Here is a 72089-nt window from a genome sequence, read left to right as displayed (position 1 = left end):
CCTTACTTTCAAGGATATTAGCATAACTCTTCTGGCTCAAAGCGTCTGCTACGACATTGGCCTTTCCTGGATGATAGTGTAGTTTCATGTCATAATCCTTTATAAGCTCCAACCATCTCCTTTGTCGAAGGTTCAGTTCCTTCTGGGTGAAAATGTACTTCAAACTCTTGTGATCCGTGTACACATCACAACGGTTTCCAACAAGGTAATGTCTCCAAGTCTTCAATGCATGCACTACGGCTGCTAGCTCCAAATCATGTGTGGCATAATTCAACTCATGAGGTTTTAGTTGTCGTGAGGCATACGAAACAACTCTTCCGTCCTGCATAAGCACACATCCAAGTCCTAAGCGAGAGGCGTCGCAATACACTTGGAACTCCTTATGTATATCTGGCAGTACTAGCACTGGGGCTGTAGTCAAACGTTTCTTCAACTCCTGGAAACTTGCTTCACAATCTTCTGTCCATTGAAACTTGGTATCCTTCTTCAACAGTTCAGTCATTGGCTTTGCAATCTTGGAAAAATTCACGATGAATCTCCGGTAGTATCCTGCGAGTCCAAGAAAACTGCGGATCTCGCTAACTGAAACGGCTGCCAACCATTCAATGACTGACTGAATTTTGCTGGGGTCTACTGCTATACCTTCTCCCGATATAACATGTCCAAGGAACCCGACTTCCTTCAACCAAAATTCGCATTTGCTAAACTTAGCATACAACTGGTGTTCCTTGAGTTTCTCGAGAACTAAGCGCAAATGCTCCTTGTGCTCCTCCTCGTTCTTCGAGTATACAATAATATCATCAATAAACACCACAACAAACTTGTCCAAATACTCCATGAACACCTTGTTCATCATGCTCATGAAATAGGCAGGGGCGTTAGTCAGTCCAAACGACATGACCGTGTACTCGTATAATCCATATCGCGTTGTGAACGCCGTCTTTGGTATGTCCTTCTCTCGTATCTTCAACTGATGATACCCAGATCGCAAATCGATCTTCGAAAACACTTTAGCTCCTTGCAACTGATCAAACAGATCGTTGATCATCGGCAGTGGGTACTTGTTCTTAATCGTCACTTCATTCAATGCTCGATAATCAACAACCATCCTCAGGGATTTATCCTTCTTCGCAACCAAAAGTACTGGGGCTCCCCAAGGTGATGAACTTCTTCGGATATATCCTTTCTCCAATAACTCCTTGATCTGTTTCTTAATTTCTTCCAGATCATTTGCGGGCATCCGATAGGGTCTCTTAGATATTGGTCCTGTTCCTGGTAACAACTCTATCAAAAACTCAATATCTCTGTCCGGTGGCATGCCTGGTAACTCTTTTGGAAAAACATCCGGGTAATCCTTCACTACAGGCACTTCCTCCTGAACAACTCCCGTAAGGGCATTCACTTGACTCCTCCTAGGCACATGCCTAGACACATACTTAATCCTTTTTCCTTCCGGGGTGGTGAGATAAATCGACTTACTAACACAGTCAATGCTTTCTCCAAACTTTGACATCCAGTCCATACCCAATATCACATCCAGTTGAATATTACCTTGGGGTGCCTTCGGCATCCCCAAGCTTTGGCTCTTGCCACTCCTTATTCCATAGTCCATCGAATCCTTACCCAAAACTTGAAAACTTCACAACACAAAACTTAGCAGAAAACTCGTAAGCTCCGTTAGCGAAAGAAAATAAATCACCACTTCAAGGTACTGTAATGAACTCATTATTTATTTATATTTGTGTTAAACCTACTGTATTACAACTTCTCTATGGTTTATAAACTATTTTACTAGCCATAGATTCATCAAAATAAGTAAACAACACATGAAAAACAGAATCTGTCAAAAACAGAACAGTCTGTAGTAATCTGGACCAAACGTATACTTCTGGAACACATAAAATTCTCAAATAAATTGCTGGACCTGAGTAATTTATCTATTAATCATCTGAAAAAAGAATTAACTAAATATCACTTTCCAAATAAACATGGCAGCAATTCTCGTGAGCGCTAAAGTTTCTGTTTTTTACAGCATGATCAACAAGACTTTCCCCAAGTCTTCCCAAAGGTTCTACTTGGCACAAACACTAATTAAAAGCATAAAACCACATCTAAACAGAGGCTATATGAATTATTTATTACTAAACAGGAACAAAAATCAAGGAACAAAAATAAAGTTGGGTTGCCTCCCAACAAGCGCTATCGTTTAACGCCCCTAGCTAGGCATGATGATTTCAATGATGCTCACATATAAGATAAGAATTGAAACATAAGGAGAGCATCATGAAGAATATGACTAGCACATTTAAGTCTAACATACTTCCTATGCATAGGGATTTTGTGAGCAAATAACTTATGGGAACGAGAATCAACTTGCATAGGAAGGTAAAACAAGCATAACTTCAAAATTTTAAGCACATAGAGGGGAAACTTGATATTATTGCAATTCCTACAAGCATATGTTCCTCCCTCGTAATAATTTTAAGTAGCATCATGAATGAATTCAACAATATAACCAGCACCTAAAGCATTCTTTTCATGATCTACAAGCATAGAAAATTTACTACTCTCCACACAAGAAAAATTCTTCTCATGAATAATAGTGGGAGCAAACTCAACAAAATAATTATCATGTGAGGTGTAATCCAATTGAAAACTAAAATCATGATCACAAGTTTCAAGGATATCATTATTCTTTATAGCATACAAGTCATCACAATAATCATCATAGATAGCAACTTTGTTCTCATAATCAATTGGAACCTCTTCCGGTGGATTCATCACAAAATAAAGTCATGACCTCTCCAAATCCACTTTCATCAATATAATCATCATAAATAGGAGGCATGCTTTCATCATAATAAATTTGCTCATCAAAACTAGGGGGACAAAAAATATCATCTTCATTAAACATAGCTTCCCCAAGCTTGTGGCTTTGCATATCATTAGCATCATGGATATTCAAAGAATTCATACTAATAACATTGCAATCATGCTCATCATACAAAGATTTAGTGTGCATTCTTCTTCTAGCACTTGCGCACAATTATCGGATCCTTATTCTCACGATAGATATTAAAAAGATAAAGCATATGAGGCAAACTTAATTCCATTTTTTTTATTTTCTTTTATAAACTAAACTAGTGATAAAACAAGAAACTAAATGACTCGATTGCAAGATCTAAAGATATACCTTCAAGCGCTAACCTCCCCGGCAATGGCGCCAAAAAAGAGCTTGATGTCTACTACACAACCTTCTTCTTGTAGACGTTGTTGGGCCTCCAAGTGCAGAGGTTTGTAGGACAGTAGCAAATTTCCCTCAAGTGGATGACCTAAGGTTTATCAATCCGTAGGAGGCGTAGGATGAAGATGGTCTCTCTCAAGCAACCCTGCAACCAAATAACAAAGAGTCTCTTGTGTCCCCAACACACCCAATACAATGGTAAATTGTATAGGTGCACTAGTTCGGCGAAGAGATGGTGATACAAGTGGTATATGGATAGTAGATAAAGGTTTTTGTAACCTGAAATTATAAAAACAGCAAGGTAACTAATGGTAAAAGTGAGCATAAATGGTATTGCAATGATAGGGAACAAGGCCTAGGGTTCATACTTTCACTAGTGCAAGTTCCCTCAACAATAATAACATAATTGGATCACATAAATATCCCTCAACATGCAACAAAGAGTCACTCCAAAGTCACTAATAGCGGAGAACAAACGAAGAGATTATGGTAGGGTACGAAACCACCTCAAAGTTATTCTTTACAATCAATCCGTTGGGCTATTCCTATAAGTGTCACAAACAGCCATAGAGTTCGTACTAGAATAACACCTTAAGACACAAATCAACCAAAACCCTAATGTCACCTAGATACCCTAATGTCACCTCAAGTATCCGTGGGTATGATTATACGATATGCATCACACAATCTCAGATTCACCTATTCAACCAACACATAGGACCTCAAAGAGTGCCCCAAAGTTTCTACCGGAGAATCACGACGAAAACGTGTGCCAACCCCTATGCATAGGTTCATGGGTGGAACCCGCAAGTTGATCACCAAAACATACATCAAGTGAATCACGTGGTATCCCATTGTCACCACAGATACGCACGGCAAGACATACATCAAGTGTTCTCAAATCTTTAAAGACTCAATCTGATAAGATAACTTCAAAGGGGAAACTCAATCCATTACAAGAGAGTAGAGGGGGGAAGAAACATCATAGGATCCGAATATAATAGCAAAGCTTGCGATACATCAAGATCGTGCCAAATCAAGAACACGAGAGAGAGAGAGAGAGATCAAACACATAGCTACTGGTACATACCCTCAACCCTGAGGGAGAACTACTCCCTCCTCATCATGGAGAGCACCGGGATGATGAAGATAGCCACCGGAGAGGGATTACCCCCTCCGGCAGGGTGCCGGAACGGGTCTAGATTGGCTTTCGGTGGCTACGGAGGCTTCTGGCGGCGGAACTCCCGATCTATTGTGCCCTCCGATGTTTTTAGGGTATATGGAGATATATAGGCGGAAGAAGTACGTCAGGGGAGCCATGAGGGGGCCACGAGGGTGGAGGGCACGCCCCCTACCTCGTGGCCTCCTCGAAGCTTCCCTTACGCGCACTTCAAATCTTCTGGGTTTCTTTCCTTCCAAAAATGAGTTCCGTGAAGTTTTAGGTCAATTGGACTCCGTTTGATTTTCCTTTTCTTCGAAACCCTAAAACAAGGTAAAAACAGAAACTGGCACTGGGCTCTGGGTTAATAGGTTAGTCCCAAAAATGATATAAAAGTGTATAATAAAACCCATAAACATCCAAAACGGTAGATAATATAGCATGGAGCAATCAAAAATTATAGATACGTTGGAGACGTATCAAACCCCGGCGGTAGTGAAACTCCAAGGCCATGGCGACCTCCTTCGGTTCCCTTTCCAAAACGAGACAGAGAGATTTTGAGAACGGGGAAGGAAAGAAGGCAGAGAGAGAAAGGGGAGCGCGAGGGTCCTGCTGGTGCTGCGGCAGTGGTGTGCCGGCGACGACCGGATTGAGGCTCGGGGATGTGCTACTGCTGCGCGGACGCGGGCAAGGGAAGGAGTCGGTGAGGCGTCCGTGCTCAGGCATGAGCAGAGGCACACGGGAGGCGGCGAAGGGCGCGGGACTCGGGGCCTGAGGGCAGTGCTGGAGAGGTGGAGCGGCGCTGGTCTCCGGCAAGGCCGGTCGGACAAGGCGCGGCGAGCGAAGGTGGGGTGCACAAGAGGAGCAAGACGCATGGTTGGGTGGATTGATGGATTTGGAAGGTTATGGTGGTGGCTGACTGGTGGATCGGGAGGAGGCTACGGGATTGGTCCAGTGAAGAAAACAAGGGAGGTTGGTGGCGCTGCGGATGGATGGATTTGATGGGTGGCGGCGGCTGATCCGAGGAGAGAGGAGGTTGTAGGTGGCGGCGGCTAGGGGGTACAAATGACCTAGTTTTTAGGGTTAGCCAAGCAAGTGGTCTATATATAATGAAAAGAGAGGAGTTTGGATCATCCGATCGAGATAGGGCAGTCGAGAATAAGAGACTAGGGAAGTCCAATAAATAACTAAAGATGTTTTAGGGATGTTTGGAGATGATCCGAATCCAATGGTGATGACTGAGCGGGTCGGGTTCGGGACAATTTCGGATGCGCAATGACGAGAACAGAGAGGACCGGCAACTATGAACGGATGCAAGTTTTATGAAAACAAGCAGATGCAATATGCATGATGACATGATGAAATGCAATAACAACAAAAACAAAACACACGACGGCAACAAAGAACATGGAAGGCTTCTGGAGCGTCGGTCTCGGGTCGTTACAACTCTCCTCCACTTACAAGAGATCTTGCCCTGAGATCTAGGGATGACAAACGGAAGAGGAAGAGAAGAGGTAAAACTAAGTTGCTTCTTTGACAAATGAGCGAAACCAGGAACCTTGAGAGGTAGAAAACTTGAAGAAATGACACGATGGAGATGAATGAAATTGAAACACTCCGTTAGACAAGAGGAACAAGTGATACAACAAGAACCAAGAGCTCAAGGAACAATATAGACTTTGAAAGCGCTCCGGTTAAAATGAGATAGAGAAGGAATTAGAATGAAAGAATTCAGACAACACTCCGGCTGAAAAGCGAAGGAATTGAACAAGAACTTAACAAGATGGGATGATACTTGACATGAGCAACAACACAATGCCTCTGGAAGAAATGAAAGAATCAAGTGAAAAGAACGGAGAAGAGAAAATGACAACTTCTCCCTCAAATGAATTTGAAAGAGCATCCTTAGGAGAATGGCTTGAACGGAGTTGTTGGAAAATGAACAACGAAAAGAATAATATTGTTATGGGCTTATGGAAAACATCTCAAAATTATGAGGTGACAATCGGCCACTGATGGAAACAATAGATTTGATTGAGAGCACTGAAGAGATGTAACACTTCTTTCACCAAGATGATAAGGGAATACTTGGATCATAGATAAGCACCATAATGGCAACATTCCCAATGGAAGGCTTTAGGTGAAATCTTTACCAAGATAACACCAACAAAGAAATTGTTGGGTTGAAAAGACATCATGAACGAATTGAAAATGATGGGCTTAAAATATGTCACTCTTGAAAACTTGTGAATCATGAAACACAAAGGGAAATTATGAAGAATGATATAACACCGCCTCAAATGATAAGGTAGAAATAATTGTACTTTGGAATGCAAGAATAAGAATACTTGAGCTCCTCCAGCCAGAATCTTGACGAATACTCTGAAATTGAATTAAATCCTTGATGAACCGCCATGTTGAGTCTCCATGAATAACTCCCATAACGAAAGGATGATGAGAAAGAAGTGAAGGATGAAAAGAATAAGATTGAAGCCTTGCATTGATTTAGATGGACCTTCATGAAAATATAATGAGAAAACTTGGAACTCCAGAAAAGAAAAAATGAACAACTTAGAATTGAGTAATTGATTCCATGACGAAATCCGGAAGAAGGAATTAATCACTTGGATGAAAGAAGAATAAGAATTACGATATGTGTATCCTTCACCAATTTAAATTGATGACAAACAACGGATTTGGCATGCCACTTATTCTCACTTAAAAGATTGAGGAGAGATATAGCACAAACTTGAAGAAGTCTTTGACGAATCACCGGTTGGACTTTGGAAAGAACGAAAGAATTAATATGATAACAAAGGAAGAGGAATCTTGAACAAACCGCCGTCAGAATTGAAAATGATGAAGAAAAGAGAAGGAGACACCGGCAAGAATTAGATATGAACGAAGATAATTGAGTGAATTTAGATACAAGAGAATGAAGAGATGACAAGCTGACTAGAGAATACTTGAACTATGCACCGGTAAGATTTGGAGAACAAGAGCTGAAAGCTGAGAATGAATAGTTCTGAAATGATAGGCTCCGGAGAATCAAATTGAAAAGACTCCTGAATTGCTCCGGATGGGTGAAAAGAATTCTCACAATCAAAAACAATTATGAGAGGATGGCATCAAGATTGAACTACACATCTTTGGAAGAACGGGTAAGGATTTAAGAGGAACTCTTCTTCAGTCTTCAAAATCCGAGAATGACGATGAGAAACACCACCATGAATTGTTGAGGCACTCCGGAATGAAGAATAAAAAGGTTGAACCAATGATGAGAAGAATTTGAAAGCGGTCCTCGAGAAGGCATCTGATTGATGAAAATTCATTCTTACGTCACACCTTGGAAGGAATTGAGAATAACTCTAGAAAAATTAGAAGAGTCAGGTAAGATCCTGGCAAAGGACCCGTGGGTTAGGGCCCACTCAAAAGAAACACCATTGAAACAATTTTAAGGAGATATTGCACCAGTTGAATTAAATGGCTTGAATGAGATAACAACCTCGGAATAGCTTGAACGGACTAAGAATGGAAATGCGAATCTTCTGAGATATCTTCAACACTCCAGAGCAAATGAATAGCGAGAAGTGAACGATTAAGAGGTGCACCGGCATTAGAAAGCATTTGAAACAAGGAAAGGAATATGATCAACACCGAAAGCTTGCATCGAATTGACCGAAGAAGAAAAGAGAACGAAGAATGGTAGACTTGAAGCTTCCTTCTTCATGAGTATTTACCGGATAAAACTTGGAAGAAAAGGATGATGAAACTTTGCATAAATAAAATGGTACTTGATTAAGAAATCTAAGTCCTTGAAGGAAAAGGGTGGGATGGTGGGAAAACAAAGATAACTTGGGACATATGAAACAAACACTGTTGCGAAGAACTGAGAATTGGTCTAGCAAATATTGAAATGATAGGATTAACTTAAATAGAAGCAGACTGGTTGGAAAAGAATTGACATGACAATCTTGATGATCAAGAAGGATTAGCACTCCCATAGAACTATGAGAACACCGCTTACGAAAAGGTATGGAATCCACATTTGACTTGAAGCAACTCGAATACCACAACCAAAACAAAACAAAGGATTGGCTGCTAGAATAAGCCGGAAACAAACATATGATAGAGATTTTTCCCAAAGTGATCGTGATGAGGCCCCACGGGCACGATGTACAGCAGACATCACGAATGACAAATGAGACATCCCCGAATCGGCATAGCCAGGGACTCTTTAAGACGCCTCACGACCACTGTATATCGACCGTGAAAAACGAACCACTAGAAGTTGGACCCCAATCTCAAGTCATACATATGTGGAAAAGAAATCCTGGGTAACTACTTGAATTCCCACCTATGAACTCCTGAAACTTTCTGGTTATGCAATCTGGTGTTGGGGATACAGGGAGGCACAAATATATCACACAACTAACACATCCTACACTCCAATTGTATCCATCCGTCAACACATAACCAAGAAAACCTCGGAAATCATGTACCTCAGACCTTTGAAAAAAATCCGATATACTAGCTGTGGCAATACATCTGATCGCTCTCCCCAGTATTGGGTGGTGCCAAACTACTCTCACCACAAAGAGTATAGAAGCGTTTTCGATGTCGGCGTCCTTTGGTATTCCGGAACTGAAATGATAAACACTGTGATGAAAACACCTTGGAGCTCAACTCATTGGGACACTGCCACAACCCCTAAATGTCAGGAGGCACCAAGACAAAATTCCCGTCACAATGATATAGGACCGATTCCACAATACCCGCGTGATCCTAAAAAAATTTGAGTGAAAAAGAGGAGAGTGAAGTCAAAACATCTACGTCAGGAGTCCTCACCAGAGCGACGAAGGGGATAAGGAGTAAAAAGAATTCCTACTCTCTGATATATAGCTAGACTCAAAATAGTTTTCTTCTAGACTCGACAACAGCAGCAGTTCGATCAATCAAGAGGGCTCCTAAGGTCGGTAAGGCTCTGATACCAACTTGTAGTGCCCAAGATGTGATTATATCCCAATCACGTGGTGAATTCATGATTGGGGCACAATCGCATTTCGAGCGCATAGCAAGGTGGATATCATTGCAACATACCATGTACTGAATAGATGAGAATACAAGATAAAGGCTTACACTCACCACAAGCTACAACATGAATACGACATAAAAAATTCAAAACATAGCAATCATCATACAGAAGAGCAGGATCCGACTACGGATGGAATACAACAAAAAAAGAACGGCATCCACCCTCCTAATCCCAGGCTCCCGACCCGGAACCTATCCCTTGATCGAAGAAGAAGCGGAAGAACTCCAAACAACCAAGCATCGCACTCACGTCAGGCCATCACATTACCTGTACCTGCAGCTGTTGTTGTAGTAATCTGTGAGCCATGAGGACTCAGCAATCCCATTACCATGGGTATCAATACTATCAAAGCTTAATGGGTATGGAATGGATAAGTGGTGAGGTTACAGCAGGACTAAGCATTGTATGGTGGCTAACTTACGAGTACAAGAGTAAGAAGAGTAACTACGCATACAGTCACAAACTAGTAATGATCAATAAGTGATCCTGAACTACTTACGTTCAAACATAACCCTACCGTGTTCTCTTCTCGAACTCACTCGAAAAGAGACGGTCACGGTTACACACGCGGTTGGTGTATTGTTATTTCAGATCCGGTGTCAAGTTCTCTACAACTGGATATTAAACATTCCCATCTGCCACATAACCGCGGGCACGGCTCTGGAAAGTTTAAACCCTGCAGGGGTGTCCCAACTTAGTCCATCACAAACTCTCACGATCAACGGAGGAAAATCCTCCTCCCAGAACAACCCGATCAAGCTTGGAATCCCGGTTCACAAGACATTTGACAATGGTAAAATAAAACAAGCAAGACCTCCCGACGTGCCGACACCCTGATAGTAGCCGCGTGTATCTCGTCTCAGGCCACGATCGGATAGGTCAGCCTATGAGTAAAACCAATCCTCGAGTTGCCCCGTGGTGGCCCCGCAGTCTGCCCATTTTGGACCAACACTCATGAGGAGCACTGGCCCGGGTTGTTGATTAATTATCCTCTGGTACCGGTAAGTCCCTATGCAAGTTTTAGTTGTTATTAGGCAAATGGTAAAACCAATGTTGGGCCTTGCTGGAAGAGATTTATTCAAAGCGAAATGTCAAGGGGGCCCATAAACCCCAACCGTATTAGGGAGAGAAAATTCCTTATTTGACACTATCTTAAAATCTGGTTCCTTATTTGACATTGGAAAAGTTTTTCTTCCCTATTTGACACTAGTCCTAAATTTTATTCTCTATACGACACTTCCGTCCATTTTGAGCCTAAATGACACCTGAAAAGACGATTTTGCCCCTCATGCGGTATGTCTGTGCACGCGCGTGTATGCTGTTGCGTGTGTGGGTGCACGCACACATGTGTGTTGCTGCTGCATGTGTGTGTGCATGTGTGCTGCTGCGTGTGTACGTGCGCGCGCGTGTGTGTGCTGTTGCGTGCCTATGTGCTGCCTGCGTGTGTGTTGCTGTTGCTGCTGCGTGTGTGTGTGTGTGTTGCGTGCGTGTGTGTGTGCGTGCATGTGTGTTGCTGCGTGTGTGTGCTTGTGTGTGTGCACGCACACATGTGTGTTGTTGCGTGTGTGTGTGTGCGCGTGCATGTGTGTTGGTGCATGTGTATGTGTTGTCGCGTGTGTGCTCCTACCCTCGCATTGATGCTGCGTGTGTGCGCTATTACCCCCACACACATACCACATGAGGGGCAAAAGAGTCTTTTCAGGTGCCTTTTAGGCTTAAAATGGACGGAAATATCATATAGGGAATAAAATTTAAAACTTGTGTCAAATAGGGAAGAAAAACTTTTCCTGTGTCAAATAAGGAAGCAGATTTTAAGATAGTGTTAAATAAGGAATTTTCTCTATTAGGGACGCAAAATCAAGGAACATAACACCGGTATGACGAAAACTAGGGCGGCAAGAGTGGTACAAAACACCAGGCAAAAGGTCGAGCCTTCCACCCTTTACCAAGTATATAGATACATTAATTAAATAAGAGATATTGTGATATCCCATGATATCCATGTCCCAACATGGAACAACCTGCAACTGCACCTGCAACTAGCAAGGCTATAAGAGGGGCTGAGAAAAGTGGTAACATAGCTAAACAACGGTTTGCTAGGAAGATTAAAAGGTTAGTGGTTGTTTCATGGCATATTGGGAGGCTTGATAAACAAGTGGTGGGTAGTGCGACATAGCGATAGCATCGAGACAACTAGCAAGCAAAGATAGTAGTGGTATCCATGGTAACGGTCATCTTGCCTGAAATCCCGCTAGGAAGAAGACCGAATCCATGAAGTAGACGAACCAACATAGTCGAACGGATCCTCACAATCGCAACGTAACCGGAACTATTGAGAAGAAGCACAACCGGAAAGAAGCAAACAACATGGTAAAGACACTAGCATAAACATGGCATGATGCACAATCAAGTATGATGCATGTTCGGTTTAGTGAGGCATGGCATGGCAAAGTGCAACAAACAATACTACAAATTAAGTGGGGCTCAATATGCAACGAGTTGCATATTGACGAAACACCACATTCAAATATGTAATTCACTCTCGTTTATGCTACACATCAATATTAAATGTTGGTTAACATGGCGAGAGGTGAAGCATAATAATACTACCTATCTAGGTAAGATTAAATGAGGCCGGAACAACAAACAACAATTCCGAAAAATCCCCATATGCAATTTTCGAATTTGGTACTGTTCTGCCCTAAGCCATATTTTATTATTGTTAAACATGCAAAGTAAGTGCACCATGTTAGTCTATGCATTTTTCTACCCCATTTACATATAAACTTTATTTAATTCGGAGCTACCGTTAATTAGATATGAATTAAACCATTTTAATGACATTTAGAAAATTAAATGCAAACATCATTTTAAGCATTTTAACATGGATGAAAGTTGGACAATATGAAAATAGATGAAATTCTAAGCATTTTACATGTTTAAGCATTTTAATACGATGCACGGTTGTTGAGTTATTATATGCATGAACAATGAGGTTTTTTCTGTAAAACTGCAAACTCTGGATAAATAAATAAATTCACAGAACTAAAAAATAGGAACTGAGGGCCGCATCTTGCAGGGCACTGGGTTTGCGGTGGCTCGCCATGGGCTCGACCCAGTTGGTGGAAGAGGTAGCAGGCCGACTGAGGAGCTGGGCTTGGTCACGGTCTCGGCTGGGTCAAACGAGGAGGTGGAGGGGGCGCGGTCAACGCTCGGTACGAGCAAGCCCCTGCTGCTCGTTACCAACAAAAGCAGCAGCAGGTTGTGGCAAAGCAGAAGGCGGGCAGAGGCACAATGCAGGGGCAGGGGACCAGCGGGCGCGGCGGATCCGGGCAGTTTGAGGGTCGGGGAGGCAGTTCCTGGTGACGAGGAACCCCGACGGTGGTGAAACTCCGAGGCCATGGCGGCCTCCTTCAGTTCCCTGTCCAAAACGAGACAGAGAGAGTTTGAGAACGGGGAAGGGAAAGAAGGCAGAGAGAGAAAGGGGAGCGAGAGGGTCCTGCTGGTGCTCCAGCAGTGGCGCGCCGGCGACGACCGGATTGAGGCTCGGGGATGTGCTGCTACTGCGCGGACGTGAGCAAGGCAAGGAGACAGTGAGGTGTCCGTGCTCAGGCATGAGCAGAGGTGCACGGGAGGCAGCGAAGGGCACGGGACTCGGGGCCTGAGGGCGCTGCTGGAGAGGTGGAACGGCGCTGGTCTCCAGCGAGGCCGGTCCGATAAGGCGCGGCGGGCGAAGTCGGGGTGCACAGGAGGAGCAAGACGCGTGGTTGGGTGGATCGATGGATTTGGAAGGTTATGGTGGTGGCTGACTGGTGGATCGGGAGGAGGCTGCGGGATTGGTCCAGTGAAGAAAACTAGGGAGGTGGGTGGCGCTGCAGATGGATGGATTTGATGGGTGGCGCCGGCTAGGGGTACAAATGACCTAGTTTTTAGGGTTAGCCAAGCAAGTGGTCTATATATAACGAAAAGAGAGGAATTTGGATCATCCGATCTAGATCGGGTGGTCGAGAAAGAAGATACTAGGGAAGTCCAATAAATAACTGAAGATGTTTTAGGGTTGTTTGGAGATGATCCAAATCCAAAGGTGATGACTGAGCGGGTCAGGTTTGGGACAGTTTCGGACGCGCACGAGGGGGTATGACAAAAGGGCAAGGGAACCAAAAACCCGGTTGGTCTCAGAATGGTCAACGACGAGAACAGTGAGGACCAGCAACTATGAACGGATGTGAGTTTTATGAAAACAAGCGGATGCAATATGCATGATGACATGATGAAATGCAACAACAACAAAAATAAAACACACGACGGCAACGAAGAGCATGGAAGGCTTCTGGAGCGTCGGTCTCGGGTCGTTACATACCGCTTCCTGGACGGAAGCCAAAAAGGGTTTGATAGGAGAAGGGGAGCCGAAGCTAGTTACTTGAGGTTCACGCTCTTCTGTTGTATGTCATAGTTTAGATAGATGATAAAACATGTGTATGCGATGACCATGTAGGAGACATGTGATAACTTGTATTGCTATTTCAAGATGATGATGAGATCGACATCATTTGTGTTGGATAATGATGATATGATGAGACTATGTTGTACCACTTCGATGATGATGATGAGACATTCTTTTTTCATATAGTTTAAATATATGTGTATGTTGTAATTGTATTAAACCTATAAAAATACAAATACAGCAGAAGAAAATGAATAGAGAAAATCTTAGTAGCAATGAGGGGTAATGGAGTAGCAGCAACGCTTGTTTAGCAGTAGTGTGGGTGATGCGGCCATGCCACAAATAATGAGCAGTAGTGATGGTTAGACTCGCGCTACTGATATGTATACATAGCAGTAGCACTGGATAAAATCACACTACAGCTAAAAGTTACTTGTAGCAGTAGCGCGGACCGCCGCGCTACTGATAGCCTCTAAACTCGCGCCACTACTAGGGTTTTCTCTAGTAGTGCATGGAGTGGTGGGGTAGTCAATATCTTCCATGATAATTATGTTTCACTCACGACGAGAGTTTAATCGCTCATCACTTATGAGGGAGGCTGGTAGCAAGGATGCCCAGTCCTAAATTATTTATAAAAACAGTCCCCCAGACATTTGATTGTTGGCAGGCACCCGAGGATTTGGCTTGCCATGGTTTGTGTTAATATGGTGGAGGGGGAGTATAAATTTTTTGCATGGGAACCACCATTAATGTGTTTAGCATGGAAGATGTTGGAAACCTTTTTCGTAAACCGTCGGCGAGAAAAGCATACTTCCCAAGACAAATTAACTCTTTTTCAGTTTACGAGCTATGGCATATTGCAAATCCTTGATTCCCTCTACGAAGGGCCCTTTATTTTTATTGTTGAGTCATCACCTTCTCATTCAAACACCAACATAGAGAGCGCAACCGTCATTCTTAGTTTAACTTGCATTTGGTCTAATTTATGTTGAATGGAGCATGATTGGATGCTTTCTATGTTGTATTATGATGTTTTAGTCGCTACTTGAACTTCAGAGGTGCTCTGGATTTATGTTTTGTGGTTTTAGAAAGGGCTAGCGAGATACCATTCTATCATGTTGTGCCATGGTTATTCTGACAAAGTGTTGATGTTTGAGATATAGTATTATTGCTCTCTAGTTGGTTATGTTACTGATGTAAGTAAATGTGGCTGCTAAGTGTTATCATATATGTGGTTACTCCATGATCCTGGCTAAAACTCGATTGCTAGTTAAAGTTATGTACTCCAAAAAAAGCAAATGAGTTTGTAAAAGTTTTTCTTTATCACTTTCAATTTATCAACTGAATCGCTTGAGGACATGTAACATCCGAAATTTTGCCTCCTAATAACTTCGAGATAATAGTGTCGTTCGGATCCTTAATTATGTTTGAGTTGGAATTTTGCTTCTTATTTGAAAATTTTATTTTCTCTTGTTTGAATTTGAGTTGGATCTTTTGCTTGTTAAAAGTTCTCTAGGACTTAGGAAAAATCCTATGACCATTCTACTCCAGTACTGAATTGCAAGCCATTGATTTAAGTGGAACAAAAACCTTGCAAAGATATTTTTGGATCCTAATAGTTATAGGACATCCCAAAACCAAAAAAATATCATTTCAAAAAGTATAATAGTATTTTATTAAAAGGCTTTTGTCAAACCCATAAATGGTCTTTAATAGGGAAAAATATTTTTGTCTTAGAAGTATTTGAGAAAATTTAGGGAAGCTCGGGAGACATATAGTTTCTATATATATATGAGTTTAAACCCATGGTCATGTTCAAATATTTGACTATATCTACAAAATCCAGTTATGCCCATTTCTAGGGTTTAAAACTTTACACCAGGAACTTTCTCTATAAAGTTCCAAATAATTCCTGGGGATGTAATTGTTGTCAAATATCTATCATGCCAAGTTTAAGCATCCCGATCATTCATTTGACATGAAGATCATCCACTTTTCCACTTTATATAAAAACTTATTTTAAAAGTTTTGTGAAACAAAGTTTCTCTGAATTACCCTAAATTTTTACCATGGTGTGTTTGAATTTGAGGTGCCTAATTCCTAAAAAGTCCAAATGGACCTACCTAACTTCTGGACAGTGAGCATTTATTGTCTTTCTCACCCTCCCAGCTCTCCCCTTGCCACCTAGCTACTTCTAGTTGACCCAAGGCACTCAACATTGTCATGGAAAACCCGTGGACATCCTCTCCCTCTCCCTTGTACCCTAGACTTGCCAAGGTATGTGTAGTCCTCGGCGGACATTAGCTTTGCCTTCAAGGCGAAAGTACTCGACGGGAGACCCTTCGTCCTAAGGATCTCCTCAGATGCGATAAAGGCTCCGAGTAAAGGTTTTGATGAAATTTTGGAGGACTCCTTAGAACCTAAGGAACAATACTTCTCGTCCAAAACATGACCACTTCATAAGAAAAGATGGGAGGCTCATTGAACCAGCTTGCAAGACCGACGACTGAACACAGAGGCAACCGGGGAGACCAAATAACGTCCTCAACTTGAAGACCGGTTCAGGAGCTACTGATCGTGTCCTGGACTAGGGGGTGCTTGCCACATCGTCTCCCAAACATATGGGCCGAGCCGAGGACCCCCAAAATATCCATCCAGTGGGCCACATTCGTCAAGCCCCTGGAAAACCAAGACGAAATATTCCGAAGACTTGGCGTGTACTCCAAGACTAGGAGGCGATCTTAGGCATGCTTATTCCTAGATGCAACCAATCTATGTGTAACCCTAGGCACCCCTAATATCTATATGAGCCGAGGGGTGAGGGTCGTAGACGCCAACTCATTCATACACAATCTCGTGGTAGATCAGCATGTACTTTGTACCCTCTCAATCAATGCAATCAAAACAAGACGTAGGGTGTTATCTCTTCAAGAGAGCCCCAACCTGGGTAAGACATGTATCTTTGTTACCATCGCACCAAGGCTACCAGCTTGGGACCCCCTACCCAAGATCTGTTGGATTTGACTCCATCAATGCAATTCCGACAGGGCATGGTGACGGTGACATGAGGAATTTATTCCTTATTGAAGATGTTTCCGCGGTAGAAGTTTTGGTGTTCATTTCATGTCTTGTAATGGTTCGTACGTGGTAGCATATGTTATGAACTCTCCTTGTTGATGTTTTTGGCATCATTGCCTTGCATCAACTTTAATAATAGAAAATAGATGTGTGCATCGTACTAATGCAAAAGCAGAGGTTTCAACCTCCTTTCTGAAAAATATATGATGATGGTGAATAAAATGAAAAATTAAAGAGAAAGAATAGGTCCAAAGGGTGTTAGTGAGATTTAGAAGTCCAAGGCTAGCACCACTCTTGAAGTTGGGAACTTCTTCTCTGAGTAGGAGGGACATTGGCAGTAAAACCATAAAACGTATAAAGGCAGAAAGAAAGAAGAGTTTATAGACGTATAAAAGGTTGGTCTAAAATGTAATTCTTGGGAAGGTTATTGTGATTAAAAGAGTTGATCATGAGGATACTGGTTCGAGTGCATACTTTTGCAACTTGATGCAAGAAATAATACCGCCTTAACGACTGGCTGATAATGAGGTTTTGATATGTTTGGGAACACAGTCAAGTTGTTGTTCTCACCATTGGTGTATTACCTCTCTAATTATATTTATATATAATTCATTTTAGAATTCAATAAAATGTTACTACACTCCACCCTTTTGCAAAAATGTCATTTTGGAATATTGTTTGTTGCAAGAAGGTTGTACATTTAAGATAACAATAGTTGTTGGGTATTATGAATAACATAAGGGTCATACTTTCATTATGAATGGGTTGTATATCATGAATCTTCGTGATAATATTAAACATCTGTGACGCTAAACGTCGCAAGACAAATACGAATACTATGCGTGTGGAACTGCATTTGGTCACATTGGCAAAACCCGCACGAAAAAATTCCCTAGTGATTTATTTGTTGGGGAACATAGTATAAGATAAAAAATATTGTATGTACATACACGCTTAGGGAATCCACAATGCAGGGCGCTAGAAAGGGGTGCTAGGGTCGAAATCCTCGTCGATGGGCAGTTGAGCCGCTAAATCCTAGCGTCGGCACTAGCATCGGTGCAAAAAAAGGAACCCGATGCTTAGGCCTTTTATAATGTGTGAAACTAGCCATTTGTTACGGAATCAACACAAAAAAAGAATTGAGTGTAGCGCTAGGTTTCTTTTAGCACCTGTTATTAGTGACTAGCGTTGAAACGGAAGGCACTCTAATCATTTTCTAATTTTACATGATTAATTTTATTTTCATAAACGCATATCTTAGCGTCTTGCATCGAAGATTCCCTTAGGATTAATATGAAGATGATGAAGATGCAAGAGATAGATTGTATCATTACCAACAAACGCAACAGAAATGGGGGCGCCCTACCAGTATGCACGCATACGGAATCACTGATCTAGCAAAGCTTCACCGTACAGAACAAAGAACCACCGGAGACTAGAGGTGGTGTGGAACACCATTATGACCGAGCGAATTTTTCGGGGAGAGTGAGAAGGCACAACTGTTGGGGAACGCAGTAATTTCAAAAAAATTCCTACACACACGCAAGATCATGGTGATGCATAGCAATGAGAGGGGAGAGTATTGTCTACGTACCCTCGTAGATCGTAAGTGGAAGCGTTATGACAACATGGTTGATGTAGTCGTACGTATTCACGATCGACCAATCTAGCATCGAAGGTACAGCACCTCCGCGATCTGCACACGTTCGGCTCGGTGACGTCCCGTGAACTCACGATCTAGTACAGCTTCAAGGCGAGCTTCGCCAGCACGACGGTGTGATGACGGTGATGATGTTGCTACCGGAACAAGGCTTTGCCTAAGCACCGCTACGATATTACCGAGGTGGATTATGGTGGATGGGGCACCGCACACGGCTAAAAGATCATTGATCAACTTGTGTGTCTATAGGGTGCCCCCCTCCCCCGTATATAAAGGAGTGGAGGAGGGGGGAGGGCCGGCCCTCTATGGCGCGTCCTGGAGGAGTCCTACTCCCTCCGGTAGTAGGATTCCACCACCCCCCCTTCCCAAGTTGGACTAGGAGAGAAGGAAGGGGGAGAGAGGGAGGAAGGAAAGGGGGCGCCCCCCCCCCTTCCTAATCCAAATCAGACCAGAGGGGGAGGGGGCACGCGGCCTGCCCTGGCTGCCTCTCTCTCTCCACTAAAGCCCATTAGGGCCCATATACTCCCCGGGGGGTTCCGGTAACCCCTCGGTACTCCGGTATATGCCCGAACTCACTCGGAACCTTTCCGATGTCCAAACATAGGCTTCCAATATATAGATCTTTATGTCTCGACCATTTCAAGACTCCTCGTCATGCCCGTGAGCACATCTGGGACTCCGAACAACCTTCGGTTCATCAAAACACATAAACTCATAATACCGATCGTCACCAAAAGTTAAGCGTGCGGACCCTACGGGTTCGAGAACTATGTAGACATGACTGAGACATGTCTCCGGTCAATAACCAATAGCGGAACCTGGATGTTCATATTGGCTCCCACATATTCTACGAAGATCTTTATCGGTCAAACCGCATAACGATATACCTTGTTCCCTTTGTCATCGGTATGTTACTTGCCCGAGATTCGATCGTCGGTATCTCAATACCTAGTTCAATATCGTGACGGGCAAGTCTCTTTACTCGTTCTGTAATGTATCATCCTGCAACTAACTCATTAGTCACATTTCTTGCAAGGCTTATATTGATGTGCATTATCGAGAGGGCCCAGAGACACCTCTCCGAAATTCGGAGTGACAAATCCTAATCTCGATCTATGCCAACTCAACATACACCATCGGAGACACCTGTAGAGCACCTTTATAATCACCCAGTTACATTGTGACGTTTGGTAGCACACAAAGTGTTCCTCCGGTATTCGGGAGTTGCATGATCTCATAGTCATAGGAACATGTATAAATTATGGAGAAAGCAATAGCAACAAACTAAACGATCATCGTGCTAAGCTAATGGATGGGTCAAGTCAATCACATCATTCTCTATTAATGTGATCCCGTTAATCAAATGACAACTCATGTCTATGGCTAGGAAGCTTAACCATCTTTGATTCAATGAGCTAGTCAAGTAGAGGCATACTAGTGACACTCTGTTTGTCTATGTATTCAAACATATACTAAGTTTCCGGTTAATAAAATTCTTGCATGAATAATAAACATTTATCATGATATAAGGAAATATAAATAACAACTTTATTATTGCCTCTAGGGCATATTTCCTCCAGTCTCCCACTTGCACTAGAGTCAATAATCTAGATTACATAGTAATGATTCTAACACCCATGGAGTCTTGGTGTTGGTCATGTTTTGCTCGTGAGAGAGGCTTAGTCAATGGGTTTACAATATTCAGATCCGTATGTATCTTGCAAATCTCTATGTCTCCCTCCTTGACTTGATCGCGGATGGAATTGAAGCGTCTCTTGATGTGCTTGGTTCTCTTGTGAAATCTGGATTCCTTTGCCAAGGAAATTGCACCAGTATTGTCACAAAAGATTTTCATTGGACCCGATGCACTAGGTATGTGAAAGGATCGAGAAGAGGTGTCTAGAGGGGGTGATTAGACACTAAGTACCAAAAGTTGCAGTTTTTAATTTCTTTAAGTTGAAGTGGAATTTTGGCACAAGTTTAACAAACACAATACATATCAATCAAGCATGCAAAGAGTAGATGAGCAGCGGAAAATAAAGCATGCAACTTGCAAGAATGTAAAGGGAAGGGTTTGGAGAATTCAAACGCAATTGGAGACACGGATATTTTTGTCGTGGTTCCGATAGGTGGTGCTATCGTACATCCACGTTGATGGAGACTTCAACCCATGAAGGGTAACGGTTGCGCGAGTCCACGGAGGGCTCCACCCATGAAGGGTCCACGAAGAAGCAACCTTGTCTATCCCATCATGGCCATCGCCCACGAAGGACTTGCCTCACTAGCGGTAGATCTTCACGAAGTAGGCGATCTCCTTGCCCTTACAAACTCCTTGGTTCAACTCCACAATCTTGTCGGAGGCTCCCAAGTGACACCTAGCCAATCTAGGAGACACCACTCTCCAAGAAGTAACAAATGGTGTGTTGATGATGAACACCTTGCTCTTGTGCTTCAAATGATAGTATCCCCAACACTCAATTCTCTCTCACAGGATATGGATTTGGTGGAAAAAAGATTTGAGTGGAAAGTAACTTGGGGAAGGCTAGAGATCAAGATTCATATGGTGGGAATGGAATATCTTGGCCTCAACACAAGAGTAGGTGGTTCTCTCTCAGAAAATGTGTATTGGAAGTGTAGGTATGTTCTGATGGCTCTCTCCATGAATGAAGAGTGGGTGGAGGGGTATATATAGCCTCCACACAAAATCTAACCGTTACACACAACTTGCCAATCTCGGTGGGACCGAATTGATAAACTCGATCGGACCGATTCAGCAAATCTAGTGACCGTTAGGGTTTTCGGTGGGACCGACTGGATCAACTCGGTGGGACCGATGTGCTAGGGTTAGGGTAAATCCAAAACTCGGTTTGACCGATTACTCAAACTCGGTGGGACCAATTTGGGTAATAAGTGAAACAGAGAGTTGGCCAAGCAAACTCGGTGGGGCCGATTGCATATCTCGGTGGGACCAAAAATATTGCAATAGGTAACAAAGAGTTTGCAAGCGCATCTCGGTGAGACCGAGATCCCATCGGGGAGACCGAGCTGATTAGGGTTTTTGGCAGTGGCTATGTCAACTAAACTCGGTGGCTCCGGATAGAAAGAATCGGTGGGGCTGAGTTTGACTTTTGGTTTAGGTCATATGTGGATGTGGGAAGGTAGTTGAGGGTTTTGGAGCATATCACTAAGCACTTTGAGCAAGCAAGCGATTACGCAACACCTCATCCCCTCTTGATAGTATTGGCTTTTCCTATAGACTCAATGTGATCTGGGATCACTAAAATAGAAAATGTAGAGTCTTGATCTTGAAGCTTGAGCTAATCCTTTGTCCTTAGCATCTTGAAGGGGTTCCACATCCTTTAGTCCATGCCACTTAATTTGTTGAACTTGTCTGAAACATACTAGGTAAAAGTATTGGTCCAACAAGAGATATGTTGTCATTAATTATCAAAATCACCCAGGGAGCACTTGTGCTTTCAATCTCCCCCTTTTTGGTAATTGATGGCAACATACATCAAAGCTTTAGATAAGGATATAGAGAATAGCAAGTAATGCTTTGGAAAGACATGTAACAAGCATAGGCTCCCCCTACATGTATGCAATCATGTGAATATGGAATATAGAAGCATGTGAGAGCATAATCATGACAGAGTAGCAATGTGTTACATGTATCTTGGCTATATGCATCAGGGCAAAAGATATGAATATGGGAAATGTACCTTCATGCCCATGAGTCCTTCTTGCAAACAGTATGTACATCAGTAAGAATTTCTCATACACATGACTATGATGCACATAATTACCTTGTGGTCTTGAGTTGGCTAGGATGGGATGAGCCTGCGTAAACAAGGTTAGATAACACAGATGCACCCACTAGCTAGAGCAAACAAAAGAAACCACAAGAGTACCAAGACTGGGATGACATGTAGAGTGAGTACAGAGTACCACGATAGATATTGACATGTCCCCAAAGAGAAAGATATGCAATGAATTTAATAAAAAAAATCCCTTGGATGTCTTGCTCCCCCTGAATCTAGCACGGGATACTGGGAGAAGATAGGGAACAGAAAAATAGAGCTCAAAGAAACAAATGAATAGAGCTAATGCAAATAAGCACATATTAACATGCCTTTCCCCCAAGAAGACATGTGGCATCTCTCCTCTTGAACAACAAGCATCTGGGATCCTTGAAGATTACTCTTTCCTGGAGTGTTCCCTCCCCCTAGAGATATGATTAAGCTTTGATGTGATCTCTCTCTCCCCCTTTGACATCAATTTCCAAGAAGGGTCTTCTGGAATTTGTTGTGAATGGGTTCGGTCCTTGAATCACAGTACAAAGCATTAAAGTAAATCTGATGCTTGCAGAGGACAAGATTCATTGAGTGGAACTGGATCAAGAATAAAGCAGGAATAAATGGCAAAATGTTTTTCCTGTAGTGAAATTGGTGTCACCAAGTTGTATGCTTCGGTTGCTCCGAAAATCTTCGGCTAGACCGGAGACATGAAACCGGTGGGACTGAGTTCATCACAGAGAAAAACACTTGTCACCTCAGCTCACTGGACAAGTAAGATTTCACAAAGATTTGCAATGAATTGGATGCCGAAAATGCAGAACAAAAAGCAAAGAAAAGAAACTAAAAGATCTAGATGAAGTTTTTTTTGAAAGGGGAAACAAATATGCATGAGACAAATGCAAGAACACATAAAAGAACACAAGAGAACTTCATCTAGAGTTGGGCGGTAACAAAGTCACCTATGTTAGAGTATATTGACTTAGGTGTCAAGTGAGATCACTTGATCATAGGTCGTACTCATCATTTAAGCTCAAAATGGGGTTACCATTTTTCATTTAAGTATCTTGATGTATTCACATCTTGTCGAGTTGCTTTGACTCATGACTTGGAGTAAAGCTACTCTAAGATGGAATAACATACCTTGGGTGGCGGTGTTGATCTTGATCATGTAGTTGAACTTGTGTGGGTTGCTCAAGGTTGATGTAGCCCATCAAGAGTTGGGAGCACCCTTTGGATTTTGAGTTCATCTACCTACATGGGTTAGTTTTCGCAAGGAAGAGCACTTGTGTATCCAACATGACAATCATGAAGCTCAACATAGAATTTGTCAAAGGATATGTTTGAAAGGTTTCGTGCTTCCTTGTCATCAACCACCATTGTGTAGAGACTTGGTGATGTAGAGATTGCTCAAGATGTGAGTGAGTTGCAATCTCATAGAATTAGGTTCATCCAAGTACCTACAAGGGTTAGATAACATGCAAGATGCAAATTTTCAAGACATGAGATAATCATCATAGGAGAAATATCAAGTGATTAGTCATAAGCTCAAGCCTTGCATGTATCCAATGGAGTTCCTACTCCAAGTTTGAAGCATCAATGATGTTCAATTCACCTCTTAACCTGCAAAACACTTTCTCATCAAGTGGTTTAGTGAATATATCCGCTAATTGCTTATCGGTGCAAACATGCTTAAGGTTTATGTCACCCTTAGCAACGTAATCTCGAATGAAATGATGACGAACTTCAATATGCTTAGTTCGAGAGTGTTGCATGGGATTGTGAGCAATCTTGATAACACTTTCATTGTCACAAAGTAATGGAACATGTTTCACATATATCCCATAATCTTTAAGAGTTTGGGTCATCCAGAGTAATTGAGCACAACATGAACCAGCGGCAATGTATTCCGCTTCGACAGTGGATAAGGATACCGAGTTTTGTTTCTTGGAAGACCAAGACACAAGAGATCTACCAAGGAATTGACAAGTACCCGAAGTGGACTTTCTATCAACCTTGTCACCGGCATAGTCCGAGTCGGAGTAGCCAACAAGATCAAAGGAAGCCCCCTTTGGATACCAAATGCCAAATTTGGTGTATGTGTTAAGTATCTCACTATCCTCTCCACGGCCTTAAGATGACATTCCTTAGGAGCATCTTGATATCGTGCACACATGCACACACTTAGCATGATATCGGGACATGAAGCACATAGATATAACAATGAACCAATCATAGAGCGGTAAACTTTTTGATCAACCGGTTCACCATCTGTGGTCAAATCAAGATGTCCACTAGTAGGCATGGGTGTAGTCATACCTTTGCATTCTTGCATATTGAACTTCTTGAATAAGTCCTTGGTGTACTTCGTTTGAGAGACAAAGGTGCCTTCCTGAGTTTGCTTGATTTGCAAACCAAGGAAGAATTTGAGTTCACTCATCATAGACATCTCAAACTTCTCCCACATTAGCTTCCCAAACTTTTCACTAAAATGAGGGTTAGTTGATCCAAATATAATATTGTCAACATAAATTTGGCATACAAATAGTTCTCCATTAACCCTTTTAGTAAAAAGAGTAGAATCTATTTTTCCAATTTCAAAGCCTTTTTCAATAAGGAACTTGGGCAAGCATTTATACCATGCTCTAGGAACTTGTTTAAGACCATAAAGCGCTTTGTGAAGTTCGTAGACATGATTAGGTTTCTTAGGATTGACAAAGCCGGGAGGTTGCTTAACATAAACTTCCTCCTCAATTTCACCATTTAGAAAAGCACTTTTAATGTCCATTTGGTACAAAGTGATATCATGGCGATTAGCATAGGCAAGTAAGATGCGAATGGACTCAAATCTAGCAACGGGAGCATATGTATCACCATAGTCCATACCTTCGACTTGTGTGTAGCCTTGGGCGACGAGACATGCTTTGTTGTGAACCACTTGTCCATCTTCATCTTGCTTGTTGCGAAACACCCATTTGGTATCGATGATGTTGTGGTTGTTGTCGGGCTTCTCGACCAATGTCCACACTTGATTTCTCTCAAAGTTGTGTAGCTCTTCATGCATAGCATTTATCCAGTCCAGATCCTCCAATGCTTCTTCAACCTTCATAGGTTCAATTCTAGAGATGAATGAGTAATGTTCACAAAAGTTAGCCAAACGAGTTTTAGAGCGAGTGATTCTCCCGGTTTGGATATCATTGTAGATTTGCTCCACGGGATGATCTTTAGCAATTCTTGCTCGAACTCATGAAAGCTTTTGCTTGGGTCTTGGTTGAACATCTTCTTCATCTTGTTCTTCTTCTTGGCCTTCTTCATTGTTAGCGTTGTCGTTCTCTTATCGTGGTGGAGAAGGAGGTTGTTGACGTTCGTCTTGGTGCACTTCCTCGTTTTCTTCATCTTGGTGTGTCCCACTCGTGGATGCTTCCGTATCAACTCTTGGTTCACCTTGTCGTGAGGTAGAAGCTTCCGCTTGGACGGACGAGGTACTCTCCTTTATCTCCGTTGGACGAATCTTGCCAATATACAAGTCTTGGATTGCTTTCGAGGGATCTTTGTCTCCTACATCAATTGGCAATTGCTCTACTTGCGAGCCGTTAGATTCATCAAACTTCACATCTACCGTTTCTTCAACCTTTCGGGTGAAATTGTTGTAGACACGGTATGTGTGAGAGTTTGAGCCATAACCAAGTAGGAAACCTTCATGAGACTTAGGAACAAATTTAGAACGATGATGCTTATCAAGAATGTAGCACTTTGAGCCGAATACTCGAAAGTATCCAACTTGGGGTTTGTTATCGGTGAGGAGCTCGTATGCCATCTTTCCGAGTAGCTTGTGAAGATACAAGCGATTTGTTACATGACAAGCTGTCTCAACCGCTTCCGCCCAAAAGTGTTCTGGCGACTTGTACTCATCAAGTATCGTTCTTGCCATCTCGATAAGAGTCCGGTTCTTCCTCTCAACGACTCCATTTTGTCGAGGTGTGTATGTAGCCGAGAACTCATGTGTAATCCCTTCTTCGTCAAGAAAGGTGTCCACATTTGCGTTCTTGAACTCCATTCCATTGTCGCTCCGAACCTTCTTGATCTTCACGTCAAATTGATTTTGGGCCTTCCTAGCAAAGTTTTTGAAGATCTTTTGGACCTGCGATTTTTCATCAAGAAAGAAAACCCACGTAAATCTTGAAAAATCATCAACTATGACTAGACCAAATGAGTTACCACCGAGACTCCTGTAGGCATTTGGACCAAAGAGATCCATGTGAAGTAGCTCGAGTGGTCTTCTTGTGGTCATAATGTTCTTAGCGTGATGACTTCCTCCAACTTGTTTCCCTGCTTGACAAGCACTACAAAGTCTATCCTTGTCAAATATGACATCGTTAACGCCAAGGATATGATTTCCTTTAATGAGTTTGTCAAGGTTTCGCATGCCCACATGGCCTAGCCTTCTATGCCACAACCAGCCTTTAGAAGATTTAGCAATTAAGTAAGTTCTAGGTTGAGCCTTTTTAGTGAAATCAACAATGTAAAGATCTCCTCTACATATACCGGTATAAGATCATTTTATGATTATCTCTATGAAACACTTGGCAGTCTACTTCAGTAAATAGGACATTGAAACCGAAATCAGCAAGTCTAGATACTGAAAGTAAGTTGTAGCCAAGAGATTCAACGAGCATGAAATTTTGTATGGAGCTATCATGTGATATGGCCACCTTACCAAGGCCAACCACCTTACCCTTTGAATTATCACCAAAAGTGACATACTTTCGAGGGCCGTCGTTTTCAGCAAGCTCATGGAACATGTCTTTATCTCCAGTCATATGATCAGTACATCCACTATCAAGGACCCATTCCTTTCCTCCAGCCATGTAGCCGCGAAGATTTTCCATAATACCAAAGTGTCTCATCGCATCATCGAGATCATAGTCACTATCATCATCCTCATCATAGTATCCATTTTCAACATCATTTTGTGATTGATCAATTCCTAGAGAGGGTAATTCATTAGACAAATGATCATTTCTATAGTTATCTTTATGAATTCTAATAGCTCTGGAAATGATATTGCTAATGATTCCAACATCTCCTTTGGCACTCGTAAGATTATTAAGCTCAAATAAGCAGTCACCAAATTTGGGATCATTGGAACTCATCTTAATCAAGGCAATAGACTTATGGAGGATTTCATCTAGATCTTTCAAGGAATAATCTGGAAATCGTTCCTCAAGAAATTTCCATATAGTATAGGCACAATCAAGAGTAGGCAAACTAGCAATCAAATTTCTAGGCAAGCCTCTAGTGATAAGATTAACAGTTCTAAGATTGTGAATCATGTCAATTGACTCATCAAGGGTAGGATGCATGGGATCAACATGAGGTGCACAAGGGCTAGCAATATACTTGCTCAAATGATATTCATTGAAAATCTCAAGCATTTCATTTTTCCAATCATGAAAATATTCTCCATCAAGAATAGGCACTCTATGTCTAAGACTCCCCAAAGTAGACACATCCATCTTCCTACAATGGTGTTTAAACCAAGGCAATGGAAACCAAAGCTCTAATACCAATTGAAAGGATCGAGAAGAGGTGTCTAGAGGGGGGTGATTAGACACTAAGTACCAAAAGTTGCAGTTTTTAATTTCTTTAAGTTGAAGTGGAATTTTGGCACAAGTTTAACAAACACAATACATATCAAGCAAGCATGCAAAGAGTATATGAGCAGCGGAAAATAAAGCATGCAACTTGCAAGAATGTAAAGGGAAGGGTTTGGAGAATTCAAACGCAATTGGAGACACGGATGTTTTTGTCGTGGTTCCGATAGGTGGTGCTATCATACATCCACGTTGATGGAGACTTCAACCCATGAAGGGTAACGGTTGCGCGAGTCCATGGATGTTTTGGCCCATGAAGGACTTGCCTCACTAGCGGTAGATCTTCATGAAGTAGGCGATCTCCTTGCCCTTACAAACTCCTTGGTTCAACTCCACAATCTTGTCAGAGGCTCCCAAGTGACACCTAGCCAATCTAGGAGACACCACTCTCCAAGAAGTAACAAATGGTGTGTTGATGATGAACTCCTTGCTCTTGTGCTTCAAATGATAGTCTCCCCAACACTCAGCTCTCTCTCATAGGATATGGATTTGGTGGAAAAAAGATTTGAGTGGAAAGCAACTTGGGGAAGGCTAGAGATCAAGATTCATATGGTGGGAATGGAATATCTTGGCCTCAACACATGAGTAGGTGGTTCTCTCTCAGAAAATGTGTATTGAAAGTGTAGGTATGTTCTGATGGCTCTCTCCACGAATGAAGAGTGGGTGGAGGGGTATATATAGCCTCCACACAAAATCTAACCATTACACACAACTTTCCAATCTCGGTGGGACCGAATTGATCAACTCGGTCGGACCGATTCAGCAAATCTAGTGACCGTTAGGGTTTTTGGTGGGACCGACTGGATCAACTCGGTGGGACCGATGTGCTAGGGTTAGGGTAAATCCAAAACTCCGTTTGACCGATTACTCAAACTCAGTGGGATCGATTTGGGTAATAAGTGAAATAGAGAGTTGGCCAAGCAAACTCGGTGGGGCTGATTGCATATCTCGTTGGGACCAAAAATATTGCAATAGGTAATAGAGAGTTTGCAAGCCCATCTCCGTGAGACCGAGATCCCATCGGTGACATCGAACTGATTAGGGTTTCTGGCAGTGGCTATGTCAACTGAACTCGGTGGCTCCGGATAGAAAGAATGGGTGGGGCCGAGTTTGACTTTTGATTTAGGTCATATTTGGATGTGGGAAGGTAGTTGAGGGTTTTGGAGCATATCACTAAGCACTTTGAGCAAGCAAGCCATTATGCAACACCTCATCCCCTCTTGATAGTATTGGCTTTTCCTATAGACTCAATGTGATCTTGGATCACTAAAATAGAAAATGTAGAGTCTTGATCTTGAAGCTTGAGCTAATCCTTTGTCCTTAGAATCTTGAAGGGGTTCCACATCCTTTAGTCCATGCCACTTAATTTGTTGAACTTGTCTGAAACATACTAGGTAAAAGTATTAGTCCAACAAGAGATATGTTGTCATTAATTATCAAAATCACCCAGGGAGCACTTGTGCTTTCAGTATGACACCTAGATCGGATATGAAGTCCTTCATCCAGACTCCTTCATTTACTACTTCCTAAGAAGCTATGTACTCTGCTTCACACGTAGATCCCGCCACATGCTTTGTTTAGAATTGCACCAACTGACAGTTCCACCGTTCAATATAAATACGTATCCGGTTTGTGACTTAGAGTCATCCGGATCTGTGTCAAAGCTTGCATCGACGTAACCATTTACGATGAGTTATTTGTCACCTCCATAAACGAGAAACATATCCTTAGTCCTTTTTAGGTATTTCAGGATGTTCTTGACCGTTGTCCAGTGATCCACTCCTGGATTACTTTGGTACCTCCGTGCTAAACTGATAGCAAGGCACACATCAGGTCTGGTACATAGCATTGCATACATGATAGAGCCTATGGTTGAAGCATAGGGAACACTTTTCATTTTCTCTCTATCTTCTGTAGTGATCGGGCATTGAGTCTGACTGAACTTCACACCTTGTAACATGGGCAAGAACCCTTTCTTTGCTTAATCCATTTTGAACTTCTTCAATTTTATCAAGGTATGTGCTTTGTGAAAGTACAATTAAGCGTCTTGATCTATCTCTATAGATCTTGAAGCCCAATATATAAGCAGCTTCACCGAGGTCTTTCATTGAAAAATTCTTATTCAAGTATCCTTTTATGCTATTTAGAAATTCAGTATCATTTCCGATCAACAATATGTCATCTACATATAATATTAGAAATGCTACAGAGCTCCCACTCACTTTCTTGTAAATACAGGCTTCTCCAAAAGTCTGTATAAAACCATATGCTTTGATCACACTATCAAAGTGTATATTCCAACTCTGAGAGGCTTGCACCAGTCCATAAATGGATCGCTGGAGCTTGCACACTTTGTTAGCACCTTTTGGATCGACAAAACCTTCTGGTTGCATCATATACAACTCTTCTTTAAGATATCCATTAAGAATGCAGTTTTGACATCCATTTACCAAATTTCATAATCATAAAATGCAGCAATTACTAACATGATTCGGACGGACTTAAGCATCGCTACGGGTGAGAAGGTCTCATCGTAGTCAACTCCTTGAACTTGTCAAAAACCTTTTGCAACAAGTCGAGCTTTGTAGACAGTAATATTACCGTTAGCGTCAGTCTTCTTCTTGAAGATCCATTTATTCTCTATGGCCTGCCGATCATCGGGCAAGTCAACCAAAGTCCATAATTTTTTCTCATACATGGATCCCATCTCAGATTCCATGGCCTCAAGCCATTTTGCGAAATCTGGGCTCATCATCGCTTCCTCATAGTTCGTAGGTTCGTCATGGTCAAGTAACATGACCTCCAGAACAGGATTACCGTACCACTCTGGTGCGGATCTTACTCTGGTTGACCTACGAGGTTCGGTATAACTTGATCAGAAGTTTCATGATGATCATCATTAGCTTCCTCATTTACTGGTGTAGGAATCACTGGAACTGATTTCAATGATGAACTACTTTCCAATAAGGGAGTAGGTACAATTACCTCATCAAGTTCTACTTTCCTCCCACTCACTTCTTTCGAGAGAAACTCTTTCTCTAGAAAGGATCCATTCTTAGCAACGAATATCTTGCCTTCGGATATGTGATAGAAGGTGTACCCAACAGTCTCCTTTGGTATCCTATGAAGACATATTTCTCCTATTTGGGTTCGAGCTTATCAAGTTGAAGCTTTTTCACATAAGCATCGCAGCCCCAAACTTTAAGAAACGACAACTTGAGTTTCTTGCCAAACCACAGTTCATAAGGTGTCGTCTCAACGGATTTAGAAAGTGCCCTGTTTAATGTGAATGCAGCCGTCTCTAAAGCATAACCCCAAAACGATAGCGGTAAATCAGTAAGAGATATCATAGATCGCACCATATCTAGTAAAGTACGATTATGACATTCGGACACACCATTACGCTGTGGTGTTCCAGGTGGCGTGAGTTGTGAAACTATTCCGCATTGTTTCAAATGAAGTCCAAACTCATAACTCAAATATTCACCTCCACGATCAGATCGCAGAAACTTGATTTTCTTGTTACAATGATTTTCCACTTCACTCTGAAATTCTTTGAACTTTTCAAATGTTTCAGACTTATGTTTCATTAAGTAGATATACTCATATCTTATCAAATCATCTATGAAGGTGAGAAAATAACGATATCCGCCGCGAGCTTCAATGTTCATTGGACCACATACATCAGTATGTATGATTTCCAATAACTCTATTGCTCGCTCCATTGTTCCGGAGAATGGAGGTTTAGTCATCTTGCCCATGAGGCATGGTTCGCAAGTACTAAGTGATTCATAATCAAGTGATTCTAGAAGTCCATCAGAATGGAGTTTCTTCGTGCGCTTTACACCAATATGACCCAAACGGCAGTGCCCCAAATAAGTTGCACTATCATTATCAACTCTGCATCTTTTGACTTTAATACTATGAACATGTGTATCACTACTATCAAGATTTAGTAAAAATAGACCACTCATCAAGGGTGCATGACCATAAAAGATATTACTCATATAAATAGAACAACCATTATTCTCTGATTTAAATGAATAACTGTCTCGCATCAAAAAAGATCTTGATATAATGTTAATGGTCAATGTTGGCACCAAATAACAATTATTTAGGTCTAAAACTAATCCGGAAGGTAGATGTAGAGGTAGCGTGCCGATGGCGATCACATCAACTTTGGAACCATTTCCCATGCGCGTCGTCACCTCGTCCTTAGCGAATTTTCGCTTAATCCGTAGCCCCTGTTTCGAGTTGTAAATGTTAGCAACTAAACCAGTATCAAATACCCAGGCACTACTGCGAGCATTAGTAAGGTACACATCGATAACATGTACTCCCTCCGTTCCTAAATATTTGTCTTTCTAGAGATTTCAAATGGCCACCACATACGGATGTATATAGACATATTTTAGAGTGTAGATTCACTCATTTTGCTTCGTATATAGTCACCATTTGAAACCTCTAAAAATACAAATATTTAGGAACGGAGGGAGTATATCAAATATACCTTTAACTTTGCCATCCTTCTTCTCCGCCAAATACTTGGGGCAGTTCCGCTTCCAATGACCAGTTCCTTTGTAGTAGAAGCACTCAGTCTCAGGCATAGGTCCAGACTTGGGTTTCTTCACTTGAGCAGCAATTGGCTTGCTGTTCTTCTTGAAGTTCCCCTTCTTCCCTTTACCCTTTTTCTTGAAACTGGTGGTCTTATTGACCATCAACACTTGATGCTCCTTCTTGATTTCTACCTCCGCAGCCTTTAGCATTACGAAGAGCTCAGGAATCGTCTTATCCATCCCTTGCATATTATAGTTCATCACGAAGCTCTTTAGCTTGGTGGAAGTGATTGAAGAACTCCGTCAATGACACTATCATCAGGAAGATTAACCCCTAGTTGAGTCAAGTGGTTGTGGTACCCAGACGTTCTGAGTAACAGAACTATTCCCCTCCATCTTGCAGTTGTAGAACTTATTGGAGATTTCATATCTCTCAATCCGAGCATTTGCTTGAAATATTAACTTCAACTCCTGGAACATCTCATATGCTCCATGACGTTCAAAACGTCGTTGAAGTCCCAGTTCTAAGCCGTAAAGCATGGCACACTGAACTATCGAGTAGTCATCAGCTTTGCTCTGCCAAGTGTTCATAATATCTCGCGTTGCTCCTGCAGCGGGTTTGTCACCTAGCGGTGCTTCCAGGACGTAATTCTTCTATGCAGCAATGAGGATAATCCTCAAGTTACGGACCCAGTCCGTATAGTTGCTACCATCATCTTTCAACTTAGCTTTCTCTAGGAACGCATTAAAATTCAACGGAACAACAGCATGGGCCATCTATCTACAACAACATAGACATGCAAAAAACTATTAGGTACAAAGTTCATGATAAATTAAAGTTCAATTAATCAAATTACTTAAGAACTCCCACTCAGATAGACATCTCCCTAATCATCTAAGTGATCACGTGATCCATATCAACTAAACCATGTCCAATCATCATGTGAGATGGAGTAGTTTTCAATGGTGAACATCACTATGTTGATCATATCTACTATATGATTCATGCTCGACCTTTCGGTCTCCAGTGTTCCGAGGCCACATATGCATATGCTAGGCTCGTCAAGTTTAACCCGAGTATTCCGCGTGTGCAAAACTGGCTTGCACCCATTGTATGTGAACGTAGAGCTTATCACACCCGATCATCATGTGGTGTCTCGGCACGACAAACTGTAGCAATTGTGCATACTCAGGGAGAACACTTATACCTTAAAATTTAGTGAGAGATCATCTTATAATGCTACCGCCGAACTAAGCAAAATAAGATGCATAAAGGATAAACATCACATGCAATCAATATAAGTGTTATGATATGGCCATCATCATCTTGTGCCTTTAAACTCCATCTCCAAAGCACCGTCATGATCACCATCGTCACCGGCTTGACACCTTGATTTCCTTCGAAGCATCGTTGTCCTCTCGCCAACTATTGCTTCTACGATTATCGCTACCGCTTAGTGATAAAGTAAAGCAATTACATGGTGATTGCATTTCATACAATAAAGCGACAACCATATGGCTCCTGCCAGTTGCCGATAACTGTGTTACAAAACATGATCATCTCATACAATAAAATTTAGCATCATGTCTTGACCATATCACATCACAACATGCCCTGCAAAAACAAGTTAGACATCCTCTACTTTGTTGTTGCAAGTTTTACGTGGCTGCTACGAGCTGAGCAAGAACTGTTCTTACCTACGCATCAAAAACCACAACGTGGTATAGTGCTTGCTTTTTGATCTTCAGAAAGAACCCTATTCATTGAATCCGATTCAACTAAAGCTGGAGAAACAGACACCCACTAGCCACATGTGTGCAAAGTACGTCGGTAGAACCAGTCTCGCATAAGCGTACGCGTAATGTCGGTCCGGGCCGCTTCATCCAACAATGCCGCTGAATCAAAAATCAACTAGTGATGGCAAGCAATATGTATATACCTACGCCCACAACTCCTTTGTGTTCTACTCATGCATATAACATCTATGCATAGACCTGGCTCGGATGCCACCGTTGGGGAACGCAGTAATTTCAAAAAAAATCCTACGCACACGCAAGATCATGGTGATGCATAGCAACGAGAGGGGAGAGTATTATCTACGTACCCTCGTAGACCGTAAGCGGAAGCGTTATGACAACGCCGTTGATGTAGTCGTACGTCTTCATGATCGATCGATCTAGCACCGAAGATACGGCACCTCCGCAATCTCCACACGTTCGGCTCGGTGACGTCCCGCGAACTCACGATCCAGTAGAGCTTCGAGGGAGAGCTTCATCAGCACGACGGCATGATGACGGTGATGATGTTGCTACCGGAACAGGGCTTCGCCTAAGCACCGCTACAATATTACCGAGGTGGATTATGGTGGAGGGGGCACTGCACACGACTAAAAGATCAATGATCAACTTGTGTGTCTATGGGGTGCCCCCTCCCCCGTATATAAAGGAGTGGAGGAGGGGGGAGGGCCGGCCCTCTATGGCACGCCCTGGAGGAGTCCTACTCCCTCCGGGAGTAGGATCCCCCCCCCTTCCCTAGTTGGACTAGGAGAGAAGGAAGGGGGAGAGGGAGGAAGGAAAGGGGGGCGCCCCCCCCCCCTTCCTAGTCCAAATCGGACCAGAGGGGGAGGGGGCGCGCAGCCTGCCCTGGCTGCCTCTCTCTCTCTCTCTCCACTAAAGCCCATTAGGGCCCATATACTCCCCGAGGGGTTCTGGTAACCCCCCGGTACTCCGGTATATGCCCGAACTCACTCGGAACCTTTCCGATGTCCAAACATAGGCTTCCAATATATCGATCTTTATGTCTCGACCATTTCGAGACTCCTCGTCATGCCCGTGAGCACATCTGGGACTCCGAACAACCTTCGATTTATCAAAACACATAAACTCATAATACCGATCATCACCGAACATTAAGCATGCGGACCCTACGGGTTCGAGAACTATGTAGACATGACCGAGACATGTCTTCGGTCAATAACCAATAGCGGAACCTGGATGTTCATATTGGCTCCCACATATTCTACGAAGATCTTTATCGGTCAAACCACATAACGATATACAATGTTCCCTTTGTCGTTGGTATGTTACTTGCCCGAGATTTGAACGTCGGTATCTCAATACCTAGTTCAATCTCGTTACCGGCAAGTCTCTTTACTCATTCTGTAATGCATCATCCCGAAACTAACTCATTAGTCACATTGCTTGTAAGGCTTATATTGATGTGCATTATCGAGAGGGCCCAAAGATACCTCTCCGACAATCGGAGTGACAAATCCTAATCTCGATCTATGCCAACTCAACAAACACCATAGGAGACACCTGTAGAGCACCTTTATAATCACCCAGTTATGTTGTGACGTTTGGTAGCACACAAAGTGTTCCTCCGGTATTCGGGAGTTGCATGATCTCATAGTCATAGGAACATGTATAAGTTATGGAGAAAGCAATAGCAACAAACTAAACGATCATCATGCTAAGCTAACGGATGGGTCAAGTCAATCACATCATTCTCTAATGATGTGATCCCGTTAATCAAATGACAACTCATGTCTATGGCTAGGAAACTTAACCATCTTTGATTCAACGAGCTAGTCAAGTAGAGGCATACTAGTGACACTCTGTTTGTCTATGTATTCACACATGTACTAAGTTTCCGGTTAATACAATTCTAGCATGAATAATAAACATTTATCATGATATAAGGAAATATAAATAACAACTTTATTATTGCCTCTAGGGCATATTTCCTTCAACAGCCTCCAAGCACAAAAGGATGTGTTGGAGGGATCCTCCTCGCATAGTTATAGGCACAAGGGAGGGCCAATGCTGGGAAGAGGGGTTGCCTTCTCCTAGGGAGATGGGGTGCGCCAAACCCTAACCATCCCCTATGCCTTAGCCCCCAAGGCTTAGCTCTAACTCAATAAAAGGTTTCCTGGACACCACCAAAACAAGGTTCCGTGAAGAACACTGACGGATCGTTTGCCTAGAATGGATCCACAACAACAGGCATGGTCCTTCGGGATACTTAAGGGAAGATCATATTTACCGCTTGTTATATCGTTTATCATGCCATGATGTGCTTGAAATAGAACTAAATACTCTTTCTGGAGGAATTTCCCTCGGAGCAATCTTTCGCTTCATGTGTTATGAGGACATGACTACCTTGGATACGACCAAAAATATTGCATACATGCATATTTGTCAGGTGATTTCTAGTGCAAACTATTCAATAATCTATTTATGTTATCCAGAACAAAAATACTTCACACACTTTTGTGTTTTGTCTAATTGCAGGTGTACGGGATATTTTTACAATCCACATATGAAGATATGGGAAAAGGAGAAGTTTAGGTTCTGTTCAAAAAGTCCTCTCACGTCACTTTTGGGCCAAGAGAAGATAGAGTCCAAGTCTCTCACGTTCTGGATTCAGATTCAGACTGCACAGACATACCTGACTCAAAACGTCAACAACTTTTTTATACGGACTCCGAATTGGGTGATTCTTTTTTTGTTGGAAAGTAGATTTCGTGTTCTTTCCAACCAACTTGGAATCACCTTCAAATTCGTCCAGAGCATTGAGATATCGACGAAACAATTTGACGCTGCAGCAGAATCCGAGTCAAACAACAAGTCCAAAGGTGTTGCACCACCTCCACTTGGGCCCATGAGCCTTGTACAACCTAGGGTTAGTTTTAGGCTGCCTTGGGATGTCCTCCCACCTCCTTGGCCACCATCCCTTGCTTCTATATAAATAGATCCATCTAGTAGCTTTTTCCTTGGGATTTGTTTAGTTAAAAGTTAGCCATTGCAACTTCGTGTACTTCGTTTGTGTCCAACGACCAGACCAAGACCGCTTTCGGATCCCCACCTTTATCAATACTTCATCTATATTTGCAATATTCAGATTGCATTATCATGTTTTTGCTTGTTCTTTGATTGATTGCAGGAATAGACCTTCGTGGTCAGGCTGATCGTGCTTCCAGCATCGTCAGTAACCTCAGGAGATTGGTTTAGCGATTGCTAAGGCGCAACGTCATGCATGTTTGAAGTCGGATCGTCAAAGTTGACTCCACCAAATCGAGAGTTATCATCTCATCGAAAGATCGGGACACCCTCGCCTCTATCAATGTGGAATATGATTGTATGGAAGCCATAATATGATGAAAAATGAGAAGCAAGATAGATCAAGATAGGGCCATTTGCATTTCTGTCCCTAACTCGAACCACCTAATCAGATATACCCCTAATTCCAAAGCCTGCTCAAAAATGCCCCTCCGCCGTGATGTGCCCTTATAGAAATGCCCCTCCGAGCCGTTTCCGTCCAGTCAAGGTTGTTTGACCGCTAACGTGTCGTTTCTTTGACATTTTTGCCCCTCCTGCCGTACATCTGGGCCCAACTAACCGGTTCACTCTCTCTCCCCTCTTTCTTCTTCCTCGCGACGACAGGGGCATTTTTTAGCACGTACTGGATCTGGCGTTTCTGCAGTCAGAGAGAGAGCGGCAGGTCAGGCACGGCATGGTGAATGATGTCTACGTCGGGCACGGCGGGGATGTCTTCTACGAGCTCGTCGGTGGCCGCCAATGTAAGTTTCAGTGTCGATTTGGGGGAGATATGGGCATATTGCGAAATTAGGGTTCATCAATTTGGGTTTTTTTCTGCTGTTAGGTTGATGGTGTTAGGATAGTTCAGTTTCAATCGGAGTTTTACATCCCCGATCTGACATTCTGTGGCCTTGAGGTTCGCTCGATGCAGCGGTGCCCTGGCCACGGGCTTATTCCTGCTCGTCGTGTCGCCTGGGGAGGAGCAAGCTCTGGCAGAAGGTTTCTCGGCTTCCCTCTTGATGTAAGTGTTTGGCTTTTAAGCTTGATTCGATTCTGCTCATTCCCCTCTTTCTAATTCGATCATTGATTTTGCAGCTTCCTGATGAATGTGAGTGGGTTGTATGGATTGAACCGCCACCGACCGAACGTGTTGCTCGTGCATTTGAAGAGCTTCATGTAGGATTGGAGAAGAGCTGGCTAAAATCTCATGATTTAGAGAGGAGGGTGATGTATCTAACCGAGAAGAACAAGAAACCGAAGCTGAAGATGAAAAAGAGGAACGAGCTTATGCAAGCATGGGGATTTATCATAGTTCTTGGTATTAGCATTGTGGCCACATTTGTTTCTAGGTGGTCCAATAATCCATACTAAATGGATTTCTCTTTGTAGTGTATGTTGTGATGGAGCTTGGTGTGGGTATGTATTATCACAGGACAATGCTGTGATTTGGGAATGTTGTGATGTTGCTATTTGGAAATGACTCAAGAATCTTGCTTTGATCGATGACTGAAATAGCATAGATTGAAATATTTGAACAAATGATATGTTGTGACAAAATAGGAGCTCACAAAAATATTTGAAACTAGCAACTCACAAAATAGCATCTCACAAGATAGCAGCTCACATAATATTCAAAAGGAGCATTGCACATTCAAGATAGTAGCTCACAAGTTCACCATTACATAAGTTCACAATTTCAGCATCACACACTTAAGATAGCAGATAACAAGTTCACAAATAGTTGTTAAACAACAAAAACAGCAGTAAATGATTCCAGTCACAGGTCTTTCATCTTCTTGCTCCTGGTGTTGCAAGCAGGGTTTGTTAAGAGCCTCGAACTCCTCCTTGTGGTGACAGTTTTGCTCACTTCTTAGCTGGTTGCTTCCAGTTACAGATCTTACTATAGGATCTGGTGCAAACTTGAGTCTCTTCTTGGCTGGTGACATCCCTCTATCAGCTGCCTTTTTGTAGTTCTTCCTTGGGCTACAATTGAAACGAGAACATTAAATGCAGCAAAAAAGGAAATGAGAACATCAAACATGCCTTCAGGGGGTTGAACATAATCTTCCCCCTCATCATCTTTCTCCTTGCCCTTCTTCCTTGTTACAAACTGTGGAAACAACTTTTCATCCTCATCATCACTTGGCCAATCATCTGGTAGTCCCTCTTCAGTATAGGGGTCAACTGAATCTCTACTATGAGAGGGACCTGCATTATTAGGAACTTCTACAGCAGGTGTTCCTGGTGCCTGCATTGAACTGTTGTTGCCTCTATTATGAGCATTTCTTTTCGTGCCCCTTGATTGGCTGGTCCTACCTTTATCTCTAGACCTAGACTGAGATCTTGTTCCTCTGCTCTCTGGCTCTCCTCTCTTCCTTTGTATGACACTGATTTCTAGTTTAGCAGGGAAAGAATCATGTATTGCAAACATGATACCAAGCTCATCATCACACTGGGCAGGGACCCAAGCTGTTTTGTCAATGTCCCAGTACCTGAATTCCACTGCATCATATAGACCCCATGGATATTGAGCACATATGGCAGATCTAAACTGATTAAAAGTCCATTGATTGTCAGCAACAAAAGGAAAAGAGAATCTTGTATTGGTTGCTTTTGTGCCAGCTCTAGCTAGAAGTGTGGTTTCCATTCTACATTCCATCCCAACTGCTCTATCGGGGTCGATCCTATGATGACCATGGAAACAGAGACAGATCCCAACGCCATGAGCACTATGGGGCTGTTTGGATTGGAGCCTGGAGCTGCCAAGCCAAAAATTTGGTAGTTGACCAAGTGCTGGCGCTCCTTTGGATGGCCACCAAATAGTTGGCTCGCCCAGGCCGTGGGGGGCTTCCCCAGTTCATTTTCTCGCCAAAGTTGGCAGGGTCGCGGGCGGCTGAAAGCTGCGCCAAAATTTTGGCTTTGCCCACGAATTGGCAGGGCGTCCTGGGGCGTCATCCAAACAGCCTCTATGAACTAGGTCAACAGATCCCAAATCGAACTACAAATGGCATGAGACTCCGCCAGATTAGAAGAGAAACTTACCCCGCCGAAGCATGCTTCTGTGGCTGCGGTGTGCTCCCTCGTTCGCCGCCGCCGCCGCAACTGCTATCCCCATCCATCTGCCGCCGCCACCACCATAGTAGAGTGCCGTGCAGAGTCAAATCTGAAGCTCCACCGTAGCTGCCATCAGGAGATCGAGCCTTGCGAGTTGGATCAAGCGAGCTAGGGTTAGGGTTACGGCGGGAGGCGATTTGGGGGAGAAAGAGAGAGCGTGCGGCTCGGGCGAGAGAATGAGAGGGAGAGAGAGTGAACTGGTGGCCTGGGCCCATGTGTAAGGACGGAGGGGCAAAAATGTCAAAGAAACGGCCGCTTACCAGTCAAACAGCCTTGACTGGACGGAAACATCACGGAAGGGCAATTCTATAAGGGAACATGACGGCGGAGGGGTATTTTTGAGCAGGCTTGCGAATTAGGGGCAAATGTGAGTAGTGGGTTCGAGTTAGGGATACAGATGTAAAAGACCCATCAAGATATGTCTTCTTAGTTCGAAAGATCAAACCGAAGTTGTTAGAAAGAGAAAATTGTATCACTCATGTTCGGCGTTGATAGAACTCTGTAAGCCATTTTATGGCTAGTTATGCTAGATTGTTTAGTCTAGTTGCTACTCCCTCCATTGCTGAATATAAGACCTTTTAGAGATTTTAATATGAATTGCATACAAAGCAAAATAAGTGAATTTACGCTCTAAAATATGTCTATATACATCTGTATGTAGTCTATATTAAAGGGTTGTTTGGTTTGAGCCCCAATTTGCCCTACCAAAATTTTGGCATGACCAATGCAAGGGCATGACCAAAATTTTGGCAATGTGTTGTTGTTTGGATTGTGACCATTATATCCTTCAAATTTCAGGTACTAGTTTTGAAAATATTTAAATGCATCTATTATTGGAAATTTAAAAATACACAGATTAAAACGTAGATGCGGTCAATGTGAAAAAAAGGTAGCCAAGAGAATTACACGAGCGAGATACTACAGTTGGAAGTCGCTAATTGCGCGGCACCATGTTGCATGCAGATTTGTACTAGTATTTGGTTGCTGCATGCAGCCGGTAACGACGCAAATGCCTGTGAGTAAAAAGGGTCGCTAGTTACGAGCCAGAATAATCAGCATAACTCGTTTCGCCCACGAATTGGCGCGAATAACACGGACGGAAGCCGGGCAAGCTGGGCGAGCCAATTCTTCGGCGCTGATCCAAACAGGCACCAAAACGCACGGGCAAGCCAAATTTTTTGGTAGGGTCGGCATTGGTAGAAATCCAAACAGCCCCTAAAATCTGTAAAACGGCAAGTATATGGCTAGGCAGTGGACCTATGGGTGTTGCACAGCTATGCAACAATGATTGCAACAACATTTGACGAGTAATACAAGTTTTTTCCACGCAAAGAGAAAAAAACTCAATAAAATGAGAAACATGTAAGTTTTGTGTTAGCACAATCGCTCAAGGCTCAAGGGAGACAGAAATGCAGCACCGCAAGCTGTAACACATTGCTGAATTTAAGATTGCATCTGTTTTGCATTTACAAGTACATCATCAGCCCATAAGCAGGCGAACAATTCTATGCAACAGGAAAAGACGCTACATCCAATCGATGATGATCTGTGATCCATCAGTTATTAACCGAATACATCTCTACAGCTAGGTAGGGAGGGAGGGAGGGAGTGGTGACTGTACAACCTGCCATCTAAAAGCTATCCCCCATGATTAGGTAGGTAAGGTGAGTAGGAAAAAAAGAATGTCGTTGACTAAAATCTCCGAAGAGAAAAACCAATGCCCTCTGCCTACTATCCTTTTGACTACCCTAGGAAAACGTTCGATCTTGTCTTTAGCCAATGCACCATCTCCTTATCAAGAGGAGAATTGTTATTCAGCACAGCATCCATCATTGGAGTGCCAAAGAATCTTGGGTCGCTCTTGAACACCCATATCCGGTCCTTCGGCCATGGACGTTGGGCCTGTTTCTCCTGTCAATCAACCATCAACAACGTCATTACATTTATGACCAAGTCGAACCACAACAGCCACTACAAAACACGCCATCAGACAAATGCATTAATCTTGAAGAAGTAGCACTTACCATCCGTGATAGCATGAATCTCACAGTTCTGGTGCCATAAACTCGCTCTTGAGTTGGCTTTACAGACTTTACATAGAAAGAGGACACATCTGGTAATGACATACAACCCTTTCTAGCTCTTGTCAGTCTAGATTCGGGTTCTGCATTCTGGCTGTACCAATAGATAAGCTGTGCTAAGCAATAGTTCTCTGGGTACGTCTTGCTGTACTCCTGGAAACCTGGTCCCAGTTTATCAGCATATTTGGGACCTAAATCAAGAGGACTGATATGAACTGGTGGAGACTTTACGGTCTTGTAGTCCTGTACGTGGTGTTAGTTGGGTCAGCTTCAAGTACAGATAAACAAAATCACAAGCATTTTTTCGCGACTGAGAGAAAGACAGAAAGCTTTCGCTTACTCGGGCTCTGAAGAAACACTTTGTGTAAGCATACATGTGAATCAAATCAGCAGCAGCGTCATGACGGCACTTGTATGTGCATGAAAGAGTTCGCAACTCATCACGCAACCTGTAGAAGGGAGTCAGAATCCAAATTTGGATAATTAGAGCTGAGGAGTCAGATTTCAAACATACCATAACAGAGAATTTCGGATGTCTCCCTCGATGTCTTCAGAATCAGATGGATCATGAAGCCGAATTTTGTCCTTGAGATCAGTAAGTACATCTTCGTCAACATGATGTTCAATTGACTGAAGGAGCTCATCAACTAATGAGCCTTCCCCTTTCCAGATGGCAGACACTAGACTTCTCCCGGTAAGCCTCACCAGAGGAGGGGGGGCATTCTTGGGGTCCCCGAATATACATCTCATAACATACCTTACCTAAAGATAACATATCGTCAAAAAATCAATAGAAAGATCAAGCAAAAGATTCTTATTGGGTTTATCGATGATAATATATAATTTTTGCTACTGCAGAACAAGTTCCAAGTAATTAAAAATAATTACCCACCTTATCAAGTGTATGAGTTAAATGCTGTAATCTAGAATTTAATACACCCTCAGCCTGCGTGTAGAGACAGAATTAGATCATATCATGCAAGTCAAAGAAACACGAGGTGAAGCGAAGCCATCAGCATCTACCTGAACCTCAGCATCATTCCTCTCGGAATCCATATTTATATCTGTAAAAAACTGGCGTTTCTCTTCCATGTTGTGCTTAAAGATCTCATTAGGAAGTTTCTGCCTCTCGAAGAATATAAACCGCACCTTTCATTTACATGAAAAGTTGCCATGAGCACAGAAACTGGTTATCGCATCGGAAGAGAAATTGAACAAGAAAGAGAACTACAAATTACCAGCTGGGCCGTGTAAGCAACAAGCCACCCAGGCAAACCAGCAAGCAAACAGGTACCAAGACCAGCTCTACCCAAGTCAATCAAGTCTTGTTGGGAGACAGTGTTTGCTTCGCAAGCCTGTAGCAGCAAACTGTGTCGATCAAGCACACCATGGAATTCCATTAACACCTGGTTGACGATGAAGTTAGCAGATGTGATTATGTCAAAATGATGCAAAATAAATAAAGGAAAATAGTGTTTAGGAATTAGGTAAACCACAGTCACCCTTGAACCATCAACCAGAATGCTTGCAAAAGTTTACCTTCTCGAAAGCTCCCTCTCCAGAAAAATTTAAATAGCTGCCCCGGCATACTTGACTTCCACAGAGGCAAACCGATGCTTCATGCTCTTCCTTACTCTAGCAGAACAAGAATGTAAACTTAAAGTAGTGTAACTTAAAACGTAGCTTATGCAGGAACACAATGTGATGCTCACCTCAGTCACAGAGTTGTAATCAAAAGTGATTTCCTCGCCTTCTGCAATCGGCCTAACAGTGTAGACTCCAATCTGGTATTGACCATCCACAGCAGTCACTCTGGAAAATAAAATTAAGGAGCACTAGTTAATATAAGAAGTGTGAGAAAAAATACCTGCAAATGCTTAACGCATTAAACACGGAACAACACAGGAATAGTTTTGCCCATTCGCTATTGAAGTTCTAATGCACATGCATTAACCACCACATGATAAAACGATGACAAAATTTCATAAAACTTTTGAAGAACGGAGGAATGACAAAGCAGTTGTATTAAGGTAAAGGACTTGCACAACAGCAAAGTCAAGCTCCTATCAATGTTGATCATTTAAAAAGTACTCCCTCCGTCCCAAAATTCCTGTCTTAGATTTGTCTAGATACGGATGTATCTAATACTAAAACGTGACTTGATACATCCGTATTTAGACAAATCTAAGACAAGAATTTTGGGACGGAGGGAGTATATGCTTGAACTTTGGATCAGTGAACCTCTTTCACAAATGGGTGTAAAAGAAATTCAGGTCAACACTGAAAACAGATAGCATAGAGTCATGTGTAGTGAAAAAGGAAATCATTGTGTCGTAAAAATCTGGAGATTAATGGGCTTACTTTGCTTCACAGTTGGGGTTACATGAATGACAGATTCTGCTTGCATAGTTAGCCTTGTGCATAGCATCAACAAAAACCAAGTCATATCCATCACGGTCCCCCTTTCATCATAACAAAGGCAAAAGATCAGTCATCTGTAATAACCCTTCCTCACGATGTCTTCACTCACAGATTAGATACTTGGATGGCATCAAAAAATTTAAAATGGAAAATACCTTTGGTCTTTCTAACATAATGTTATAAAACTCAGGAGCTTGATCTTCACTGTTGTTTTGTATATGTTTAATACCATCTTGCTTTTCATACCATCTCCAAGAAGGGTAAACCTGCAAAGGTTACAAATATATAAATACATTATGATTTTATATGATATGGATTAATTCTAGAAACATTGGATATACAGTTAGAACACACCTCCCCGAAGAACTCAATAACAAAGTCATCCATGCCAAATCCACCCTTTTTGTTGCAAACAACTCCAAGACCCTGAAAGAATGTGCGGAAAGTTAAGATAGGACCGTCTAGTTATGATGGTATGCAAACATTAATGAATAAGGTGTTGCTGAATGCATGCCTTTCTATAAGCAACATAGTTATGTTCAGGGCGGCTCCTCATGGCCTTCAGCATTCCAAGGCACGTCTTTGCAGTTCGTCTATCACCACTCTCCTCTGCAGACTTTTGGATTTCTTCGATGACAGGTTTAAGGGGGTAAACCATAGGAGTATTTCCAGAACCAGTGAAATCCCGAACCTGCTTATTCAAAGTATTCAGAAGCAGCTGCAATCACAATATCTATGTGAGTCCAAAGCATCCCAGCAAATGAACTAAAATGAAAAAAAAAATCTTTGTCAGTTACAATACCTCCTCAATAAAGGTATGTTTGTCAGCAGATGACAAGCCAACGTCGGCTGGCATAATGTCACGCAGGAGATTATGTGTGTATGGATCTATGCCGTATACTTCTTGCTCAAGAACTTCATCCCCAGGTACCTTTCTACGTTGATAATCCTTAACCTCTGGAATCTCCAAATTTTCAGTACCATTCTTCTGCGAGAGCAGCTTCTCAGAGTAGTCATCAGGTAAAGCAACCCGCATTTTTCGTTGTACTTCCTCCTCATCTGCTACAATAAGGTACTTCTCAATCACTTCGTACTTCCTAGTAACAGGAGGGACAAGGCTTGCTTTTGTCATGCGAGCACCCCATCCACGATCATCCCCGACAGAGTCACCAGATTCAAACAACTTCATACCATTTCCCCTTAAGTCCCATGCTGCAGAATTTGAGTCAAGGTCACTCTCTGTATCAGAAACAGTAGTTTCACTCTCAGTTTCATCACCTTCAGAGTATCCATCATCATCATCAGATGTCTCACTCCCAGAATCAACATCCATTTTCTTTAATTTAGATAGGCTTCTTTTAATTTCACGGTCAAAGGCACGGGATGAAGCATCTGCACCAGCAGAGGCAGTAGCCCAGTTTGCTCCCCTCCTTTCCCCCGTAGTTTTATTTTGTTTCTTTTTTAATTTTGCGTCTGAAGAATATTGACTCGTGTCAGAATTGTCCTTCTGGGCTGCTGCTCCATCTCTCTCAGAAATCAATCGTGGGTTACCGAGTCTCTTTGCTAACTGGATAAAGGACACAACAATTTGCTTCATATCTCCCAAATCACTTCGGCCTTTATATCTGTAGTAGCAAATCAAATGTGAGAAAATGCAATATCACAAACTTACCCTGCTCTGCAAACCTTCAACTCAGTTAGACTGAGCAACTTTACCTCAATGCATCACGGCACATAGACCGAATATCGTTCTTGAGAGAACTAAAGCCATGCCGAGCATAATATCCACTTTTCAACCTACCTTCAATTTTTGCAACCTGTAAAACAAAGATATTGTTAGTGAAAAATGTCAAAGATTCTACGAGTTAAATCACCCACTGATGTCAGGGATATCCTGGATGGAATGGATACTGTATTGAATAGTCAATTCATGTGCATGGTGGAAAGGATTCTTGAAAATAAGGTTCATGTTGGTGATACGCTACAACTTGCTAAAGATGTATCATGTCTACTGCATGGTACACCAGTCAATGAGGCCTTTCCTAGCGACATGTCAAAATATGGACGGACTCGCTTGAAGGGAAGGAGGATGCTGCATGCGTAGCACACCGGCATCATCTTGTGGCAGTACTACTAAGAGACCTGGACCTACAACGGTTGTCACAATGGTGTGAAGTTGGATGGCATTGATGCCAGTGTCACGGTGCAATTGAGTAATGGAAAGGACGGAAGAACAATCGGTACGGTGGACAAGGTGAGCAGGGAGATAATGTGAGTTAGATGAGGAATTGACAGCCAAATTTGATGAAATGGTGTAGGGGATGCAGACAAGTTTGCTGGAAGGCGATGGCAAAGTGGGGGAGATGAGGAAGGCGATGGACGATCTGGAGGACACAGAAGCAGATCCCAGATGTGGAGCAGGAACATGTAAGTTTGTTGACAGGCTGAACAAATTCTGCCATGCAGACACCATTTCAACCTGTAATTCAACGTAAGCTCCCCTTGGCTAAGCGTTTCCTTAAATCCAGTCTTAAGAATGTTCTACATTTTTTCAATTAGCCTCCCTCTTTCGTTTGCAAGGTAATCCGGGCGTTCTTTGAAAGATAATTGGGTCATTGTTGCATCTTAGGATCTTATCTGCTTTGAGGCCGCTGACCTTTTTTAAGGAAGAGAAGATGAAACAATCATTGCCAAGGAAGAAGACAGCTATTGAAGAAAGACAAAGGTATATCCTCGATGCTCATTGGAACACTTTTAACCTTTACATCTCCCTCTGCAACATGGTTAGGTTTAGTAAAAGTGCATAAGTTTTTTTTTTCTTGCCCTCTATCTGCTAGCCTCGCAACTTCTTCAACTTCTAAGTAGGCTCAATTTTTACTTTTGCAAAACTTATAACATGAGCAAGTCATGTACCTTTGGAATGAAGAAATCAAATCTGCTGCTCTTCATGATTTCTCTCAATCTATTGATGACAAACTCTTCCATCTTCCGGTAGCTATTCTCGGCCTTCCTCTGCATCAAACGCCTTAGTTGTGCATCCTTCGACAAAACAGCAGAGGACTTTCTAGCATCAAGCCATTTTGATCGTTTATAGAAACCTTGCCCAAAGGAAAGATTGGCATTCTCTCTATTTGAGATATCAGCAAAATAGCCGTCAAGTTCATCAGAACCACCCAGCTGACTGGTCAAGTTCCTTGCAACTTTGGATGCATAATCATTTCCATCATCTATCTGCTTCAGGCTTTTAATTTTCTGGAGTGACTCCTCAGGATTCAAAGAGCTCTTAATCCATTTAATATGGTGAAATCTGCTTTTCATATCCCATAGCTGACTGCAACCCTGAATGTGCACATAACATATGTTCGGAAACTGCACTAGCACTTCCCCAAGGGCAAGAGAGCTCAGATTTGAACACCCAACTAAAATCAGTGTTCTTATATTTTGCTTCTCATAACCAGCCTGAAAGGGAGATAAATAATTGGAGTCAGAAGTTGAAACTTTGAAGATGACAAAAACAACATCTCAAAGTTTAAGCAGAGAAGGGAGTCATACCATAACACCATGAAACACAGAATCAGTGCACTGAAGGCCAACAGAAGAAAAATCAACGAATCTACATGTGTTCCTGTAGTACTGAACACCAGTGTTCCAGAGCTTACAGGTAGCTGCAGAAGAAATCAGTGATTTCATGTCCGCCCTCAGAAAATGGAAGATTCTTGCTAACACATGCACATTCAGTAAACCCCAGCTGTCACTTCCAGCTACGGAATTAGTAGAGTTCTCTTCAACAAGAGCAGCATCATGACATAAGTCTTCAAAAGAGCAGTCATCATTCTGACTGGCAAGGATGTCCTCATACATATTGATATCTTCGTCACTTTGATTAGGTAGCAGCCTTGCCCTTTTTACAGACCCAGCATCTTCTGCAGAAATGCCAAAAAAGGGAATTGTTGCAAAGATCGACTGTCATAACAGACATAATTATAACAATAGCATGAATATAGCATAGAAATTAACATAAGGTGTGCCATGTGCAACTGGAAGGACTAGTCAACATGATGGTAAGCTGAGAAGCACAATTAATGGCAGAAAGTAAGGAAATAGTGCATGTTTAGACTAGATATGAAGGAATACCTGGCAGGATTTTCCTTGAAGCTGAATTGTTAAGAAAGTTCATTTCTATTTCCTTTTTGGGCTGCTTTGCTGCGATCCATGGATCCAAGACCTCGTTTATGGCTAAAGTAAGCTCCCTGCTCTTGAAATACTTCATGACTAGTTCATGCAGCTTACCACGTGTATAACCCACAAACTGGGGGTGCAACTCATGGAACCTACCAGCTCCATGGTTCACAACAGTGTTGGACTGCTCCACAAGAGCAGAAGTAGAATCTGAACTTCCTGGCCCTCCATCGCGAGCAGCAGACTCAGATTTCATATCCTTAACAACTGGAAGCCATGTGTTATCAATCTTTCTGAACACACTGCTCTGTTCAATAATAGTGCCCTTTTTAACTAACTTTTGCAACTCAGAGTAAGAAAATGGGCCATGCTCATGTCCAGTTCCATTCATGTAGTACCAGTCACCCAGTTTGACTGACAATTCTTCAACAGTGCAAACATGGTCCTCTGGGATGTTTGGAACAGACTTGGACTTCTGCAGACTTTGTAAATCATGTTCATGATGTTTCTTGAAATGAGACAAACCTTCATGAACAGAATTCCTATCAGTTCCAGTTGAGTGGGAGCGTGAAGATCTAGAAAGTGACCGCTCAGCTGCTCTGGACTTTATGCATGGTTCGACAGAGGACTGATCCTTGACAACCCGAGCATTTATCTTAACAACTGGAAGCGTCATCCCTTTCACTCCCTTTGGAAGTTGTCTAATCTGATTCTGGCATAACCTTCCAGGTATAATAGCACTGGCATCATCAACACTGTCAGTGTCCTCTTCTGTCGATGAGAATGCCCACAACGGCAGATCAAGCTTTTTAGCAGGTACATGGTAGTAGAGGTCTTCCTTGCAGTGCCAGCGGGGATCCTCATGATTGCCCTTCAGCATCTGACAAAGAGCATAGCCTTCATTCAGGACAAGCTTTTTCCTGTAAGGCTTATCTTGGTTGAATTCATCGTTCCTCTTCCAGTCACCACCTTTGCAAGACCATCTACCAGAAAACCACTCGCTACATTCAACATTATGATAAAACTTTTCCCTCCCAACAGGACCAACACCACTGACGAATCCAATGCTTCTGTTGATCCCATCATCTCTTGCAGGTTGGCCTTGGAACCTAGGAAAATCTGGCATAAGAAGACAGAAACCCCGGTATGTCAACAAAAAAACAAAGGGCAATCAAAGAACTAGATGGTGGTACCATTCCACCTTGTACATGTTGTAAATGATTAGTTTTCAGAGTAAGACGTAGTGTCCTCAGGACAAGTAACATCTGGAGAACTAAAGCAACATACACTAGCTTTCAGAAATTACATGCGCATCCTTTCAAAAAAAATGCGCAAGAGTAAAAAAATAACGAAGGATAAACAAGCACAGATTGATCCAATACCTTCAGGGTAACTACACCTTTCCCAATCAACAGGCTCAAAATGTGCATCCAAAACCTCTGCAATTTCCAAACAAGGAAAGACACCGGATAAGTATAATCATGAGGGGTAACTGCTGGAACACATCAATTACAGCTCTGAGAATCAAAGCCAGACAACAAAAGGATAGCAATAGATTCTGTTTTAAGGCATGTGGAAGCTCTGTACTTGCATTTACAACCCTCAAAAGATTATATTTGCACACCACGTAATACAAGTCTAAAATTAACATCCACAACTACTACTCCCTCAGTCCCATAATATAAGATGTTATTACAACCGATGTAATAACATCTTATATTATGGCTCGGAGGGAGCACCTGTTTTTTTAAACTGCCTTCAAAGAAGAGTGTAAAACAACCTGATCCAAATGGTTGTTATTTTTCCCGAATTAAACAGAAGTATGTAATAATGACTTAATACAGAACTTCCCAAGGGTAGTTACAGAAATTGTCACTTTTCATACCGACGGACTAAAAACAGAAATCATGGATATACAAATGTACTAAAACGAGAAATGCAACAAAAATCCAAGAAAACCCAAGGTCAGGGACAAGATTCTACAACCGAAAAAATAGCACTAAAAGAGGACGAATAATACATCATATAAGGCCCGAGCCCAGACCCAGACCCAGCCACGTGGAAATCCTAAACATTCCAAGATTCGGTGCAAACTGCAAGAGCACAACCAAACTACCAAAGTCGAGGGCCCTGAAATTTGCAACCCAAAAGGATATAACGAAACGGAAACCCCAAAAGCTGTAAAACAAAAAACAATCCCTCAAAAATAAACAATCCCTAAAAGCCCAAAAAACAAGCTCAGCCCAGCCCAGCCCACTAACATCAAAAAAGCATTTAAATGTTCAGCTCAAAAAGTAAAGAAACGTTTTTACCTCCAAGAATATCAAGCTCATGTCCATCCACCATAGTAGCTCCATACATTAGTGCCTCGACCCTATTATCAATGTAGAGATCTTCCTTCTGTTCTTCAGAAGCTTCCTCTTCATCCTCAGCACTCCATGCCAACAAAGCTGCTCCTTCTCGAGCTTCGTCGAGCAGATTTCCTGGGGCTTCTGGAGGGCTAACCTTCTGTGAAGAAAGGTCCGCATACACCAAGGGAATATCAGATGGAACCAATGGTGAAGCTGCATTCTCAACAGTCACCCATCTATTGCTGTCAGCATGCTTTATTAGATGATCAGAAAGAAGATATCCGTCTTCTACCAGTTTCTTCAAGTCAGCAAGCTTGGTAGGTCCTTGCTCAACACCAAATTGGTCAAGGTAAAACCACTTTCCCATGATAATAGTGGGCTCAGTACTGAGTTCAGGTGCTTCACTGGTGTGAGGTGGGGTGTCACAGATATCCATGTCTTCTTCCATTGAGGCATCTTCAGCGAGATCATTCAGCTGCTCAGGTACTGGTGGCGGGGGCAGGGGAGGAGGCATATTAGGTGGTAAAGGCGGAGGTGGAGGCGGAGGCGGCGGCGGTGGTGGCAACGGAGGTGGTGGCAGCAACTCAGTGCATTGAACGCCCTCGGATGCCTTCCCCTTGGAGATCCTCTCCTCACTCTTTATGTTGCTACCACTATTACTCTTAGTTGGTTGCTTCATTGACTTGTTTTTGTGCGGCACATTTTCTAGGTTGTTGCTTTCAAGCTTAGCACCCCTGCTCTTCTTACTTGCTTCATGGATGTCAGTTGTTCGACCACGTTCAGATGGTGATTTATCATGAGAGAGCGCAGTTCGGTCTCTGATGTCCTCGTGCTGAGTCCTCCCATGAGGGGAATTATCAATGCGGCTCGGTGTGTTATCCCTGTGATGGGCCTGGCGTGCTCTGTGTCGTGGTGAAATGTACGGGCTGCGGTCTCTGTTATCACAGTGACGACCACGGTCCCGGTCTCGTGGGGAGCGCTCCATGCGGCCTGGGCTCCTCTCATGGCGAATGCGGTCATGAGGAAAGCGTCCCAAGATGCCTGGGCTCCTCTCAAGCCGATCATGCCGATCTCGTATTTGTGGCAAGATATCATGATTTCTTCCAGACAAATGCTTCCCACCAGAAGAAGTCTTTGGCTCTCCCTTCCTTCGACTTTTTGACCCTGATTGAGTGAATGTCTCAGCTTGGTGTTTGCGGTGGTTGCTCTCGGGCTCTACTGCCTGGCTCTTCCTAGCACTGCCAGTGCTGCTGCTCTCTGGCTTAATCTCACCAGGCTCCTGTGAAGTGCCTTTCTTCCCATCCTCGCGGATGTGAGCTGACAAACATGTCTTGCCGCTATGATCCCGGTCCCGTTTTTTTCCCAGTGGAGTAACCTCCGCTGGCTCCACCACATCTTTATTAGACTTTCTCCCGATCTTGTCAGACTTACCTTTCCTCTGCGTCACAGGCACAAACTCAGTCTTGTCAAGCTCCACGTTCCTCCTTATCTTCCTTGTTGGCTCTGATGGCATGCTTACAATCTCCCCCGGCTCCAACTCTGCAGCTGGCGAGGAAGGCAGCAACTTGCGCCATTTCTTGGGAGGTATGGTCCTGTCCAAGTCCCGTGTGTTGTCTGCCTCTCCATTGAGCAGCAGCTCCCCTTCCTCGAGGTCGGCAGCTGAAGCCGAGTAGTGCTTGCGGTGGTGGTGGTGGTGGTGGTGATGGTGGTGGCCGTGCGCTGCTTTCTCCCCCTTGTTTGGCATCGCTTCTCCCCTCACGAGGGCGTCGGCACGGAAGCCCTCCACTGCACGCTGAGGCGGGACGGCGCACGCGACTCCTCCATCTCCCATGGAAAACCTGGGAGGGTGTCGGGGGCGGTCCAGCGCTCCGACGGCGAAAAAACCCTAGCTCCCGGCGGCTCTCCCAGGGCTCTCCACGCTCATCTCCGGCGCTGCCGCGCACAAAACCCTAATTCCAGGCAAGCAGATAGCAGAGCACAAATCAAGAGCAATGAGAAGCAATTCGAATTGAACCAAATCGGATTGAAGCGGCCCCGGATCGTAGCGCTCGTACCTGCGGGGCGGGGAATCGAGACGCGGCTCCTCAGATCGAGAGATCCGCGGCGGCGACGGTGCTTCCCGGCGAAGGCGTCGCGGGCTTGCTCTCCCCGGGTTCGCGGCGGTTCCCTTCCCGCGTCGGCCCCTCTCGTCGAGTCTCGTCTCCAACGCGGGCGGGGGCGCCCTCGCGCTCGCTATCGCCTTGGCCTTGGAGGTGTGTGTGTTTGTGTGTGTTGGCTTCCTGGTCCTGGCTTTAAGGGGGCTGATGCCCTGTTTGTTCGTAATAAAACCTCCCCTCGGCTTCGGTCTTATGGGAGAAGGAGACGGGAGACGGGCTTGTGTGTGTGTGTATGTTTGCTTCGATTGATTTCGTGTACGGGGTTGCTAGGGCAACTCCACTCACCACCCTGAGGCCTTTTTTGGTTTGGAGGAATTTTATAGGAATTTTAGAGGATAGGATTTTTATAGGATTTTCCTTTAGAGCCCTTTGGTTCATAGGAATGGATTCCTATTCCTACATAAGATTGGTTTCTATCCTTCACATTTCATAGGAAAATAAAAATGAGCCTAGACTCAATGGAAAAAAAAAATTGGTGTCAACCAAATGACATCTTATTTCCTATTCCTACTCATAGGATTTGAGATATATGTCATCTCATTTCCTACAAGATTTCTATTCCTACGATAATCCTATCCTATGAACCAAAAGAGGCATAAATAGGGGCTCATTCGGTTTGGAGGAAATCAAAACGTAGGAATTAGGAGTAGTATAGGAATATGATAGGATGGCACTTGCCATCCTAAGGAATTGACTTGCATCGTTCCTACGCGTAAAATGAGCTTTGAGTGGATGTGTAGTTTCCTCCAAAAACACGGGAAATGAGTAGTATTCCTACGAAATTTCTGCACACATTTCCTACAAACCGAATGCATACATAGGAAATTTTCCTCTGGAATCCTTATTCCTATGTTTTTCCTACGAAAATCCTCCAAACCGAATGAGGCCTAGATGTCTTCGTCTGTTTGGAACAGAGAAACAGACACGTCCGTTCATTTACGTTCGTGCGACTGTAGATGCATCCAATCAAACCGCCGCTTCCCAAATGGTAAATGTTTTGCGTTGGCACGCCGGCCGAAGCATTCGGCCGGTCGCTCGTGTGTCGTTGGATGCTGTTGCGGTCGAAGCATCCACTTTTAGCCTGGCCATCCATGCACGGCCCAAATGCCTGGCTGTCGGGGCCCATGCAGCTCCCGTGAGCCAGTCTTCTTCCTTATCTACTCGATCCCCACCCCGCACCAGTGTCGCTGCAGCTCCGATTCCCCATCCCAAACGAGAGGCGACGGCGCCGCCCCCCTCCCCCCGCGTCCTCCTTTCCTTTCTCTCTCTAATGGCCAACGCGCGGCCCTGAATCACCAGATCCCTAACAACCATCTCTCACCAGAGACCTGACCCCAACAACCATTTCTCGCCGAAGATGGACATGACCGATCACTGTGCGGACGTCATGCTAGAACCAGCACATGGTTTTGCTGCAACCGGCTAGCAAAAGTGCTGGAACCAGTGACGGGGGATGATACAAGCAAGAGGCAATTTTTTGTTGGGAAGCCCGACGAGGTGGATTTTTTGCTGGAACCAGTCCTATTTTTTGCTACCACTCATTTTTCTTTTGATTTTGCTGGAACCAGCCTTAAATTTGCTACCATCGTCCTTTGATTTTGCTGGAATCGGCAAATTTTTCTACTTCAACCAAGATTTTGGATTTTTTTTTGCTTTCTAGTTTTTCGCTGGATGTGGCCAATTAGTTTGCTACAACCGGATTTTTTTCAAAGCTTCAACCATGTCTGATTTTGCTACTACCAGTCGACGTTTTTGCTACACCCTTCGTTCATGGCTGCGACGGTGCTCCAGCGAGCACAAAAAGAGTCGGCGGCCGGCAAGTTGCAACCGTGAGTCATTTTTGCTGGAACTGGTCACCGCGGTGAGCACGACGGTCACCACGGCGAGCTGCGATGGAAACACGACGAGTTGTAACCATGTCCACGGCCATCTGTGATGGTAACCACGCCGAGCTGGAACCGCGGTCGAGAATAGCTGGGACTGTAGTCGCGTTTTGCTGCAACCATGAACTTGGTATTTTTGCCTGGAACTGCGGCTGACCGAGAGCGGGGATGGTGAGCGGCAGCGAGCCGGCGAGGTCACCGGCGTTGGGGGTCGTCAGGGGAGAGAGAGACGCGGGGGTTTGTGCGTGCTGGGCGGCGGCTCTGGTGCGGCAGCGCTTGGGAGAGGGAAGAAATAATCAAGGGGGAGGAAGTAGACGATGTGGAAGGTCAAATCAGACGGCTGGCTATAGTTGTATCGGGCGGCTGCGCGTTGACCGGCCAAAATTTCGGCCGGCGCCTATCAGTGCCCTTCCCAAATTGTCCTCCTAAAAAACTAGCAAAATTCAGCCAAAGCTAACCCAAATAAAACTAGAAACTTTCCAAATTTTCCTCTTAAAAGACTAGCAATATTCAGCCAAATCTAACACAAATAGAACGGGAAAAGTAATTTAAAACCCTTAAATATTTACATAAAACAGCTCAAGTCCAGTCCAGCACATTCTTAAACAAACTAAAAACTAAAATGACATAAAAAAACTAGAAGCTCGTCGTAGTCGTCGTCGCCTTCAGTACCATCGTCGTCGTCCTCATCGCCCGTGAGGGCGATGTAGAGCGGGGGCATCCACAGGTGGGCCGACGGCCCCTGCCAAGCGGGAGGCGCAACCGGAGGCAGCTGTATTGGTGCCTGCACCACCTCTTCCCGTGGTGGGGACGGTGACCAGGCCTCGTCGTGAACGAGCTCCGGCGTGCACGGGACAGTCTCCGTCCAGGACCACTTCTGGCCGACGAGCATCGAGTTCCACAGGGCGGGCTCCTCCTCCTGCTGCTGCACGGCATTCATGGCCTCCTCCTTCACCACGACGTCAAACTCCGAGATAGCGATGTCGCCTGCCGCAAAGAGGCTATCATTTGTTCGAGGCCCTGCCATTGGGCCTCGTCACGGGTGTGGAGGGAGTCCTCCATGACCTGCCTCACGAGCTCCTCCTCCTCCCCAGTTGTCATCAGAGCGGGCGGGGGCGGGGATGGCGGCGGCGTTAGGTCGCGGACCAACCTACGTCCGCGTGGCTGGGGAGGGCTAGCGGCGCGCGCGGGGCGGGCTCGGAGCACGAACGCCAGAGAACGACTGTCGGCGCAGATCGTGCTCATTGTGCAGCCAGGTGTCCCACATAGGTGAGTTCGTTGCGTACCTCGAGCCGTTGACGAGATCCGGCAGTAGGCGGGCGCGGCAGCGGGCGATTTCCTTGTGCCGGGCGCGGCCGCTCACCGAGATCTTTGGGATAGGCACCTGATTGGCGGAGATATGTCAGTTACTGGGGAGGTGCACATCGGCCCATGACTGCGGCGTGCCCGTCTCCCAGTAACATTTGCAAACCTCCACCTTGACGTACGACCTCAGGCGAGGTCCGGCCGCCACCGGCGCGATGTAAAAGGCAGGTGTCGGAGGTGCAGGTGGTGGAGGGGTGTGGTACGTCTCCAACGTAACTATAATTTATGAAGTATTCATGCCATGTTTACAACAATTTTATATGGTTTTGGTACGATTTGAATGAAAGTAACCCGGACTAACGCTATTTTCAGCATAACTATCATGGTGGTGTTTTTTGTGCAGAAATAGAAATTCTCAGATTGGCCTGAAATTTTACGGTGATTCTTTGTGGACCAAAAGAGACCCCCGAAACTTCGAGGAAGGATCAGAAGACTCACGGGGAAGCAACAAGCCTTGATGTGAAATGAACGCCAAAAATTCCTATAAATACCAAATAAATAGAGAGAAACCTAGAACTTCCGCTCCGCCGCCGCAAGCCTCTATATTGAAGCGATCTCATCTGGAGACCTTCTCTAGCACCCTGCCGGAGGGGAAATTATCACCGGAGGCCATCTTCATCTTTCTGACGGTCTCCATGACGAGGAGGAAGTAGTTCACCCTCGGGGCTGAGGGCATGTACCATTAGCTATGTGTTTGATCTCTCTCTTTCTCTTGTTCTTGATTTGGCACGATCTTGATGTAGTGCGAGCTTTGTTAATATAGTTGGATCCATTACTAGTGAAAAGCCTAGCGGTAGCGCGGGTCTAAGGGCTATCAGTAGTGCGGGGCACCGCGCTACTGATATGGTGCTACAGCTAACGTTTAGCAGTAGCACGTTTTGACACGCACTACTGCTATACCTACTTAGCAGTAGTGCTTTCCATACCAGTGCTACTGCTAAGTGCTTTACCAGTAGCATTTTCCTGTCCAGCACTAAAGAGCGCTACTATTATATTTTCACATATCTTTTTTTGCTACGTATTTGTGATGTTTTTGTACAAGTTTTATACATTATTCTAATCATATCATAAACATGCAATATGCTCATCATATCATACACATAATAGTCTCATCATATCGTCCAACACAAATCATGTCGTCACATCATAATCGCGATATAGCTATACAAGTTACATGACATGTCTCATCATACATAATGTAGTACTTCTTGAGGCGTTGGTTCGTATCCCTCTCTCATACTAGCGTGAACCTAAACTAACTATTTTCTACTTCGGCTCTGCTATCGAACCCTCTCTGGCTGTCGCTCGGAAACCGGTACACCTGGGCCTGACACTCCAGCCACTCGTCGTATATTCCTAGCGTAGCACTTCTTCGCCATCGATGATCTATGTACCTGCATCGTCACATGAGTCGATAATATGCAACATATATAGTTGAGCAACAGAAAGAGACATCGTTGGCAAAAATAGAAGCTGAAGGAAATATGCCCTAGAGGCAATAATAAAGTTGTTATTTATATTTCCTTATATCATCATAAATGTTTATTATTCATGCTAGAATTGTATTAACGGGAAACTTAGTACATGTGTGAATACATAGTCAAAACATAGTGTCCCTAGTATGCCTCCACTTGACTAGCTCGTTAATCAAAGATGGTTAAGTTTCCTGACCATAGACATGTGTTGTCATTTGATGAACAAGATCACATCATTAGAGAATGATGTGATGGACAAGACCCATCTGTTAGCTTAGCATAATGATCGTTTAGTTTTATTGCTATTGCTTTCTTCATGACTTATACATATTCCTCTGACTATGAGATTTTTTTGATAGAAAGACTGTAAGGGAACCCCCTACAATATAATTGGTGCAACAAACCTAAATTACAGGTACCATGCCTTGAACCTGGGTGGGTGGGAATGCATCAGCCCCTTCCCACCACTAGGCTATGCCTTAGTCTGCCTAACGTCAAACCATAATTGGGTGATTATAAAGATGCTCTACATGTGTCTCCGAAGGTGTTTGTTGAGTTGGCATAGATCAATATTAGGATTTGTCACTCCGTGTATCGGAGAGGTATCTCTGGGCCCTCTCGGTAATGCACATCACTATAAGCTTTGCAAGCAATGTGACTAATGAGTTAGTTGAGGGATGATGCATTACGGAATGAGTAAAGAGACTTGCCGGCAACGAGATTGAACTAGGTACAATGATACCGACGATCGAATCTCGGGCAAGTAACATACCGATGACAAAGGGAATGCCGTATATTGTTATGCGGTTTGACCGATAAAGATCTTCGTAGAATATGTAGGAACCAATATGAGCATCCAGGTTCCACTATTGGTTATTGACCAGAGATGTGTCTCAGTCATGTCTACATAGTTCTCGACCCCGTAGGGTCCGCATGCTTAACGTTCGATGACGATTTGTATTATGAGTTATGTGTTTTGGTGATCGAAGTTTGTTTGGAGTCCTGGATGAGACCACGGACATGATGAGGAGTTTCGAAATGGTCAAGAGGTAAAGATTCATATTTTGGAAGGTTATATACGGACACCGGAATGGTTCCGAAGAGGTTCGGGAATTTTTCGGAGTACCGGGAGGTTACTGAAACCCCTCGGGAAAGTTAATGGGCCAAATGGGCCATAGTGGAGAGAGGGAGGAAGGCCAGAGGAGGAGGCGCGCGCCTCCCCCTGCCCAATCTGAATTGGACAAGGGGTGGGGGCCCCCTTTCCTTCTCCCTCTCCCCCTTTCCCTTTTCCCTTCTCCGTTGGAAGGAAGGGGGCGAATCCTACTAGGAGTGGAGTCCTAGTAGGACTCCCCCCCATGGCGCGCCACCCCTATGGTCGGCCTCCTCCTCCACCCTCCTTTCTATACGGGGGCAGGAGCACCCCAAAGACAAAACAATTATTATCTTAGCCGTGTGCAGTGCCCCCTCCACAGTTTACTCCTCCGGTCATAGCGTCGTAGTGCTTAGGCGAAGCCTTTGGCGGATCACATCACCATCAACGTCACCACGCCGTCGTGCTGACAGAACTCTCCCTCAACCCTCTGTTGGATCAAGAGTTCGAGGGACGTCATCGAGCTGAATGTGTGCTTAACACGGAGGTGCCGTACGTTCGGTACTAAGATCGGTTGGATCATGAAGACGTTCGACTACATCAACCGTGTTAACCTAACGCTTCCGCTTTCGGTCTACGAGGGCACGTGGACACACTCTTCCCCTCTCATTGCTATGCATCTCCTAGATAGATCTTGCATAATCGTAGGAAATTTTTTGAAATTGCATGCTACGTTCCCCGACAGTGGTATCATAGCAGGGTCTATGCGTAGATGATATGCACAAGTAGAACACAAAGAGTTGTGGGCGATAATAGTCATATTGCTTACCACCAATGTTGTACTTTGATTCGGCGGTATTGTTGGATGAAGCGGCCCGGACCAACATTACATGACCACGTTCATGAGACCAGTTCTACCAACGTGCTTTGCACACAGGTGGCTGGCGAGTGTCTGTTTCTCCAACTTTGTTGAAGGTTAAAACAACACACTTGACGAAAACTCGTTGTGGTTTTGATGCGTAGGTAAGAACGGTTCTTGCTAGAAGCCAGTAGCAGCCACATAAAACTTGCAACAACAAAGTAGAGGACGTCTAACTTGTTTTTGCAGGGCATGTTGTGATGTGATATGGTAAGACGTGATGAGATATAAATTGTTGTATGAGATGATAATGTTTTATAGAAGTTATCGACAACTGGCAGGAGCCATATGGTTGTCGCTTTATTGTATGAAATGCAATCGCCATGTAATTGCTTTACTTTATCACTAAGCGGTAGCGATAGTCGTAGAAGCAATAGTTAGCGAGACGACAACGATGCTATGATGGAGATCAAGGTGTCAAGTCGGTGACGATGGAGATCATGACGGTGCTTTGGAGATGGAGATCAAAGGCAAAAGATGATGATGGCCATACCATGTCACATATTTTGATTGCATGTGATGTTTATCTTTTATGCATCTTATTTTGCTTAGTACGTCGGTAGCATTATAAGATGATCCCTCACTAAATTTCAAGGTATAAGTGTTCTCCCTGAGTATGCACCGTTGCTACAGTTTGTCGTTCCGAGACACCACATGATGATCGGGTGTGATAAGCTCTATGTTCACATACAACGGGTGCAAGCCAGTTTTGCACGTGCAGAATACTCGGGTTAAACTTGATGAGCCTAGCATATGCAGATATGGCCTCGGAACAGTGAGACCAAAAGGTCGAACGTGAATCATATAGTAGATATGATCAACATAGAGATGTTCACCATTGAAAACTACTCCATCTCACGTGTTGATCGGACATGGTTTAGTTGATATGGATCACGTGATCATTTATATGACTAGAGGGATGTCTATCTAAGTGGGAGTTCTTTAGTAATATGATTAATTGAACTTAATTTATCATGAACTTAGTCCTGATAGTTTTTGCATATCTATGTTGTTGTAGATCAATGGCCCGTGCTACCGTTCCCTTGATTTTTAATGCATTCCTAGAGAAAGCTAAGTTGAAAGATGATGGTAGCAACTACACGGAGTGTGTTCGTAACTTGACGATTATCCTCATTGCTGCACAGAAGAATTACGTCCTGGAAGCACCGCTAGGTGCAAGACCCGCTGCAGGAGCAACTCCGAACGTTATGAACGTCTGGCATAGCAAAGCCGATGAGTACTCGATAGTTCAGTGTGCCATGCTTTACGGCTTAGAATCGGGACTTCAAAGACGTTTTGAATGTCATGGAGCATATGAGATGTTCCAGGAGTTGAAGTTAATATTTCAAGCAAATGCCCGAGTTGAGAGATATGAAGTCTCCAACAAGTTCTCCAGCTGAAAAATGGAGGAGAATAATGAAAGTGCGTTATATCAACTAGAGGGGGGGGTGAATAGGCGATTTTTATGAAAGTCTTCAAAACGTGGAAGTTATGAAGACAAACGATAGAAATAAACCTATTACCCTGCAGCGGAAGGTAGACAACACTACGCAAGCCATAGTCAAGTATTCAATAGAGTGAAAGCACAATGACTAATAGCAGCAATGTAGTAAGGATCAGGTAGGAAGATATTGTGAAGCCACACAGAACACGCAGTCACTCAGTGAAGACAAAAGATAGTGCAAACATACAATGACTTCACAAGGAGTAACAGTAAGTAAAGGGAAGGGAAGATGAAACCAGTGACTCGCTGAAGACAATGATTTGTTGGACCAGTTCTAGTTGCTGTGACAACTGTACGTCTGGCTAGGGCGGCTAGGTATTTAAACCTTAGGACACACAGTCCCGGACACCCAGTCCTGAACACGCAGCTCGGGACACCCAGTCCTCACCGTATTCCCCTTGAGCTAAGGTCACACAGACCTCGCCCAATCACTCTGCTAAGTCTTCAAGGTAGACTCCCAAACCTTCACAGACTTCGTTCGCCGGCAATCCACAATGTCTCTTGGATGCTCAGAACGCGACACCTAACCGGCTGGAGGATGCACGGTCCTCAAGGGTAATAAGTCTTCAGATCACACACACAAGAAGACTTAAGTGATGCCTAATTCTCTTTGGCTCTGGGTGGTTAGGGCTTTATCCTCGCAAGGAATTCTCTCTCAAAGGCTTCGAGGTGGGTTGCTCTCAAACGACAAAAGCCATACTCTCAATCTGAGCAGCCAACCGTTTATGGTTGTAGGGGGTGGGCTATTTATAGCCACTTGGCAACCCGACCTGATTTGTCCGAAATGACCCTGTGTCACTAAGGAACTGACACGTGTTCCAACGGTCAGATTTCAAACTCACACGGCAACTTTACTTGGGCTTCAAGCAAAGCTGACTTGCCCGACTCTGGACAAGATTCGCTCTCAAAGTCTTCACTCAAAGACATAGGTTTTGTTTAAGCATCACTTCAGTCATTCTGACCGGTTCTCTTGGACCCCACTTAACAGTACGGTGGTTCCTATGACTCAACACAGAAGAAAGAGAACTACGAAAGATCTAAGTCTTCGAGCTCCATAGGCTTCATGTGGTGTCTTCTCTTGTCATAGTCTTCAATGTGAATATCTTCATATACCACCTTTGACTTCAATGTCTTCATACATTTTTAGGGGTCATCTCTGGTAGGAAAACCGAATCAATGAGGGACTTCTACCTGTGTTATCCTGCAATTCTCACAAACACATTAGTCCCTCAACTAGGTTTGTCATCAATACTCCAAAACCAACTAGGGGTGGCACTAGATGCACTTACAATCTCCCCCTTTTTGGTGATTGATGACAAACTAGTTGAAGTTTTCAACGGGGAATATAATCTGTGAAATTGTAAAGGATAAGGAATTGTCTTCATAAGTTACAAGGGCTCCCCCTGAAGATGTGCATATAAGTAATTTGCTTTTGGAATGCAAATGCACATGACAGGTTGTACTTGTGGAGATCCACTTCAACTTATGATGACAATCCACTATGCATGTGAAAGTATATGAAGATAATGACATGCATAATGGAAAATGGACATCTGCAGAATGATCTAAGTGCGGAATTTATCGTCGCACATGCGGAATTTATCATCGCAACACAAGGTGGCAAATAAGTAGCAGACAACCATCGAGTTTAAGTGTTACCACTCAAAGAACCAAATGTAGCAAAACGAGAGTTGTAAGCACGAAGCAAAATATAAAGCACCCGCCCATATGGACTCGCTTGAAGACTATCAACCTCATATGCTTCTCCCCCTTTTGTCAGTAAGGACCAAAAAAGTTTGAAGACATAGAGGATCTACTCGTTCCCATGAGGAGTAGGTGAAGCAGCAGGGTCGTTGGTTGTGTTTGGCGGTGCTGAAGAGCTTGGAGCAGAGTCGAAGCGTGCTGAAGGAGGTGGCGGTGAAGTAGCATCATCTTCATCCTCATCGTCTTCATCCACATCAGGCAAAAAGATCCGATGGTTGCGGGCCGAGGGCTGATATGAGATAGCGGAGTGAAGTTTGATCAGCCGCATCACCCAAGGGGCGTAGAACTTCAAACCAAACAGATCAGAGCCAGATGCAGCAAGTTGGCGAATGAAGAAATCCTGTGTATTGAAGCATTTTCCATGAAGAATGTAGAAGACCAAAGTCTTCATTGCACCTTCCAGCTTGGCATGGGGAGAATGTCCTTTGATTGGCCAGAGAGTTCACCTTATGATGTGATAAATGGTTCTTGGCAGATACTCAAGGTCTTCAACAAAGAACTCCGTGGGATAAGCAGCATCTTGGGGCAATGGCTTCATCATACTGAGCATCTGACTCATATTAGGTTCAGTCTTCTGAAAGATGCTCTCAATAGCTTCACTATGAAGCTGACAGCCATGCTCATAGAGATCGCCAGGAGTGGGCAAACCAGTGAGCTCAATGATGTCAAAGGCTTTGGCTTCGTGATGAACGTTTCCTGTCATCCACTCCAGGACCCAAGTCTTCGGATCTCTGCTATACCCGCGGATGTGAAGTGTGGCATAGAATTGGAGTAGCAACTCTTCATTCCAATGCTCTTGGTCAGTGACGAACGGCAGCAGTCCAACCTCTTTGAAGCAATCCAGAGCTTCTTCCAGACAGGGCAGACCAGCTATTGCTTCAATGTCAAGGCGCTTGTGTGGGAAGATGCGACCTTGGTTGTAAAGAACGCATGAGTAATAGCTTCGTTGCGGATAACTCCAGAACCGATCAGATGATATTCTTTCCCTGGAGTAGGGGTTCCTGGAGCTGTTGAAGAATGTGTTGTCTGCTCTGAAGCCATTGATATTGAAGGAGCCAGGTGCTGATGCAGGACCTGGGAACCTTGGCAATCTTGGGATTGGCTTCTGTACCTGAGGCCTGTGCTCAACATGATAGTCGAACTGGGGACTGGCAGCAGACGCAAGAATAGAAGCAGTGGGATCAGTGGCGTCGCTGACTTCTGGTGCTTTTGTTGGTGAGGGCTCCACATTTGCTTTAGCCATGACAGCGTCAGTGGCTTCAGTGGTGTTGGTGGTGGCAGCCGCAAGATTTTCAACCTCCACTTGACGAGCTGGAGGGTCGCTTACGATCACGTTCTCCTCGAGAACTGCTTCTTGGTGGGACAAGGGAGTAGCAGCTTGTGGTACTTCTTCTTCATCGGCTGATGCAGCTGGAATGTCTTCAACAGTTTTAGCTTCAGACGCAGAGACTTGAGGCCTTGGACCTTTGCGAAGCCTGCGCAACGCAGGCGACGCCTGTGGAGTTTGTGTTGGCTGGGCCTCAGAGTCTTCTTCCTCTTGTGGGCGATCCGCCCACGAAGCATCTTGTGCTATTGGTGTCAGTGGACGACCAATGATGATGAGTTCACTGTGCGTGAGCACAGGCGATGATACCTGTTGGTGCTCTAGCTGAGGAAGGGCTGCATCATCTTCAACATGGTCATGGTGACTAATGTCCTCAGCAGCGAGGGGATCAGCTGCTGGAAAGTCTTCAGCTTCATGAGCCTCTGTGAAAGCAGGCTCATGGACAGTCAGTTGACGTTCTTGTGGATCGGCGTCGGGGTGAACCATGGAAATGGGTTCAACAATCAAGGGCTCTGTGGGAGCAGCCCGTTCCTTCTTGGTCATTCTTTTCTTCTTGGCGGGGGCAGTAGCAGAGGCTTCAGGATGTTTTCTCTTCCTTGCTTCAGCCTCAGCAGTCCTGGTCTTCTTCAGTTCTGAAGCGGTTGACCTGGCCTTTGGCTTCAGGCCAATCATGCTAGTTGGGAAGACAAGGGGATCTGCCTCCTGCCTTGGTGCTTCAGGTTCAGCCATAGGCGGGCTTCTTCTGCTTCTTGGCAGCCATCCTGGGGTCGATGCCAGGACGCCCAAGGGCCTTGCGCTTCTCAGCCTCATTGTAGGCTTGCACACACCTATCAGCCAGGACCTTCATGCGCTCACGAGAACCCTGAGCTTCTGCACGTTTCTTTAGAAAGGCTTCCTTGAGCTCGTGCAACATAATCTTGAAATTCTTCACGTCTTGCATGCTGAGCTTAGCCATATGCTTCTTGAACTGAGATTTCTCAAAGTCAATCTTCTGCTTCAGTTCAACAATGCCCTGGGCGATAGCTAACTCTGAAGCAATGGCGCCATGGAAGGCGACACTGAGGCCAATGGGTAGTTGGAGATCGTCGAAGCTGATGTTTGGCGTGTCAAACCATTCATCAATGAAGTTGTGGATGATTGTTACATCAAAGAGAGGCAGATCATTGAAGATTTCTGCTTCTTCTTTGCTCTTGATGAGTTGCTCAAGAGCGTCATCTGCAAGATCTTCATCACTTGACAGATCAATGGCATCATTGCGCAGAATGGCAGCAGCTGTTAGCTCTTGGCCGGTGTGTGGCAGAGGCATCTTGACCTTCTGGGGCTTGGAGATGCGTGATAAATCTTCGGTCTGCACACTGTCTTCAGGAGGTGCAGTTGCCAGTGGCTTCGCCCGTGAGATTTTTGGTGAAGGGGCAGGCTTTGAAGCTTTAGGCTTCTTCAACTTCTTTGACTTCGGCGCTGCAGGCGCTTCATCTGATTCAGTGTCAGCTGCAGGCTCATTCACTGCAGTCCCTTGAACCAAGATATGGGTGATGAGGCCTTCAAGGTTGTAGAAAGGACCGACGACATTGGGTTCTGCATCTCGTGTGCCATCAGCCCTTGGAGCTGAGGGACCAGTGTTAAAGTCTAGTCCCAATGTCTTCTTGTTTTGCTTCGCTGAGTTCTAGGCAAATTGGAAGTTGCACTTGAACAGAATGTCGTCACGACACCATAGTAGTGACGATGGGTGTGCATCAGCAGGCTGTGGCCCACGGACCATGCAGGGATAGAAGCCTTGTTCAATGGCTTCATCTCTAGACCTGGGTTGAAGATTCTTGTATAGGATGTCTCCCCATGGTCTCTTGATGGCATTTTTCTCAGCATATTCCTGGGTTACAAATCGGTATTTGAACCATTGTTCTACCCAATATCTTCGAATCCATTGGATTCGGGTCTTGCGCTGATTGTAATCCTCTTCAGGATCTGTCTTGTACAGTTCTGAGAGGTCATCTGGCAGATCTCTAGATGTTTCTCCATGACGCTTTCTGCCACCCTTCCTTGCTGATTTCTCTGAAGCCATGAACTTTAAACTGAAAGGCTTCAACACGTTCAAAGGCTTCAAAGATTTTTGCTTGCTGGACAAACAGGAACTTGCTTCGGGAGAATTTATATGATGTTGTAAGAATTCTGCAAATGAATGCAGACTATGAGAACCAAGGGATTCTCCCACGGACATGTACCCGTGACAGCATTAAGGTGCGAGGGAAGGGGAAGAGGTCATATGCATTCTCAGAAGTTTTTGAATATAAATCAGTTTAGAAGACATTGACCTCATTGTGCGAAGACATTCACTCATAGATAAGGAGTTGGTTCCAGATTTGTATGAATCCAGAGATCAGTAGAAGTGAGGAATCTAACTACTTTGTGAAGCATAAGTGAATATACTAGGCATGTTATGAGATGCAGTATGAGAGAGATCTAACTTGTGTGAATAGAAACTGCTTGTGGTAGAAAGTGACAAAGCCATAGGATCAACGGTGCCGTAAAAAGGAAGTTTTATTTACCACACTAAGAACTGCTAGACGGAGTGGAAGATGAGGCCGAGTAGTTCGATCTTCCGTGCCCTAACTTGGCGACGGAGGACACCTACGGCGACGGCGGAGAGGACGATGTCCGCGGTCGGCGTGAAGACGGCGTCGGAGAGGTTGCGGCAGCGAAGCGCTTCGTCGCCGGCATTGTCGAGGGCTAGCGGTGGCGCTAGGGTTCGTGCGAGAGTGGAAGAAGAGATAATGACTGCCGTGAAGTGTGTATTTATAGGTACAGGGGCGGCACTGCGTTATTACACAGGTGCCCCTAGCGATTCGCATCTGAGGAACACGTGGCCATCATGCAGAATTTTGGGGTTTGTTCCACGTCCCACGCACGCCTGGATTGTCGGGTGGTCGTTCCTACTTCTCCGGGTTTCATGTGGAGGAATGAGCATTGAAAGTGGACTTAAGGTTTATCTTTGTATCTTCTGCTGACAAGGACGCAGAGAAGACATTCGACAGTTTCAATAGAATGCATATGATTTGGAGAGATAGAGTTTGAGATAGATAGCATAGAGAGGTTAGGGTCCGATCACATTCACTTAGTTCAAAAGATTCAACAAGAAGACATAGCTATAAGTGAATGCTGTAGAGGACAGAACACTAGTATATAAATATATAATCAACATAGTGAAGATAATCATGAAGACATGTTGAGATTGAAGCCAAACCAAATGTGAAGACATAGCAAGGTAACGCCATGAGTGAAACACTTCAAAATAGAACATTTGGTGGTGGCGTTACCCACCGTATAGGAAGTATTAGACCCAGACACGGTGCACAATTATCGTGGCGCTCCGAAGTCAAATTCCACATTAATGTATTCACACTTAGAATGTATGTCTTTATTGATTGAAGATATACTTTACTTCGTGTGTTGCACATCTAAGTCATCAATATGCATAAGGGTTAGGATGTGTGCCTGATCACAGGACATTTGAGGATTCCAGGATATTTAGCTCACACCGTAACTTGCAAAATCTCTTCTCATCCAAGGGCTTGGTGAAGATATCTGCCAATTGCTCTTTAGTGTTGACGTGTATGATATCAATATCTTCCTTCACAACATGATCTCTGAGAAAGTGATGACGAATTTCAATGTGCTTTGTCTTCGAGTGCTGAACTGGGTTGTTGGAAATCTTGATGGCGCTTTCATTGTCGCAGTAGAGTGGCACTTGCTTCAGATGAATGCCATAGTCCTTGAGCATTTGCTTCATCCACAGAAGCTGAGCGCAGCAAGATCCAGCAGCAATGTATTCAGATTCAGCAGTGGAGAGAGATACATAGTTCTGCTTCTTTGAAGACCAACATACAAGTGATCGTCCCAGAAAGTGACATGTGCCTGATGTAGACTTGCAATCAACTTTGTCACCAGCATAATCAGCATCCGAGAATCCAACCAGATCAAACTCTGAGCCCTTTGGATACCATAATCCTAGAGTTGGGGTGTGAGTCAAATATCGAAGAATTCGCTTCACAGCTAAGTGATGCGACTCCTTTGGTGCCGCTTGGAATCGAGCACACATGCAAACACTAAGCATAATATCTGGCCTAGATGCACATAGATAAAGTAAAGAACCAATCATGGAGCGGTATACCTTTTGATCGAACTCTTTACCATTGTCGTCAGGACCCAGATGATGCTTGGCTGGCATTGGCGTCGTGAAGCCTTTGCAGTCTTGCATACCGAACTTCTTCAGGCAATCTTTGAGATACTTCTCTTGAGATATGAAGATGCCATTGTGTTGCTGTTGTATTTGAAGACCGAGAAAGAACTTCAGCTCTCCCATCATAGACATTTGATATTGCTCTTGCATCATATATCCAAACTCTTCACTGTACTTCTGATTGGTGCAGCCGAAGATAATGTCATCCACATATATTTGGCACACAAACAGTTCACCATCATATGTCTTCGTGAAGAGAGTGGGGTCGAGAGAACCAGGTATGAAGCCTTTGCTCTTCAGGAAGTATTTGAGTGTGTCATACCAGGCCCAAGGGGCTTGTTTGAGGCCATACAGTGCCTTGTTGAGCTTGTATACCATGTGAGGATGTTTTGGATCTTCAAAGCCAGGAGGTTGTGCAACATAAACTTCTTCTTCAATCTTGCCATTGAGGAAGGCGCTCTTCACATCCATTTGATAAAGAAGTATGTTGTGATGATTTGCATAGGCCAGCAGTATGCGTATGGCTCCAAGTCTAGCCACAGGAGCAAATGTTTCATCAAAGTCAATGCCTTCCACTTGAGTATATCCTTGAGCAATGGGACGAGCTTTGTTTCTGACAACTTGACCATGCTCATCTTGCTTGTTGCGGTATATCCATTTGGTGCCTATTATGTTGTGCTTCCGAGGATCGGGACGCTTGACCAGTTCCCATACATTATTCAGCTCAAACTGTTGAAGATCGTCTTGCATAGCTTGAATCCATTCAGGTTCCATGAAGGCTTCTTCAACTTTCTTGGGTTCTGTTATTGAGACGAATGCGAAGTGCCCACAAAAATTTGCTAGCTGAGTTGCCCTTGAACGAGTGAGTGGACCGGGTGCATTGATGCTATCAATTATTCTTTCAATCTGCACTTCATTGGCAACGCAATGATATTCTTGGCAGTAGAGTCCAGTTGAACAAACTTCTTGACATCAGCAGTAATGACACCTTCTCCAGCCTTGGGAACACCGTTCTTGACGACATACCATAGGTCGACGTCAATGGCTTCAAGATGCATGCGCATCTTATTCTTCCAGTAGGGATATTCAGTTCCATCGAAGACGGGGCACGCAGCGGAGACTTTAATTATCCCTGCAGTCGACATAGCTAAAACTCCAGGTGGTTAAACCGAATCACACAGAACAAGGGAGCACCTTGCTTGATACCAATTGAAAGTGCGTTATATCGACTAGAGGGGGGGGGGGGTGAATAGGCGATTTTTATGAAAGTCTTCAAAACGTGGAAGTTATGAAGACAAACGATAGAAATAAACCTATTACCCTGCAGCGGAAGGTAGACTACACTAGGCAAGCCATAGTCAAGTATTCAATAGAGTGAAAGCACAATGACTAATAGCAGCAATGTAGTAAGGATCAGGTAGGAAGATATTGTGAAGCCACACAGAACACGCAGTCACTCAGTGAAGACAAAAGATAGTGCGAACATACAATGACTTCACAAGGAGTAACAGTAAGTAAAGGGAAGGGAAGATGAAACCAGTGATTCGCTGAAGACAATGATTTGTTGGACCGGTTCCAGTTGCTGTGACAACTGTACATCTGGTTAGGGCGGCTAGGTATTTAAACCTTAGGACACACAGCCCCGGACACCCAGTCCTGAACACGCAGCTCAGGACACCCAACCCTCACCGTATTCCCCTTGAGCTAAGGTCACACAGACCCCGCCCAATCACTCTGGTAAGTCTTCAAGGTAGACTCCCAAACCTTCACAGACTTTGTTCACCGGCAATCCACAATGTCTCTTGGATGCTCAGAACGCGACGCCTAACCAGCTGGAGGATGCACAATCCTCAAGTGTAATAAGTCTTCAGATCACACACACAAGAAGACTTAAGTGATGCCTAATTCTCTTTGGCTCTGGGTGGTTAGGGCTTTATCCTCGCAAGGAATTCTCTCTCAAAGGCTTCCAGATGGGTTGCTCTCAAACGACAAAAGCCGTACTCTGAATCTGAGCAGCCAACCGTTTATGGTTGTAGGGGGTGGGCTATTTATAGCCACTTGGCAACCCGACCTGATTTTTTCGAAATGACCCTTGGTCACTAAGGAACTGACACGTGTTCCAACGGTCAGATTTCAAACTCACACGGTAACTTTACTTGGGCTTCAAGCAAAGCTGACTTGCCCGACTCTGAACAAGATTCGCTCTCAAAGTCTTCACTCGAAGACATAGGTTTTGTTTAAGCATCACTTCAGTCATTCTGACTGGTTCTCTTGGACCCCACTTAACAGTACGGTGGTTCCTATAACTCAACGCAGAAGAAAGAGAACTACGAAAGATCTAAGTCTTCGAGCTCCATAGGCTTCATGTGGTGTCTTCTCTTGTCATAGTCTTCAATGTGAATATCTTCATATACCACCTTTGACTTCAATGTCTTCATACATTTTTAGGGGTCATCTCTGGTAGGAAAACCGAATCAATGAGGGACTTCTACCTGTGTTATCCTGCAATTCTCACAAACACATTAGTCCCTCAACTAGGTTTGTCGTCAATACTCCAAAACCAACTAGGGGTGGCACTAGATGCACTTACAAATAGTTCTATTAGTGAACACATACTCAAAATGTCTGGGTACCATAACCACTTGACTTAGCTGAGAATTAATCTTCCTGATGATAGTGTCATTGACAGAGTTCTTCAATCACTGCCACCAAGCTATAAAGGCTTTG

The 72089-nt window shown here is 43.8% G+C and overlaps 2 protein-coding genes across 3 annotated transcripts; both read right to left on the bottom strand.

The window, feature by feature from the left end:
- Positions 1–39105: 39105 nt before the first annotated feature.
- On the bottom strand, positions 39106–40778 carry LOC123147677 (uncharacterized). The gene is made up of 2 exons (XM_044566948.1): positions 40545–40778; positions 39106–39485 (listed from the first exon to the last, which is right to left on the bottom strand). Exons 1-2 carry the CDS (start codon positions 40619–40621, stop codon positions 39191–39193), a joined length of 372 nt encoding a protein of 123 aa, XP_044422883.1. The 5' UTR covers positions 40622–40778; the 3' UTR covers positions 39106–39190.
- A 1240-nt stretch (positions 40779–42018) lies between these two features.
- Positions 42019–53976, bottom strand: LOC123154611 (histone-lysine N-methyltransferase ATXR3). 2 transcript variants are annotated; one of them, XM_044573294.1, is made up of 21 exons: positions 53703–53976; positions 51610–53597; positions 50680–50736; positions 49253–50416; positions 48671–49065; positions 48032–48577; positions 46835–46935; positions 45921–46743; positions 45633–45836; positions 45473–45544; positions 45274–45384; positions 45059–45159; positions 44410–44509; positions 44237–44332; positions 43936–44103; positions 43721–43846; positions 43590–43643; positions 43212–43459; positions 43038–43146; positions 42641–42940; positions 42019–42527 (listed from the first exon to the last, which is right to left on the bottom strand). In XM_044573294.1, the coding sequence occupies exons 2-21, from the start codon at positions 53477–53479 to the stop codon at positions 42360–42362; spliced, it is 6813 nt and encodes a 2270-aa protein (XP_044429229.1). In that variant the 5' UTR covers positions 53480–53597; positions 53703–53976; the 3' UTR covers positions 42019–42359. The 2 variants fall into 2 exon arrangements, with proteins under 2 accessions (XP_044429229.1, XP_044429230.1); XM_044573295.1 differs by having other exon boundaries at positions 48671–49041.
- Between the last annotated feature and the right edge of the window lie 18113 nt (positions 53977–72089).

Source organism: Triticum aestivum, chromosome 7A (assembly GCF_018294505.1).
Source record: "Triticum aestivum cultivar Chinese Spring chromosome 7A, IWGSC CS RefSeq v2.1, whole genome shotgun sequence".
Lineage (NCBI taxonomy): Eukaryota > Viridiplantae > Streptophyta > Magnoliopsida > Poales > Poaceae > Triticum > Triticum aestivum.
This window is presented reverse-complemented; position numbering and strand designations above follow the sequence as displayed.

What these genes read in the sequence shown, in the direction of transcription:
- LOC123147677 (XM_044566948.1), bottom strand. Translation starts at nt 40,621, where the DNA reads ATGGATGGGGATAGCAGTTGCGGCGGCGGCGGCGAACGAGGGAGCACA. An exon ending in CAGAAGCATGCTTCGGCGGG is followed by an intron (nt 39,486 to 40,544) that starts GTAAGTTTCTCT and finishes TTTCAATTGTAG; the next exon opens with CCCAAGGAAGAACTACAAAA.
- LOC123154611 (XM_044573294.1), bottom strand. Translation starts at nt 53,479, where the DNA reads ATGGGAGATGGAGGAGTCGCGTGCGCCGTCCCGCCTCAGCGTGCAGTG. An exon ending in TTGATTTCTTCATTCCAAAG is followed by an intron (nt 46,936 to 48,031) that starts GTACATGACTTG and finishes TTTGTTTTACAG; the next exon opens with GTTGCAAAAATTGAAGGTAG. An exon ending in TTATTGAGTTCTTCGGGGAG is followed by an intron (nt 45,385 to 45,472) that starts GTGTGTTCTAAC and finishes TAACCTTTGCAG; the next exon opens with GTTTACCCTTCTTGGAGATG.